The sequence below is a fragment of the Adelges cooleyi genome, unplaced genomic scaffold, assembly GCF_023614345.1.
Source record: "Adelges cooleyi isolate 19-005CV unplaced genomic scaffold, UGA_ACOO_1.1 ACOO_flye_CR_arks_rails_tigmint_CR_PRNA_115, whole genome shotgun sequence".
NCBI classification, from domain to species: domain Eukaryota; kingdom Metazoa; phylum Arthropoda; class Insecta; order Hemiptera; family Adelgidae; genus Adelges; species Adelges cooleyi.
The window spans coordinates 465107-532742 of NW_026095768.1; the positions used below are offsets into that span (position 1 = coordinate 465107).

Below are 67636 nucleotides of genomic sequence, written 5' to 3' on the forward strand. Positions count from 1 at the left end.
AACAAAAAACTTAAGGCCATATAACATTAGTGGTATGTTTTTAGAACAGCCCTGAGTAAGGAAATGAAAATAAAAATGATAAATAGATTAAAAAATAACTAAAATATAATGACATAAAGGAGACAGATTCCCTCCTTGAGTCACTTCAGACGTTACCTTGAAAATATTAGGAGAAACACCAAACTAATTAACGAACAGCCCACTGTCTACAAAGAACTGAGTTGTATCGTTTTTATAGTTAACTTAATTATTTAATACTAAGTCTTTATAAGCACAAATGTATATTTTTTGATATTATTTTACATATTCTTAAATTTTTATTTTTATAATACAAACTTAAAAAAAAATGGCAGGTAGAAGTTACTAATTGTATTACTATTATACAGAGTATTTAAAATTGCATGACCCACCTAATATCTTGATGACATACTAAAATTATGAACAAATTACTAATATAAAACTTTTTGGTTTTTATCAAACAATAATAATTTAAAGTTTTTTAATTTATTTTTTATTCAGGAGCCAGATTTGGGAGGGAAGAGGGTTAAACTTCAATGGTAACGTTTACATAATTAGTTTTTTTATTAATTAAGAATAATATTCTGTACATTTTTACTGGTCGATAGCCAGTTTTGAGTAACTAATTTTAAAAGTTTAACATTTAAAACGGGAGGTAAAGTGTGGTTGAGTAATATGTACTTCACTCCACCCTTGCTCCCGTCTAAATGTTTAACTTTTAAAAGTAGTTATTCAAAACTAGTTATCGGTCAGTTAAAATGTCCAGGCAATTATTCTTTATTTAAAAAAACTAATAAAATATAATATACGTTACCATTGCTTAAAAAGTTTACCCTCTTTAATCTTGTTACCAAAGGGGAAAAAAGGACAATGACCTGAAAATGATAAAAACCAAAAAGGTTTTACATAGGTAATTTGTTAATAATTTTTGCATGTCATCACAAAATCAGATGGGCCATGTAATTTCCAATACCCTGTATAATAGTAATAAAATTAGTAACTTCTTCCTACCATTTAATTTTTAAATTTGTATTGTAAAATTAAAAATGTAAGAATATATATAATAATATCAAAAAATATATAGTTAACATTTGTGTTTATAAAGACTTATTATTAAATAATTAAGTTAACTATAAAAACGATACGTCTCAGCTACATAGGTAATTAAACTGAAATAATTTTGTAGATGTTTTATCATTATGTTTGATAATAACGTCTCGTCATTATGTCATTCCAAAAATCAATTTAAACTTACAACAAGCACGAGTAACAGGTAGATCCAAATTTTAACAGCTGTGCATAGACATCTACGGGAAATTATTTTATTTACCCAATACAAATTGCCATACTAATTACTATATATTTTAATCTACTAAAACAAAAACCGTGTAGCAGACTTAACGTTATCACAACGCCTCTTGTGCTAGTGTGCCGTGTATAGCGTTTACGAGCAAAGCAAATATGCCGGCCATTCGACCAGATAATGGGTTTTATGTGTCTGGTTCTCTAAACACTCGTAACGGTAAAATGTCATGTTTAATATATTAAAAGCAATATTTCGTTTGCCCCCCGCACGACCAACCGACTTTTATGCACCGAAATTGTTTTTTGCGCATAATATATTACTACCGGCGGCCGCACACTTTAAAAGCTGGGCGGATGCAATGTATTAGCGTTCACGAGGACTTCCAAGAAGGATGGTACAGGGTACACGTGCGGCGTTCGCCTACAAATCGGTGTATGTGTACTTAGGCGCTATTTGCCCTACTATATAGTTTATACAAGTCGAACCGTCGACGAGCGGGCTTGCATTGTACTTGTGTACACAGGGCAAACGATTTGTCGGAACGCCTGGCTCTGGGCGTTGCACATAAGAAAACCCAAAGGGAGAAAAAATACCGGTTAAAGAGTTGCGAAATATCAAAGGTTGTTAACGACGTAAGACGCCTATGCCACAGGTATTATAAGGCGAGTATATCGGTATAAAGGTCACACACACACACTTTGTGTCGATTTCCGAGATCTCTTTAACCGTCACCACCGCATAAACAAACCACGCTTGCGGGTTTACAGCCACGAACGGTGTAACTTCAGTTAAAACGACTTAAGGTAATTTTCGTTTGGTCAAACGATATTATAATCTACGGTTTACCATCGCTATAGACGCTCGTTTGGCAAATGGTTTCCCGGAATTTTCCCTATCGACTTAACGCTTCACCTACATCACAATAATTAAATAATAATACCAATAATTATTATTAGCGTCATCTCATACACAACGGACCTATTTTAGAGTTGTGTATAGTAAACCGGGGTTTTATTATCCACAATACAAATAGAAAACCGCATATAATTACATTGCAATGTAGGTAATATTGATATTAATTTTATTTTTACTATCTCTTTCGCTTTATAATCAAATTTTTATTATTATTAAAAGGTATGGACTATGAAGACATGAGATGGTTTCTTGATGAATTCGCTTTCCGGGACCGATTGTCGAACCAGTGAAAGTGAGCGCAAACACACTGCCGCCTTATCCACTCGGCCACTCCTCCACTCTTATTAAAAGGTATATCACATTAATTGTCATCACTCGTGTTGTTGTTGTTGACCACTCGTAACAATATCGTACTCGACTCATTTTGTTCAGTTTGGTACAATATTCAGACGTAGAACACTCATCGTTTTCGATTGTTAATGGACTGAAAACGAGATTAAAATAAAATGTCGTGTAATGCTTTAAAAATGTCTTCTCTATTGACGACAAAACAAACGGAATATGATTTACTTAAAAACTATAGACATTAATAATAACTGGCCAGTGTTTAGTACACTTTAGTACACAATTAACAGTCTTATGTAAAGTGGCTAACATTGACTATATGGGCGGGCTATGGGCATGATTAAATATATACGAGTGGACGACACAGTGGTAAGCATCCATCGGTTTAGCCAACCACATAGTGGTAATAGTTAGCCGATTACGTCCCCCCGGTCTTCCGAGCCATACGCCGCCAGGAGGAGGAGGAAGACGAGGAGGAGCCGCACCTAGCTGCCAACTCCCACCGCAACTACACCAGTCGCCGTCGCCGTTGCCGTCAATCTCACCGTCGTTGTACTGCCTGCCGCCCATCTCCCCGCTAGCCGCACCGTCTACAAATTGAGTCCAGCTGCCAACTCCCACCGTTCCAACTCGTCGTCGTCGCCCCGTTCCGTCGTTGGAAAGTTCACCACCTGCCGTCCATCTCCCCACTAGCCACACCGTATAGCGTATGTAAACCCTCTACCGCACACTGTGTCGCCCTAGCCAGCAATAGAGTATAGGTAATATTATTCCCCAACTCCTTAGCCTTAAGCTAATCTACTTTTTCAATCACGATCTAGACACCGGTCCGATCGTGATTGCATCCCCGCTCCATACCTTCATCCTACATTTCTACCTCATCATCATTATCATTATTATTATTATTATTATTATTATTATTATTATTATTCTATAGGAAGCAACCTACATTACCAATCAATAAAATCAATTATTACCTTACCAAGTTTTTTTGCATTTATAATTTATTTAATTAGCATTATAAACCCTTTCCCCTTCAGAGTGAAGGAAGGTAAACTCTTGAGCCCAACCGAGGGTCAAGCGTTACAATTGGCGCCCGGACAGTTAAAAAAAAAAACTATTCATTAACACAACATTTTATTTAAATTTAAACAAAACAATTTTTTTGATAGAAAAAACAAAACAAATTTTCCATAAAGCAATCTATAATTTAAAAGTACTCTAATAAACCATAAGTAATCTAGTTTATGGGAGAAAGACCAAAAAGGCAGCCCAAAGATAATAGAGACCCAAATTTTATATATACCCCACTAGCCAGAGAAGCAAGGACAATGGCTGTAACGAAAGAAGATCTAGAAAAGATATTTGAAAAATTTAATAAAAAAATAGATGATAGGTGTCAGACACTTGGTGAGACCATTAAAAGAGTAGGGCAAGAACATACTAAGCTAGTCCAACGACAGGAGGCATTAGAAGAGAAGTGGTCAGTCGAGTTGAGAAACTATAAAACATTCGTCGAGAAAGAATATGAGGAAATAAGAAAGAGTAATGAAAACAATATGCCGGTGATAGAGGAAAAAATCAAACAGGCAATCGATAAAGTAAAAAAGGAAATGAGTGAATTACCCTTATCTAATAACGGGAGTGGGAACAACCCCCCGATAGAAAATATTGATATAACAATGCCCCGTTTTTATGGAAATAATCGGGATATACACCCTAGGGAATTTTTAGTTAACTTAGGGGATTATTTTAAAATTAAGAAGAGGGGATATTGTGATAGAATGTTATATGTAAAGGAGAGTCTACACGGCCAGGCTGCCAACTGGTTTAGTATGATGAGGCATAGTATTAGGACATATGAGGAATTTGAACAAATGTTTTTAGAGGAGTATTGGTCTAGAGAACTTCAGTTTTCGATATGGGGACAATTTATGGCCGCCGATAGGGTACGCGATATTAAGTCTTATACCGAATATTTTTGTAATTGGTACCAAAAACTACAATACTTAGAGGTACCGAGTCTCACGTGTAATGAAATTATCACTAGTATAGCTAAACATTACCCAGGTCACGTACAGGCTATGCTCGTTAGCATGCCTCAGAAAACGTATAAAGACGCGGTAAACTTATTAAAAATGGAGGACAATAGGACAATATATAAACAATTTGCGAACGATCAACGTAATCCATTTTACCGCAACGATCGCGATAACATAAATAACGATAGGCGATTTGACAACCGTCAAGGTTTTGAAGGTAGATATGATAGGAACGGTGGCCCTGAGAAGAAAGAAGGTTTTAATAATCGAAACCAGCCAAGGGGCGATCACCGCAACATACAAGTTCGCCAAATGGGGGTTAATCAGGACTCGGGGTATATCGTCGAAGACGAAGACGATAGGTCTAGGGAAGACTACTATGAGGGTCCAAAAAACGAGGGAGACGGTTGTTAGGTGAAACGGGAGTCACACAACATCACATGCCCCAAGTTCTCCACAATGCCTGACGATTTTTTGAACGATAGTAACTACGAAAAACCAATAACTCATACCACAGGGGGATGCCCTTATATCACGATTACCATAGAAGGCGTACTGTTCAAAGCACTAGTAGATAGCGGGTCAGAAATATCGTGTTTTCCCAGGAGGTTTGGGACAAATTGAAGTCAATGGGCAAAAAAATCGCTGTATTACCTGTGGTAGGTACATGTGTATACAATGCTGTAGGAAAAAAACTCACAAAAATCCAACAACAAGTTTTCACCACCGTATCCATAAATCCTAACACTATGGAACAGGTCTTTTTAGTGGTACCTCATTTAAATGAAAAAGTCATTTTGGGGGCCGACTTCTTAGAAATGAATCAAATGTTGCTGGACTTCGAGTCCAACCAACTTACATGGAGGATACGAGGTTGCCTATGCTCTACGCCGTTTGTTGGAAAAACGATAAGCGTTGGCGCAACCGTGAAGATAACCAGCATAGGGTGCGATGAGACGGAGGGGATCGGTTCAAATGATCCTAAAACATTAAAACATCAATTAACTGAAACAGAGGGGATGGAGTATAATAATATAATTAAATCTTATCCGTTAGTATTCAGGGATGAACCCGGACTAATCAAAGGTTTCACCGCCCATATTCCAATCCGCCGTGAGAACCCCGTGGTTCAAAAACCATATTCTGTACCGATATCCAAAGTACCAGCCGTAAATACCGAAATAAGGCGTATGTTGGAACACGATATCATCGAACCGTCGTCATCACCATGGAGCACACCGAATCAATTGAAAATATACGCCCTCCTACAAGTCCAACTCTTGATATACTACTTGACCATACAAAAATGGATTGGAACAAAGATACCGATGAAACAAAATTTTTTCCTCTAACCCAAAATTCTTTCGAGGAAGCTCTATCCCGCACACCAAATGAACCTCACTCTGAAAAACAAAACGAAACCACATCTAACCCTACAACCCAAGACCAAATCAAAAGGCCCTTATCGGATACAACATCCCAAAAATCCCTCTCCTCCCCAAAATCAACTCAACAGCCAACAAAAAAAAAACCAAAAATTCTCTCACGTTCTAATTCATCTAACCAATTAGATGATAAAAATTTAGACAGCGCTCTCAAACCAACAGAACCATTCTTCAATAGTAATGAAAACAACTGTTCAATCACTTATTTACAATTTAAATACATAATGGATAATTTTAATAACAAACAAATTAATATCCATTCGTTATGCGATGACACTAACACAAATATACCCTCTATTATGGAAACAATAGAAAAAATCCGACCATACATTAACGAACGCTCTATGAAAACCAAATTAACTAAATTATCCAACCTACTATTTCAAATTCAACCCCCCCTAGAAAACAATGAAACATTTTAATATCAAATCAGTTCAAGAACCAGCAAAAATACAAAAACATCACTCATGAAAACCAAAATATTACAATGGAACACCAACGGGTTCTACAGTAGACTCGATGAACTCCAAATATTAATCAAAGAACACTGCCCTTCAGTAGTATGCATACAAGAAACCAATTTCAATGATAGTAGTAACCCCACTTTCACACACTTTGATATATATAAACGTAACCGTTTCTCCTGCGCCAGAGCTAGTGGAGGAGTTGCAACAATGATTAATCATAACTTTCCGAGCATAGAACTTCCATTACACACCGACCTCGAAGCGATAGCAGTCACAGTTACGCTTCCCCACACAAAATTAACTGTATGCAACATATATATACCCAACCAAAGAGATTTCTCTCTATCAGACATCGAAAAAATAATACAACAACTGCCCTACCCATTCATCTTAGTTGGTGACTTCAACAGTCATAGCGAAACCTGGGGATCACACAAAACAGACCACAGAGGGAAAATCATTGAAGAATTACTGACGCAGGATAACTTGATACTCCTCAATAACGGAGAACCAACCAGAATCAATCCCTCTAACGGACGCCCTTCCTCCATCGATCTTTCCATAGCTAACTTATCCCTCTCTCACAAATTGGAATGGTGTACCCTGCCATACACACACAACAGCAGCGACCATATACCGATACAAATCTCCATCAACCTTCCCCTTGACGACACTCATCTGGTCTACTCATCTCGTTGGTCAATCAAGAAAGCCAACTGGAATCTCTTCACCTCCCTAATAGAAATAAAAACCTCCAGTCTCTCCTCCCCCTCACCAGAAAACACGGAAGCAGTAGTAAGGGAATTCACCGACATGATCACAGAAACAGCCAAATTAACAATAGGAACCTCAAAGAACAGCTCTCCTAGACCTCGGGTCCCCTGGTGGAACGACGAAATTAAAACATCCATTCAAAACAAAAACAAAGCCCTCAAAAAATTCCAAACATCCCTCGCTCAAGAAGACTTTATTAATTTAAAAAGAGCCAGAGCACAAACCAGATATATAGTAAAGCGCAGCAAAGCCTCATCGTGGAAAGAATATGTATCCAGCATAAACAACCAAACGGACTCCTCAATAGTATGGAAAAAAATCAAATCCATCAAAGGAACCAACAGGAACACCATCCATTTTATCAAGGACTCCAACCTAACAACCTCTCACAAAGAAGTAGCCAATACCCTAGGGCAAATGTTTCAAGACAACTCTAGTAATTTCAACTACGATCAGGAGTTCCTCTCTAATGCACATAAATTCAATAACCCCACTAATACCGTGGATCCGCTTGATAGTGTACAAACCCATCTGAACTCCCCTTTACTCATAACAGAACTTGAAAATGCATTCCGTAACTGCAAAAGCAAAAGCCCGGGTCCTGATGGAATCCCATACCTATTTATTCAACATTTGCCAAAAAACGCTAGAATATACTTACTATCAATATACAACTCTATATGGACTAACAAAACATTCCCCGACTCTTGGAGGCATGGTTATGTCATTCCTATCCTTAAGCCTGACAAAAATAAATTCCTTCCCGACAGCTACCGCCCTATTTGTCTTCTCAACACTATATGCAAACTACTTGAGAAGATAATCAACAATCGCCTTACGTGGTTTTTGGAAAAATCCACATACTTCACCCCAGAACAAAACGGTTTCAGAAGCAATAGAAGCACCACTAAAAACCTCTTAAACATTAAAAACAATATTCAAACGGCCCTACAGAATAATCAAAAATTAGGAATCATCAGTTTTGACATCGCCAAGGCATACGACACAGCTTGGAGGCCCAGAATCATTTACAAGCTTAACCAAATTTTGTCCAAAGGAAACATGTTAGAATTCATAAACAACTTCCTCTACAGTTTAACACATAATGGTTGGAGTTTTATTTTGAAAAAATAGATTTAAGTTGGGCGAACTTTTAATCACATTACAAAAAAAGTCTAATATCTTCTGATGTAATATTATTGACTGGTTCATAGTAAATCACCGTGTATGAAAAGATTTTTGTTTCATTGTTATTATATTTGAATATCAGCTATTTCCTAGATTAAATAATTTGTATAAATAGCTATGAACATTATATACTTACAATTAGTTATTTAAAATTATAAAAACTAGGCCATGAAATGCTTAAAATTCAAAATATTGTATAACCTAACAGAACAAACAAAATAGAAGTTAGTTAGAGTTTAGTATGCTAAATTCGGCTTTTTTAGAGAAATGTTAAGTTGACAATTTAAAAGTGTCCAATAAAGTAATGAGAATAACTTAAAAACAGTTTTTTTTATTAATATTTTAAATTCTTACGTTAAATCGTAGATTACTAGATACAACCGCTGAAGCCTTTGGGTTATATTATAAATACACTCTTTATATATTATAATATCATGATATCTATTATCATCATGTAGCTTAACGGCTATTGAAGGCCTGACGCTAACTAAATTACATTTTAAAATAATAATATTGATTTTAAAATGACAAAACATTTATAAGCTTATATTAGCATATTTTAATTTAAAATCACATTTTTTTCTGTTAAAAAATAACTTATTAAGTACTGCCCCCCCACCGAGAATATCGTATCGTTGTAAATTGTAACGTTATACTTGGTGTGATAAACAAGTAATTTCGGATCTCAGACAAATGTCACGGATTTCTCGCGATACCCGTTTTGGAATGGAATGGAATAAGTTCAACGCGCTGTAGCTAATGTGGAAGTGTCGGATCAGGATTATTCTGTTTGAGGTGATCGCCGCCTCTCGCGTGAATAAAGCATACCTAAGTATATCTCATTTCTTTTCCGGTTATCCCGGTATAATTGGATAATAATATTCCAATTATATTGCGCTCATTATGCAGACACGTTATAAAAATTATGCGTTTTCATTAAGTTGAAAAAATATATTATATTAACGATCATCAAATAATTATTATTATTTTATTTTCCACGACGACTATCAACAACCCCGAAATAATAATTTATCACGCCGTTATTGGAAAACAAAATTAATATATTATTATAATGAATATTTTTGTCGACCATATTTTCTACCGGGTACTCCACAGATTTGCGCCCCGTCGCGTTTGAATGAAAAAAATTTAAAAAAAAATACTCGTTTATTCCAACGTGGAATCTTTTTTGTTTCGGTAAAACCAGTGGTCCGGTTAGTGGATATTTTTGGCGAGATAAAAAAAATTAATCCTACAAAGTCGAAAGTCCGATAAGACAAAATCTGGCATGTCATATTGCCAATAATTGTGATAGCTGTACTGATTTGAAAGCAAGTTTAAATTTATCCATTCGGTTTCGTTAACCAAACTCCGCAAACTTGTTAGTGGATTACAAAAATTACACATTTCTTTTTAACCGTCCAATTCAACTCGGTTTTCGATGATTCACTTAGATTTGTACGGTTCGGATGCAATTATTGATAGCATAGCCATAATGCCATTATAAATATATTTTTGTTTTTTAAAATATGTTATTTATCATTGTAAACTTGTACCGTTCCTATGATAATATTTACAAATTATATTGATATTGTAATCCAGCGACAATAATGAAGATGGTATAAAAATGTATGCAATATTTTTTTTTTTAGAATTTAGGGTGTTGCAATACTGTTATATTATGTCTCTTAATATGCTTCATATTTAAAGTCCCCGCCAATCTCTTTCATGTTTTATAGGTCGCTCATTTTACTCCTTACACGACTCCTTTGACCAAATTGGGATCTATACAATAAAACTACTAACTGGGATCATTTAATTAAATTTAGTTAAAAGATCTAAAAGTGATAAAATCACCTGATACCTGTTGAATGTTGATTCATTCACACAGAGTAATCTGAAAATTTAATAAGTCTTGAGTGTGATTTTCTCTTTTTTTGCAGGTCTTCATTGTTAAAAATAATTTTTTGTATCACGTGACGGTCTCCCTATAGGTCGACCTACCATTAGCTAAATTTTTAGATCTTGAGACTTTAAACTATTTTCAAAAAAGTGAAATAAAAAAAAAAGATTCCATTCCTTTTAGGAAACAAAATGTTTGTCAACGCATATTGTTAGTATTATAATATCATACACAAGTTTGGAAGTAGATGGGATAATTTTTTTTAAATATAGTGCGCCGCAATTTTAAATAAAAGTATTTCTAAATTTCGTGGGTGTTCTTTTCGATTAAATTAGGGTTTTGGGCTAATAAGCTCACCTTTTAGCTTTCTAGGTACGATCATTAGTTTATCATTTATAGAGTTTCTACATAATTAAATCGGTTCAGCGGTGCAGACAAAAAAATAAACAATTACCATAATAAATACCCAGTAATAGCTATTAGCTAATACAATCGAAGCTAACAAAATAAATTACAATTGTTCTTTTTTAAAATATTCGTCCAAACACTTTATAAAAAAAATCTGCACAAACGCAAGTGTGCCTTCTGTGAATGGTTGCTGGCCCATTCAATATTAAATCACTTAGCAATGCGTTTACTTTTTTCTAGTCAAATCGGTCGTGACGGTTACTCGTTTAGAAACCGTCGACCGTCACTCAGTCTATAAATATTCGTCTACGTGAAACGTTTGTATTTGTTATGTGGCGCAAGTGTTTTAAAATGAGACCAATTTTACAATTGTGTAGCCGACTCCTGAGACCTTTGAACGTCAATTGTTTTGCTCCGTCGAAAACCGGAATTTTCAGCCGGTTGTATGCAAACGAGTGCAAGAATACCAACACCCGGAACGGCGTAGTGTTCGGCGTGTACCAGGAGGGTTGTGAGTACAAATATTCTGTAGACGCGCAGGCCTTCAACGACAGACTGAGTGGTGCGATAAGTAAGCTGTTGGCCGTGTCGCCGATACCGCCCGGCTCTGCGCAACTATTTAACAACCTGGACAAGGATTACCCAAACTTGGCGGTGGCCAATATCGGGTCACAAAAAGCCGGGTACGACAGCGTCGAGCTTTTGGACCTGGCCAAATCGAATGTCCGGCAGGCTATCGGCCAGGCAGTGTTGCTGTTGGACAACGAAGGCTGTACAAAGATATTCGTCGACGGTCTAGACTGTCCGGACACCGCGGCAGAAGCGGCCTTGCTAGCCTCGTGGAAGTTCGAGGCCATGAAGTCTGGTATCAACCAGACGCAACAGGCGACGGTGGAGCCGTACAACAAGAACGACAAGGGTTTGTTTGATCGGGGCGTCGTGTTCGGCAGCGTGCAAAACCTGGCCAGAATGCTCACCGAGATACCGCCCAACGCGCTGACGCCGACTTATTTCGCCGATCAAATTATACGGATGTTGTGTCCTTGCGGTATAACCGTGGACGTGCACGATCGCGACTGGATGGAATCGAAGAACCTCAATGGCATTCTGGAGGCTTCCAAGGGGTCATGCGAGGCGCCCCTGTTCGCCGTCATCGGATACTGCGGCGGCGATAAGAATCAAAAACCGCTGGCATTAGTCGGCCACGCCACGACGTACGATACTGGCGGCGTATGTTTGCGCGGGTGTGACGACATGGCGTACAAGAAGCGGCACGTCGCGTCCGGCGCCACGCTGATTGGGCTGATGAAGGGAATCTCGTGCCTCAGTCTGCCCGTCAACGTGTACGCGTATATACCTTTGTTCGAGAGCGGCACGTCGGGTTCGGGCATCAAGGCCACAGACGTGTACACCGCACTCAACGGTAAGTCAGTCAACGTGGACAACACCAAGTACATCAGCCGGTTGGCCGTCGCGGATACCATAACGTACGCGACGCGCAAAGAGGCCGAGCCGCAGGCGCTCATTAACGTCAGCACACTGTGCGGCGTCACGTCCAGACTGTTCGGCGAACTGGCCACGCCGTTATTCACTAACAACGTGGGCATGTGGAAAGAACTGGAACAGGCCGGTTCCATCACCGGCGACCGCGTTTGGCCGATGCCGTCTTACAAGCGCAAGGTGCAGATGATCACCCGTGACGATATTGCAGACGTGGCCGTGCTGGGCGAGGGCGGCGTTGACCTGGATGACCTGGGCAAGAGCGCGGCATTTGTCGCACAGTTTCTCACCGACCCTAATATAGAGTTTGCACACCTCGACATTGGAGGTGTATGTCGCAACAACGACGTGGTCACGTTTCCATTCCTTCGACCAGAGTTCGCTACCGGCCGTCTAACCCGAACGCTACTGCAGATGATTTACCAGATAGCATGTCCACACATACCGCCGCCACATAAATGATCTTTTATTTTATGTCAAAATGTGAATAGTGACCATCGTTTCGAATAAATTTCTTTTAACAATTAATGGGTTACGTCCTTACCCTTGAGAAGGTGAGTTCAAAAAAATATTTTTCGTTGCTAACCCAAAATAAACACTTGGTAACCACGGTACTCGAAAGGTGATGATTGTTGTGGCCAAAAGTTTTTTAATAGTTTTTTAATAATTGGTCTTAATCGATTTATTGGCAAAACATTCACTTGGTTATTTTGAATCAACTTTGCCATTCATTCAAGTTTGTTCGTTGTGAAAACACATAATTTAAAAAATGCAAAATCCCCACCCTCATAAGAATATATCTGTAACAACTGTGAATAAGTGTGTAAGTCGATTTCAGTGATTTTACAGGGGAACGATTTTAAACTTTGACCAGCTGCCATAAATCCCTACTTAACTAATAACTCACATCTTTCTCAAGGTTTTCTTGTTGGTGCAACGAGTTAGATATTTATTCATGGTGTGCTAAACGCCTCGGACTACATCCTAGCGTACTTAGTAAATGATGACCAAAATTCGACTTACGCACTTATTTAGTTGTTACAAATATATAAGGATACATTTTCGATGTCGGTGTCGATTTTTCCAGTTAGTAAAAACATAATATCGCTAATCTCTTATCTCTTATCTCTCTTATCTTATCATATAAATCGGCTGATTTTTTCGTTATGATAACCGGAGTCTATTGTAAATGGTGTCGATTTTTCAAACTAAAGGTTTTCACATAGGTATTACATATCATATTTTAACAGCTTGCATACGAGTCCACAACACCACGTGATACATTTTTATGTACCTAAGGTGGCTAGTAAACATATCAAGTTTCTGGCTAATATTTTAGTATTTTCATAATATCTGGCCTAAAACAATTTATAGGAATGTGACCTCTTAAATTATTGAATCTATTTTTCAGTTTTAGTTTGAACGTTGTGAATACAACATATATGCCCCCAACCCCATCCCCATTAGAGCCCATAACCCCACTGTGGGTGGCGGCAGGTTGGTTAGGCTTATCAGTTCGGGGAGTACAGACTGCACGCGGGCTATTTTAGTGTTGTGCTGTTGCACAAATAACGAGCAATTAACGACAACTGAGTGAAAATATGAAAATTTGGTTGTTTTCGTGGGAGTAAATATTGATAATGCCCAACGGCTAAAGCAAATTAATTATTCCAGAGGCTGCCCACTCGTTTGCTTTATTTACTTTACTTGACCCTTAGACCGTCCGAGATGCGCTCGGTCCCAAAAGAGATGAGATTATTCCTCGAATCGTTTAAATTCGCGATCGACGTTCGTCCTTAGAAGTTCAATTATGAGCATCCCTTTATGCTTAAGAATACTTAGTAATTATTATGATTAATTCGTGTCCTCCGTGTAGATAAAAACTGATGCCGCCGACAAATAATGATCAATGTACAATGTATCTATAAAAATTGAGATTCAATAGTACGTCCTTTTTAGATTGACATTTTGGTGTTGGTGAAAACGTATTACAATTTTGCATTACATTTTTTATGACGCCCGTCGTTTATCTGTACGTGCCCTCGCCGTACTAGCTTATTTTGAGCGTTTTACACTTTTACTCCTTTTGAACACATATTATGATCCTTTCATATCAGCTCCCTCGGGCGTCCACATAGGTGCCTTTTATGTGTATACCGGGTCGTCTCTTGAAGAATACTGGCCGAGTTACCTTCATAAAAAGCATTGCCTGACTGTTTGCGAAAGACCTTGCAACTCACCGTGGGTTTGCTTATCTATGCTTATCTATGTCGTAGGTGTCATCCTTTTCAGCTTTTATGTATACAAATATTCAACCCGTTCATTTAAAATACATCTAGTCCAAAATCGTCGTTTTCCAAAATAAGCGTTTGCAAATTTCACAAACTTTACAACTTTTTCAGACGCAATAAATATTTATAGGTTACCATTTACTTTATAAAAATAGCTTGTATATTTTTTCAATTTATAAATATAAAACCCTAAATATTATACCCTTGTGAACGTTTGTCGGTTAAGATTCTAAGACGGCAGGATGACACTGTAACACAAACGTTTGTCCATGAAAAATAACAGTTGATACAATAAAATTCTCTGTTCCTTGTAGCTGTGTAATAATATTATATTGAAGATTTTTAGGTTATCGATGTGGGACGATTAGAGAAGACCGCGTCATCGAGATAAAGATTTATCTGCATCATTTTTTAATTTGTGAATCGATAACAAATAATTTGAGCGTGATGTGTAGTTTCCGTTTTATACGTTTTGTAACTATCGAATAATTATTATTATTAACCTCTGTAATCACAATAATACTAATTTATAATAATAATAATAATAACAACATTGACGATTGTCGTACATTACCGGTTGGCGTGTGACTATAGTGTGTGTAGAAAATGTGTTTGTTGCACTTGATGGTAATCGTCATTTGTAACAATATATTGTTATATTAACACAATGATCCCCGGCCAGGTCGTTGTGGGAATTTTTAAACTTGTACTTTATTATCTGCGTGATTACTGTCCAAGGTGTCTTTCTATTTTAAGCCTTAAAGTTATTTGAAGCTATATGTTGGTGTGTAGTCCTGTCTTCTTTATAAACTTGAGTACTTCTCGGGTGCCATCCTAGAGGTTATTTGACAGGGAGTAAGACAATTTGCAGAGCTTATTTTGTTGCTCATACATCCTACATTCTACCAGAATGCAAGATTATCAGTTGCAAGTTGAACAAATTGGCGTCTCTTCTTTCTGCATCAGATAATCGTGCATGGTTTTAGTACAGCTTATCATAAGAGGGTTTATGATCACTTCTTCTCTTCTAGATAATTCATTGTTTTACCAGAAGTGACCATGGGGTTTTTTTCTTCTAGTTTTGAATCGGTCTTATCTCATCCGTTTTGCCATATGTTGGGGGCCAAACGTTTAAAATACGAAATAATTATTTTGTTATTGTTTATTGTTATGTAAAAATGTTATAGCATAGTTGAAAATATAAAGTATGGATGGACAACACCCGTTTATACATTTACGCTATAGTTAACAACTCTATTAGTTCAGAAATCGTACCTGAAAGTTACTTAATTAATAATTGGACCAAAAATTAAACAAAATTTTCCACTTTTCCTTCAGAATCGAGAAAAACCCCCAAAAAATGTACATATTTTTAACTTAAAGTTACGATGCTCTTTAAGTTTTTTTAAATTAGTCGAATTAGTTTCAAATTTGTATGGAATATTCTATTAACATAGTACTACCGATAATCATTGACAAACCGAAAAATATTATAAATCCTTTTCCCTAAAAGGGACAGATTTTTTTCTTAATTTTACTTAAGAGTCTGAAAATTAGAACTAAGGTAAATATAAAATGGAACTTAACATACACAATTTTCTTAAAAATCTGTAGTCAACCTTTTTACTAAGGAAAACCCCCCAAAAAGGGAGAAATTACACTTTAACCTCGGTCAATATTCAGGTTGCTACGTGTGAGTGAATTGACAGTCTACAGGCAATAAAAATGTTTTAATTATATTATGTTAATTACGATATATGGCATATATGGGTAACTATATAGAAATACTTTTTATAGACGGGCAATTAACCGTAATAGTATTTACCCTAACTAAAAATAAATTTTTAAGCACATAATTATCATTAGGTAATTCTACCTAATTCTTCATTAGGTACGCTTTTATCGACTCACTACTATTACTACTACTTCTACTGCTATGTATAATACTTTTTTATTGTGCTTACTGTGCTTGGTTTGAACCCAATATCCACAGATTCGCATCGAAGCGTTTATTTAAGAGTGATTTTATAATTCATGTTGACCTGTGACTTCCCCGTTGCCACTATGCCCCAAACCCACCCAAACTGTACTGGCTTTTTTTTCTAATTTTGACTAGGATAGGTTAGGTTCAAATCCAAAAATGCGGATGAAACATTGTTACGGGTTGTTACAATAGCGTTGCTCATCTGTAATATTATATTCAATTTAATCTATGGCTATATCAAACATTTCTAATACTTCAGCTTACAAATCGATTAATGACATTATTCACTATTATAATACATTATACAGATTTTGCGGTTGATTGGCCATCTTGGACACGTTAAAACAATTATAATAATTATAAAAATAATATTGTTGTATTCGTTTGACAACGACATCGACCGCCGCCGTCGACGGTTCTCACGTTTCCTATAACTTGAATAAGTCTACAAGAATAACACTGACCATCGATTACTGTCTACCGATTATCATTTGTTTTACTATTTATTTTGTCACCGCCATTACGTCTTGTACTAATGGTTTTTTTTCTTTATTATTATAGTCCGTCCTCTCGTGTTGATGTCAGACGGACATACGAACACAACTAGACGTCTCGTCCATAGGTTGTGTATACCTACCTGTATCCATAATATATAAACGTGTACTTGTAGTATATTTCCTATGTTGTATTAACATTATTGGAAAAGCTTTGACGGCAGACCGCGGCTGTTCCCACGCAGACCTCACAAACATTGGGTTCGTGTACTTCCTAGCATCTGCAAAGTAATTATACAGAAGGAATAGCCGTACAGCTCGCCTTGTGTTTTACATAATATTAGCAAGTTTGACCAAAGTCGAGCATTTAATTAGTCGCTATTACCTTACCATCAGATTTTCTTGGTCAAATAAAGTCGTCGACCCGGCTAGGTAATGTTGATGATAATATTATGTGAACTATAACGTTATTAGTAATATACTTTTACTGTAACAGTTAAATAACTGTTATAGTTTAAAACCTCATTTAAAACTAAAGCTGTAGAACAAAATATTTTCAAGATTATAAAGCCACTCGAAAACCGACTGTTGTTTAAGTATGATAAAGTACTGAAAAACATCATACAAGGGTAGTATTATATAACATAATATTATTGTAGTAGCCAGCTATAAACAAGGCGTACTAGTACCAAAGATGTTCAACAATTATGAGTCAGTTAATTCGATTCTCAAGATGACTAGATTCTTGGGACCTTATGGTCATTTCAAAAAGTCAACAACTACAAGAACCATCTTAAAGCTGCTAGCGAAAGACTAGACTATGATGAATCGAGTAACATGTAACATTAGGGCGTAGGGATAAGGTGTTTAAAAAAAAAACAATTTGTGATTTTACCATCTGAGTATTTACTACAAGCAATGTTAATGTTATTTTTAGTAGATTCTGTGGTATCATGGATAGATTGAAGTGATACCCCTACTATTTAGAGATGGTTATTTATGGAAAATTTGTTCAGTTTTAAGGGTGAAATTAAAACAAAAAATGTATTTACTTTAACAAGCTTGTATTGTTTTTACCATCAATATAGAGAAACCTTTTAGTTTGTACAAAAAATAAGATATTATTGTTACAGATACATATCCGTCGATATTAAATAATATTTATCATACTATTGTAAAGTTCTCTCAAGTCTGTGGCCTTTGGAGACTTATTACACAAAAGTTGAAGTTGGAAATTGGAAGTTTTTAAAGAAAAGAATACTTTCAATCACAAAAATAAAGTGAGATATGTATTATTACAAGCATGAAGTTAATACACAAACAGTACAAATAAGTGTTTTGTTTCAGGCAGCTAGGACACTTCTGACTCGCTCTGGCGAAACGGCTGGTATTTACGCAAAATGGCCATCCGGGTCGAGTGGAAGGAGTCCTTCGCATCTCCGCATCGATGACCTTTTCCCAGTTGTGCAATCGCCAATCCTCGAGTCCGGGTTGTTGGTGAATGGCTAAGCTGTCCACTGTTAATTGCGGAACATTGTCGGATAGATGATTTATACAATATTTAACGTGTTTGTTTGTGTGCTTTTACAATCTTTAGTTGTACAAAGTATATGATTTCTTATAGTTGCATAAATAAATTGGTTTTTACAATTTATAATTGGATTTTACAATTTATGACGTTGTTTACCTTTTGGTTACATACAAAGTATAGAAAAACTCATTTAGGTCGTGCATATTATTAATATTCAAGGAGAAATCGGTTATGTCGCAAACTTGGCTGGATTCAGTAATCCATTACACCTTTCTCCCCAAAAGAGATATTTTGTACATTTTATGAACAAAATATCTTTGACAACACTTAATTACATGTTTGTGTATCATTACATATCATTAAAAATTACAATGGTTTTTAAAAGTTATATAGTTATAAAAGTTATACATTATAAGGTTATACATTATATAGTTATACATTTGAATACATAGTGAATATTATAGGTTAATGGTTAGTATCACATATAGTTTTTTTTAAACATTCAAAATTAGTGGTTAGTACTACGTAATATATATATATATATATATGTTTTTTTTTTCTCCAATTATAAATACAATATATCTTTTCATCAAAGTACAATACAATATATTTTTTTTTCAAAGTACAATTACAGTACATTTTTTTTAAGTAACATTATAATATTTTTTTAAGTACAATTAAAATTTATTACCATAGATAATATCTTCAGTTAATTTAGAATCTACAGTAAAAGAATCTTTCCCTTTATAATTTTTTTGACTGTGTTATAATCTTATTAATTATTATTAATCATAATCTACTTGACGCTGGTGTGTGTCCTTGAGCACGGTGTGAGAAAAGACAAGTCCTGTCTTTCCTTGAACTATGGCGGAACAAACACCTTTGTCTTCATTAAACGAGGTACGAGCAATTTGTTTTTTTTTTCTTAAAAGGAAAGTCAGACTCAACCAAGACAGGGCCATACCAGTTCGGTGTGAAGAGAGACAAGTCCTGTCCCCCTTAGAACTTTTTAGGCATAGCCTAGTCTATGGTCTCGTCTACTGTATAATCCATATTGGGTAGTACCCCCGTAATTTGTGATACTAAAAAGTCCTTGTCTTGGATAGCTATCACTATTGCCATACTAGTATTATATGGTCGTAGTTTACTAAAACGATCTCTAAATGTAGTTTTAAATTGTTTTTCGGTACGTTTAAGAAAACTATCGGGAAAATTGGTTGTATTAGCCTCCACTAGTATATCCCAAAGTGATCGTCTCATTTTATGGATAGTGCAGTTTTTAAATGCTATTCTTAGTACCTTAGTGAAATAATTTACTTTATCTGTCGTATTTTTATATTTAAAAATCGAAATTAATAAGTTGTCCCCCTCTATGGCGGCGATTACGAGTGCCATTGAGATGTTGTATGGTCGTAAGGACCCATAAAGTTCCCTCATTAATTTTGTAATATCTTTTTCAATGCTTTTCAAATAATAGTCATCAAATTTTATAATTAGATTTGAATTTACTTCAGCTATTATGGTATTTAATGTGTGTTTGGGTGCAAGAGGGTTGGTACAATTGTTTAAAGCAAGATTTACCACTCGTTTCAAGAAGATTATACGGGGATTGCTCGTACTCATTGTAATGTCTAATGTACTAATTCTAATGTAGGTAGGAAAGGTTTCCATTCACCTAGAACATTAAAACATATATTTTTTAGAATTAAATGTTAGTGATACTTATGTTTACTTATTCATAATGTTAGTTCTTATACTACAGGTTTTTTTTGGGTTTTTTTTCTTTATTGGTTTTCTTTTTTCTTAAATTAGGCATGTCTTTGATTAGGCGGTAAAATTTAATTGGTCTTAATCTATTAATAATATAATTTAAACACAGCGAGAAGAAATCGTATCAAAAATCGGATTATGATACGTCATATGGGGGGGATGTGTTTCTGTACACGTTAATTCATGAGCTTCTCGCAGGTTCAGATCCCTACCCCCCTTCTTTACCTCTCCTAAGAACTCATCGTAGTAGATCTTCCCGGTTTCCATGTTTATTAGTTTTAGATTGAACCGCCCATCATTGTTATTATCCCAGGCGGTCATATTTAGATATTTATAAACATTCGTCACGCCAAACTGTTTTAATATTTTATAATCATGACTACCGTTCTAAAACACTACGATGGGTTTTCGTGAACCTTTATGTATATATTTTGAAATGGAGGATAAAGTCAGTGTCGAGGGCCCCTTTTGATACAGTCCCTTGTTCAACTCGTTTAATAACGAGCCGAAAGCTGGTTTTGTGTCCTTAAACCTATTACACTGCCGGCTTAGCGATTTGATTTCCTGCTGCGTGGCTTGTCGAGGAGCACAATTTGTAGTTACTACTATCGGGAACCCCGATAGGTTCACAGGAATGTTGTTTTTGTGCGTCGACAATAGGCACCCTGACACAGCGATATATTCGCTGTGTGCTTTCGGCAGGAATTCGAAATCAGCCACAATGATTTTTATGTTTGCACTAAAACAGGTTTTATTACATTATTACAGATATAACATTATACGTATATTGATCGTCCTTCACCGTGATTATTTTAATATTTAAATTACTATACTAAAACTTATATAAACTACTTTCTATTTGTTACTTTTATTACTAATATTTTACATAGGTATTTCCTCTCCTGCGTGCACAGCTTGCCCAATCCTATTGGCTCGTGCTCGCCTCAAGCGATTATATTGCAATATATCATTTAGATATAGTACAACCAGAATAATCATTAGGTTAGCTACACTGAGACCTAACAAAACGTATTCATAAATGCTTTGTATAAATGGTACATGGAAAATGTCGGCTTCTGCTTCGAGTTGCCTTGTTGACTTCCCGTTAGTTAAAAGATCACTAATTGAACGAGCTTGTGTGTGAAAGGCATTTAAAAAATGGTTATTAAACCTTGAACTTAAATATGTTGGTTCCGGCATAGTTATGTTAGCAATAAAATCATTGTATCCTTCAGAAATAATTTCTTTTCCTGGTATTAGTACATCTTGGTCACTGTAAGCTCTACAAGAAGAATTTAGACTTAGTATCCCATTATTTCTAATTGTATTCGTTCTGCGGGACGATCGCCGCAGGCTATGAAAACGGTTTCCCCAGGCGAAATATACAGCCATTTATTTTTATTTGTAAGTTTATAGAATATAGTACTAGATATTCTGTTATAAAGGATTTTACAACTGCTAGGAACAGTTCTTTGTTGTTTCAATAGTAAAAGCTCACAAACTTGCAAATTGCTGTAAGCATGGAGTGGATATAATTCATCACATAGTAAGAAATTTGAGCTTCGTTTACAGTTTAACTGATCAATTTTTTCAAATGTTGAATACCGTTCATGAGTATTTGTTACAGCGATATAGTGAAATTTTGGCTTGATATATATACAAGTTTCATTTTCGCAAATAGGTAATGGAAGTATATGGTATAAAATCAGATGTTCCTTTAAAACTACAGGTAGGTTTATTTTAAAATACAATTTTCCCATCGGCATAATAAATAATAATTTGTGACAATTTAATTGTTTCTGCTAGGTGATCAAGACTAGTATCAAATGGAAGCTGAGTATTTGATTCTAATTGGTTTGCGATAACAACTAATTGTGTTTGAAGTTCATCAATACTTATTAAACTAGAATGAAGTTGACCTAACCGTGCTAGTTGTAGTATTTCAAATATGAGATTAGATTTATAAATGTATTGAGATAATAACAATTCTATTTCGGCTACGTTGCCTAAACGAAATAGTTCCATCATACCTGTTGTAAAGACATCAGCTGGAGGTTTTATTTGTGGTGGCAAAGTTTGATCAGGTTTGACATTCTGTGATATTTTGAATACTCTAGTATTTTGTGGCAAAGCAGTTTCGCCCCCGTCGAGATAATTTTTAATAAGAGATTCGGATTTTTCCAAGCATTTATCGCTATAAAGCCCAAAGATGGTTTTAGCCGTTTTTGCTAAGGCTCCCCATGGTATAGAACGTCGAGACTTAGTGAGACCTACAGATTTTAGACTTAAATCTATTTTTCGCCCGACTTCTTCGCGAATAAAATCTATTTTATCTACTATAAATGCACATCGCTGTGATAAGGTTTTATCAGTGGTAGTGACATTATTTACTGAATTCCATTCAAAGGTTCGATTATCATAATTTTTACAATATTCATTTAATTCGGCGATACGCAGTTTTAATTGGTCTGAATTAGAATTATAATAACTTAAATCTAGATATGCAGTAAAGTCGTAAGTTGTTTGTTGAACTCTCATTTGTCCCAAACTTTCATACAATAACCCCGCAGTGGTTAACAGTTTGTCATCTTGATAAGGCGTAGTTGAATTACAAGCCGTATGATAAATAGTAGTGGTATAATTCTGAAATTTAACCGTATTCTTTTATTATTATAGTGGTCAAACAAAATTGTGAACCAATTAATTAAAATAATTGATCTACTTTTTCCGTTTGTCAAAGTGATTGAAAAGAAGTGGTATAACAATGTGTTAAAAGACATTTTTAATAAACCCTTGTTTAAAATTATATAAGATAGCATAAATGTTTTTGGAACCGTAATTTTGATAATAAGTTTTTTTTTAAGTAAGGTACCTGTTATACAGAAAATACCAGACGGTTATAATATTCGAATATTACCGTATATTTTCCAATGAATTGGTCAGCCTATATTATTCGTTATAAGCGGTTAAAAACTAGTTGTTGTGTTGTAACGTGTGTACCTTAAAACGGTTTGAGTAACATCTCAACGTGGCAACGTTGTAACACCCCGAAAGAATGCGGTTTCAGTGTCGACCTTGCGTTGTTCCATCGCATTACCTGTATTTTTAAGGAATGCCGTAGTATATTGAATAGCCCTACACAGGTTTTTGATTCTCGACCACTGTTTAGTATGTACTCAGCCATATTCTTGTATCGTTGTTAGAATTATTTCAAACGTTATGTGTTGTTTAAAACAAAAATATATATATTTATATTTTTTTTTAAGTTATATTTTAAGTTATATAATTGTTATTGCTAATTTAAATTTAATTTTCTGAAATACATTAATACATATTCTCTTTTTAACGTTAAAGTAATAGCATAATATAAAATAACTCGTATTTAAAATATGCGTCAGGCGTCATTACGCCATTATTTTTTTTTCCCATTATTATTTTAAAAATTTAAATAAATCGTAGACTTACTCGGGGTGAAGAATCGCACACCGAATTCTGGTTTTACTAAGGAAATTGTTTTAAGAGTTTATAGTTACATTCATCATGGAGAAACAACTACAGGTTAGTGAAAGCTATTTTATTTATGTGCAGTGTTTTAGTGAACTAAAAGTGTTTTATTTTTTAAAATTAATTTGAATTAAAAGTGCAATAGTATAGAAACATGACAGTCTTAGTATTAATCTTCTTCATCGGAACTAGAACTGAAATATTTCTTTACATTGTTTTTATGAACAACCACGTGTTTGTTTCCCCTTAATATCTGTATGTTGTGAGGTCCTATCACTTCTGTTACCTTGTATGGGCCTTTCCAAAGTGGAGCTAATTTATTTCTTTGAGTATGATCTATTAAAAAAACGTCGTCTCCTACCTCTAATTCTATTGGATTAATTTTCTTATCATAGCGTTCCTTTGACTCTACTTTTTTCTTTATTAAATTTTCCCTAGCTATTTTATGAGCTACTTGCATACGCTGCTTTAAATCGAAATAGTAATCATCATAATTATAACGAGGTTCTGGTTCGCGTTGTAATTTAAAAGGTATTTCTATAGCTCTACCGTAAACCAATTGATAAGGGCAGTAGTTAGTTGACGTATGCACAGTATTATTGTAAACAAAGATAGCGTACATTAGATTTTTATCCCAATCGTTTAAGTTCTTATTTGAATAAGCACGCAGATATTCTGCTAAGTTTCGGTGGAATCGTTCCACCGATCCAAGAGTCATGGCGTGATGGGCAGAAGCTTGAGCTTTATCTATATTTAGCAATTTGCATACTTGGGAAAAAGTTTTTGATAAGAAATCTGTCCCTTGATCGGTTAGAATTCACTCTGGAAGTCCATGTAAACACACAAAATGTATTACAAGTGCTTCTGCGACCGTGTTAGCTTTGTGGTCGGGTAAGGCGACCCCTAAGGCGAACTTAGTTAAATCATCTTGGAATGTCAAAATTTAATTGCTGCCTAATTCAGTGGTCCTCATTGCGCCAACGATATCTAATTGAATGGTCTGGAAAGCTCGTGAACTTGTACTAGTAATAGCAAGAGGTTGCTTAATGTGGTGGTTCGATATCTTGTTGCGTTGGCAAGAATCGCATTTTTTAATATATTCTTTTACTTCTTTCTTAAGCCCTTTCCAGTTAAATTGCTTCCTAATTTTCTTAAGAGTCTTATGAATACCCATATGGCCACCTGCTAGCTTTGAGTCATGAAATTGTGCGAAAATAGTATGAAAGCGTTCTATCGAACCAAGGCTCATAGCGTGATTCGCTGAAGATTGAGCTTTATCTATATTTAGCAACTTGCATACTTCAGAAAAAGTTTTTGATAAGAAATCCGTCCCTTGATCGGTTAAAATTCGTTCTGGAAGTCCATGTAAACACACAAAATGTATTACAAGTGCTTCTGCGACCGTATTAGCTTTGTAATCGGGTAGCGGAACTCCGAACGCGAACTTAGTAAGATCATCTTGGAAAGTCAAAATATAATTGCTACCTAAATCAGTGGTTCGCAGTGGACCGACGACATCTAATTGAATGGTCTGGAAAGCTCGTGAACTTGTACTAGTAATAGCAAGAGGTTGCCTAATGTGGTGGTTCGATATCTTGTTGCGTTGGCAAGAATCGCATTTTTTAATATATTCTTTTACATCTTTCTTAAGCCCCTTCCAATTAAATTGCTTTTTAATTTTTTTTGAGTCATGAAATTGTGCAAAATTAGTACGTTTTTCTTTAGGTGTAAATTCTAAGCGTGAACAAATGATAATATTTATGTCGGTATCACGGAATACATATCGTATCATTGACCTTACTTGTGCCCAGTCAACATCGTCATCATGACCTAATTTATTCATGGCTAGTTTACTTAAGTTGTTTTCTTCACAAAACTGTCGTAATGCTACTAACGATAAAAACAGGTTTTCACACGTCGTCGCTTGCTGATCGCGCGTTTTCGTTATTAAGAATATACTATATCGGTCGTTATTTTTTATAAAAGTCGTTCCCCCAATATCACCTGCCTGAACGTTTTGATCGGCTCCGAATTTCTGTTTTAACTGATAGTTAATACCGGTTCTAAAATTAAATTGCTTCGCGATCTCTGACACTATGTGATATTCGTCGGGTGCGTTTATTAATTCCCTAGTTACTTCGGATACATTTTTATTAGTAATCAACTGTGTTTCAAACTTCTCAAGGAAAACTGGATATGATAATTCCTTGACTTCTGTAGTACTATATACTCGGCTTAGCGCGTCTACGTTTGAATTTTGTACTCCCGGTTTATAGCGTATTTCATAATCGTATTCTTCTAACAATATTCGCCAACGGGCTAATTTTGACAAAGGATCTTTTAAGTTAAAGAGCCATTGCAAAGCTCTGTGGTCTGAATATACTGTGAACTTTCGTCCATAAAGATAAGGCCTGAACGTTTTTACCCCAAATACTATTGCTAAACATTCGAGTTCGGTTGTTGAGTAATTACTCTCACTTTTATTCAAAGTCCTAGAGGCATATGCTATAGGTTTTTCGTCTTTAGGTTCCCCCTGTGACAATATAGCTGCCAATCCCTTTAAACTTGCATCCGTAGTCAATATAAAAGGCCTAGTAAAATCTGGGTATTGCAAAACGGGTTCTGAACATAGTGCATTTTTTAATGTATCAAATGCCTCCTGACAACTTTCTGTCCATACGAATTTACTCCCTTTCTTAATAGATTAGTTAATGGTTTTGCAATACTACTATATTTATCAATAAATTTTCTATAGAAACCTGAGAGACCTAAAAAGCTTTTAATTTTCTTTGGCGTTCTAGGGACAGGGAAGTTTAGAACCGCTTGGACTTTCGATTTGTCCGGACTAATACCATTAGCTGAAACAACATGCCCTAGGAATACACATTCCCTTTGAATAAAATGGCATTTATCTGGTTGAATCTTTAAATTATGCTGTCTTAACCGATCGAAAACGTCACGTAGTTTAGAGTTATGCTCAGGGAGCGAACTCGCACACACGATGACGTCATCAAGATACACCAATGCCTTAAGCCCTATTAGCCCTGATAGTACTGTTGCCATAAGACGTGAAAAGGTCAAAGGGCTTCCTTTAAGCCCCATTGACATACGATTGAACGAAAAATGTCTCGCTCCGTGTCTGGAGTTCATTATCGTGAATCCCGTGTGTTCCCGTGATGCTTCTGATAAGGGAATTTGATAAAATCCCGAGGCTAAATCTATGACGCTAAAAATCTGACTTCGGCCTAATTGGTCAAGTATTTCGGTAATATTAGGTATTGGATAAAATTCATCTAATGTAACAGCATTTAGCCCCCGAAAATCAACTACTATACGGTACTTTTGAATCCCACTAGCGTCTAACTTTTTCAATACTAAAAGAAGTGGTGAATTCCAAGGAGAGAAGCTTTCCTGTATTATCCCGTCCTTTTCCATTTGCGTTACTTGTCTACTTATTTCTTCTTGCTGCGCGAAAGGCAATCTATACGGTTTCCGGTACACGGGCTTTTGATCCGGTTTTACTCTAATTTTGTGCTCTATTGTATTAGTACAAGATAATTTATCTCTCTCTAAATAAAATATATCTGCGAAATCCCCACATATTTCTAAAATAGATTCTTTTTCCTCAGCGTTCATATGATCGCTCCTAATTAATGTTTTAATCTTATTGACCCTGTCTTCTTCAATATATTCTACGTTAATATTGTAAATACTATAACCAGTTTGTCCTTCGTAAGTTATTTTACTTAAATCGTGTCTACTTAAACGTTTCTCGGTTTCCGCGATATTTAATAGTCCTACTATAAACCCACCGTCCTTGACAAGAGAAACCGCGCTGCTACAATATACATCTTTAACTAATTCCTGTTTATGTATTAATATCTCCTGCCCGTCCAAATCAGCTATTGGTACTGTTATGACCGTCTCTAACCTCGGCTGCAGTATTATACTGTCATCATTATTCTTGGCTACCTGCCTATTCCCCGTATCGCTTAGTTTCGCGTTACCTACGTTGTTTATTACCCTGTCATCTAAATGTAACTTATTACATATACTTTCTACTAATTTATTTACATTACTATCATTATGAACCCCGTCTATATCGACTAAGTCCTTGTTCTGTGACTCAATACATTCCAATGTCATGTTCTCTACACTCATATCCCCTGTGTCATTCATATTTAAACTTATTTTACTGCTTTTGTCTATTATTTCATCACAACTAATATTCATATCCTTTTCATTCTTACCTAAAGCAAGGTGCTCAATAATATTCGCGGCTTGACGCGAACATGATACACCTTGACATAATCCATTATCATTATAATCATCTTTTACACTTTTTTCTGCTAAAGGGAATTCAACTATATCCTCACTTAATTTATTCTTACTTGCTATATTCCCATCAACTTCATTTTCATCAACTATACTCTCCTTGACTATACACTCATCAACTATATGTTCCCCATTAACCATTAAAACACTCTTAATATCTGTTTTACATAACATATTTTCCCCAATTACATTGCTATCCATTTTCAAACTTTCTTCACATAATACTTCATTATTCTCAACTATACTTAATTCTTTTTTACTTTCTAAAACATCATTTTTTCTACTTTGCTTACCATTTTCACTTAAACCATCATCATCATTATCATTTATCAAAAGAACATTATTACCCATATCTATCACCGTGTGATTTTCAGTAAGGAATTTCTCCCCCAAAATACCATCTTCCTGCATTATACAATTGTTACCCACTAAATTAAATTCTGTATATATTTCCTTATTATTAATTATTATCGGAATAATTATAGTACCATACGTTGGTATAATTTTTTCATGAATTCCCTTAAGATAAACTTTATTTAATTCGTTAACCATAATATCATCTTTTACCGTGCTAATTTTTAAAATATTAATCTGAGAGCCAGTATCGACTAGCAATTGAAAATTATCGTTTTTGCTAGCGTTACTATTACAAAAAATATGCTTATTAATCATTGTCGTTCGAGTGATTCTAAAGCAGTCTGAGATTCCACGGCTATTTGCCTGACGACGCGCGCCCCGTGGTTCGCGGTCGGTTCCTGAAAATTTTCTGTTTTAATCGCGGCGCCCCCCATATTTGCACGTTTTGCATCATTTTCCCTTTTATAGCAAACAGACTCCCCGTGCCCGATTTTGCCACAATAATTACAGACAATGGGACCCGCATTATTCGAATTAAAATTTCCCGACTGATAATTAGTATTTTGCCTATTTTGCTGAGGTGGAGGTCTATTATTATCATTGCCATTGTTAGTGTTTAATCTACAATTATAGGATAAATGACCTACTTGATTGCAAATCCTACAACGTCTATTATCTACATTAGGACGATTACCATTAAAATTGTTACCCCGATTATTATTATTGCCATTATTCCTTGGTGACTGAAAACTCCTATTCCCGTTGATATTTGAACCCGTATTAAAATTATTCCCGGCGTTTTGCGATTTAAACATATCCTGTACCCTTCTGTAAGTGATCAAGTCCTTTTCGGCTAGGACTGCGGTTTGTTTTAACTTCAAATTTAAGTTGTTCATTTAACCCATTAATATAACTAACCAGAGCCTGTGTTTTTACATTTTCGTTTATGATTTTAGCGTCTTCCTTTGATTTCCCCGCGGCTAAAGCGTTACATAATTTTTGATAAACCTCATCTACCCGTTCATTATAACTATTAACTGTTTCATTTTTGTTCATTCTTATTATATTTAATTGAATTTGTAAGTTAGCCGCTGCAAAAGGTGTTTCAAACGCGTCAAGCAATGATTTTTTCAACTCCTCCCAAGATGCTAAAGTTTTATATTTAGTACAATTAAATGCACGGCCCGTAAGCTTGGTGCTTATAACCATTTTTAACAAAAGCGGTATTTGATCGGCACTAACTGAATTAATTATTGCCTCACATGCATTTAAAAATTGATAAATATCCGTTTCACCGGAGTATTTAGGAGTTAAATGTAACGCGTCAGTTAAACTTAAAGTGGGAGTTAAAGACATCTTTGCTTGATTAGTTTCTATTTCTGGTGTATTAACCGTAGCTGTTGTGTTAATGTCTTTTACCTTAGATTTTGTTTTCCTAACCGTTTGTAGTTCAACATGCACTACACCTTGTGTACTCCTAGTTAATCACCTATCTGCTTCCCTAAATGTTTTGTTTAAAAGGTCTATCGGGTCGGTTTCAGATTCCTGATTAATAATAATAGAACTACCGTTACTGTCTTCTAAATTAATTAAATTAATTTCATTAGATTCTAACGTAACCTCAGATAAATCTAATTCTTCCTTAACATGAGAAGTGCCTAACTGCTTATTATTACTCATACAATCAACTTAATTAACTTATCTTATATTTTTATATTCTTATACTATAGATTAACTCACAATAAAGCGTTCATGTTGAGTCGTCTGGTCGTGTCAAAGAACGTTGAAGATCAAGAAGCGCTGGAATTCTTCAATTGGTCTTCGGTGTGATGCTGGAAATGATCAGTCCCGCCTTTGACAATCATACCGTCACTGCGCCAGTGTAAAGTTCTCTCAAGTCTGTGGCCTTTGGAGACTTATTACACAAAAGTTGAAGTTGGAAATTGGAAGTTTTTAAAGAAAAGAATACTTTCAATCACAAAAATAAAGTGAGATATGTATTATTACAAGCATGAAGTTAATACACAAACAGTACAAATAAGTGTTTTGTTTCAGGCAGCTAGGACACTTCTGACTCGCTCTGGCGAAACGGCTGGTATTTACGCAAAATGGCCATCCGGGTCGAGTGGAAGGAGTCCTTCGCATCTCCGCATCGATGACCTTTTCCCAGTTGTGCAATCGCCAATCCTCGAGTCCGGGTTGTTGGTGAATGGCTAAGCTGTCCACTGTTAATTGCGGAACATTGTCGGATAGATGATTTATACAATATTTAATGTGTTTGTTTGTGTGCTTTTACAATCTTTAGTTGTACAAAGTATATGATTTCTTATAGTTGCATAAATAAATTGGTTTTTACAATTTATAATTGGATTTTACAATTTATGACGTTGTTTACCTTTTGGTTACATACAAAGTATAGAAAAACTCATTTAGGTCGTGCATATTATTAATATTCAAGGAGAAATTGGTTATGTCGTAAACTTGGCTGGATTCAGTAATCCATTACACTATTTCGGATAAATTTATTTTGAATACAAAATAAAAAATATAATAACGTTTGTATGTACTTAATACATTAAATAGTACAAATCGAAAATAATATTTGACGTAGATTCGCAGTAGTTAAAATGTTGAATAGTTATTTTTTTTTCAATTAGAATAAATTAAACGATTATTGAAATTAGTCTTTGAAAACATACAAAGCGGGGTTTTCATTTAATTAAAAACGACAAATTGATATTTTTTTTGTATTTATATTTCAATAAATATATTCTGGTTGATTTATTTTAAAGGACGTGCCAGTACGGTAAGGTTAAAACAATACTGTTCGTCTTTAATTAAAATGACAACGTAAAAATGAGCAAACACCCACAGTGACCATTGCAAATAGAAAAAAAAGTATAAACCGCTAAAACCCTATACTAATACCACCGCCAACGTTCATTAGTAAACAGCGCGGTTGTATGCAGTTTGGCTCTGTTGTAAATAAAACGGTCGTCCATCTTCTGGCTGAGTTTACCACGGTAGCTTCTACAAGTGGGATGGTTAGATTCGATTTTGGATAGTTATGTCTTAAAACTATTTCCACAATAAACGTTTTTGCCTGTAAAGGGATAAACGCAACAATTATTCTCCTCCAAAAAGTATATCCCGCCAACACACTGCTAACAAAACCACGCCGTGTATAACGCTGTCCCAAACGCTTTCTGAGATCATATTATTATAATTATTTCTTAGAATACAATCTCAGAATGTATACAAAGTCACGGAGAAGTAGCCAGTCGAGATAGCGTCAAGTCTGTTGTACCATTATTATAGTGGCATTATCTAGTTGGCTCGGATAAGTTTTTATAATATGATAACTAAGCGGTCTTTGTACTCGAGCCACACGCCATTGTACAATTAATTGTGCTTATACTTTTTGCTCGAAATTAACTTTCTACTTGCCTTGTTCAACTAACGGAAAGATTAATTCGCTCTACCGGGCTATGATCATATAAGCATAAACCACGCATACATTCACCTTAGACACTAGATTTAATATTTTCAAGTTTTAATAAACTGAAAAGTTATTATTCAAAACTGATTATTGACCGGTTAAAATGTTTTGACAAATGAATGTATTTTTTAAAAGATAATAAAATAATAAAAAAGTAAATATTTGATACATTTATAATTATATATAATAAAATAAATAAGAAATATGCTTTCAAAAAGAAAAACTATAAAATTGCAATTACTTTAAGAGTAAACTCGTGTAGTGAGTTGAAAGAATGAAAGATTTCCCGAGAAATAGAGAACCTTTCGTGAAATAGATCTTCCTGTAAAGCAATAATAAATTATTTTACAGATTATGTCACAACACACACAAAGCAAACACATTATCGTGACAGCTGTGTACACTTGTAACCGTGTAATATCCTAGCATTTCTTGTCCATGTGTGTGTGTGGGTTAGGTTATTCAAACCATTTGAAATTGTTACTTTCATTGAAAAATTTAAATCTTTGTTTCAAGAACTTTTTAAAATACTTCGAATAATTTTAGCTTCGGTGCAAAGCGAGAAGGTATTGGTTTTACTCTGATGTGGGCTTTTTTTTTAGCTGTATACACTGTAAATTTTTTTAGTTGTTTTTAAATGATGACGTTATTTACCTGTTAATTTGTATATTTTTAATCAAATCTATGATAAGTGTTAATACTTTAACCATCAGACTGAATTTATTTCATATTATAACGTACAATCAATATATCACAAATTTTCACTAAAGTTACTTCATAAAGTCAAAAGTTAAAAAGTGTGATTTAAAATCAAGAAATACGCTGTAAAAATTGACGTATTTTTCAGTTCTTAAGTACGGCATGTTATAATTCTAATATGTTTTCCGAAAAGTAGTCAAAACTGGTTTAAAACCCCAAAAAAGTATAACCAATCATTTTTTTTTTTAATTAGAACAAAAATTTATGATTTATTGAACTCTTAAACTAACTGAGTGTTTATAACTGTATAAGCTTTCCACGGTGGTATTATTAGTTATCAAGCATTTAGAAAAATGTACTTAAGAGTAATATATAACTACGAAATAAGTTTCAAAAAACTAGTTCCTTTGATTTAGAAAAAACTAAGGTAACACTTGTGGTATTTATACAGTAAAGACATAAAATAATAAAATATTTAAAGTTTAGATGATAACAACAGAAGACGATAATAATAATTAAAAAATCGTTAATAACGAAAAGCATGTACCAGTGGACGATCTGATTTAAGCTGATGAAATTTGTAAATGTTACATTTTTGTATGTTACACTTGTGAGTTGTGTATTACGATGCAATGCACTCATGTATTTGTTATTTTGCCCAAAAAAAAATAGTTTAATTATTGTTTATATTAAGATGGAAAATAAATTAATATATTAACCGCAATCTTGTTGCTCACGGAAATACTGTTTCAGCGTAACGATAATTCATCTTAAAATTATTACTTGTCCTAAAATCGAAACGATTACATTAGCGTATTAAAATGATTATAAAAATATTGTTATTACTTACGTTGAATTTTTTTTTAAATATTGCACATTTTTGTTTCAAAAGTGTACACCGTTTCATTTTCTGCAAACAAAGCAATTAATTTGCACAACTGAGTTTTAATTTATTTTATCGATTAATTCAAATTAAGGCGGTGCCTTGTTATTATTATTATTTTCTTTGGCGGGCCAACAAGCCAAAAGTAATAGTAGTCGTTATTAAACTCTCTCAGTTTTGTTCCGGTGTAATAATTTACGTTGGAATCAAGGGTTAACGACTTCATTGTTGTAATTATATATTATTATACATTTTTTTTTTGTTAATTAGTTTATTATGGTAATGTAATAATTATTAACCGTCGTACATGCACGCCGGTCGAACACAAAGAGTGTTTTGAAAATTTTCAACTCAGCAGCTTGATTCTGAGTGAAATATGATCGCAGGCATTTTGTTTTAACAGTATGTCTACATGATATATTTGACAAGCAGCATTTATAACGATTACCGGGTATTTCTTGTTTAAATTTCTAGTTAAACGTTCATGCAAAAAAAAAAAAACAAAAAGTCATAACTATAATTTGTTTAAGTCTGATTTCCATTTCCAAGCCGGGGGTTGCCAAGGGTACAGCCGTATTTAATCATACCCTGGCAACATCTCAACGAGTACTTACATTTGAACATTAGGTATATATTATATGTGTTTAATTCAAGACTGACCAACAAAAAACTTATATTATGAAAGATGAATTGTGGTGATTGTAATATAGATAAAATAATGTAGGTATTTAAGAAGTATAAGCTATGGACCAGTAATTAATTGAAATAAACCAAGACTGCGGTCCTTTATAATTTTCAATTAAATTTGTTTTTCTTTAATTTTGCATCCTGTGGTAGTTGTAGTTTTGATTTGATAGTTTTGATTGAACTGTTGTATAAAGGACCTCGTGAACAATTATTGCAATGAGTATATCAGTCCCCGTGTAACGCTTCACCCGGCGCGGTAAGTGGTGGTACTGTGGGTAGAGGTACCCATCCGTCATCGCGTTTCACTGCGGTAGAGTAGGTGGTCATAACAACTATCACCACAACATTACTCCCCCTTGGACAAACGATACTTTTGTTTCCTAGTTTTCCTCAAAAGTGAGAAACGATGCTCGTGTACCAGATAATTTTCGTATTGGCCGGGATCGAACTTTTCTTGAACGCGAAGTCTACATGCTGCCTACACCGAACTGAATGAGAAAAAACAGGCTGGTGATAACAACCTTGTGGTATCCCATTCAACGGTATTCCTTCAGTGGTAACCGTTTTGGTAACCTCAAAAAACAGGGTCCGTGGAAGTGGATATTTTATATATTTATTTTATTTATTTAACTCATGTATTTTAAATATCACTTAATATTGTAACATAATTATAAAAAGCAGTTTGACGTATATTACTATAATAAATAAAATGATTAACTATGTATGCAACTTGGCATCCTACTTTTAAGATTTTAATAATATAAATATTAGCTCTCAAAATTGTCAGTAAAAGGATTCTCAAGAACTCTTGAGTAGCCGTTTGGTGTATAGCGTTTACCAATTGGCAGTTCCTTATTCATATATAACACAATAATGAGACAATTGTTACTATAATTAAGATTCAACTTTAAACATCTCTGTAGCTATAATAGGTGAAAACTTAATTTTTTTTCTGATTCTGAATTTTGTTTAAATTATTATTATTGTCTCTTTTATGTATTTATTTTATACACATTAATAAAGTAAACGGTTAGGATTTTACTCATGTTGGTTGTTCAAATTCTGATGCTAACATTCAATTAATATAAAAAAACGTTAAGCAACATATGGTTATAAAATATAGTAAATAAATAAATATTTAAACATGTTAAAGTTACTTATTTTTTTTAAATAAACCATAATTAAAAAGATGAATAGTCTAAACGGCATAAATCAACTTCTTCTTTAGTAATCAACCCTTAAGGTTGGTTGTACAGCATTCTTCCATACTCCCTCCATTCTTCTCTGTTACTGGCCATTCCTTCCGGGTTCTCAGTCCAGCATCTTTAATAACTTTTTTGGTTAGCGTTGTCCTCTGCCTCTCTTGCCTTCTATTTGTCCTTGCAATATTCTGTAGTGTAGTTCCTCCTCGTGTCTTAAAGTATGTCCAATTAGTCTCCATCTTCTTTCTTTGATTGATCTTAATAATCCTCTAGGTTCACCTATTTCATTAAGTACACTGTCATTGGTACGGAACTCTTAGTATCCTCCGCCAGCACCACATTTCGAAGCTTTCTAAATGTCTAAATGTCGTCAGCGAATCTAAGCATTTGTATAAGTTCTTCTCCGACCGTGACTCCTATTATTCGTCTATTGAGCGTTTACTTTATTTCTTTGATTGGTTGTTTGACATATACATTAAACAACATTGGTGACATGGGACACCCTTGTCTAGTAGCCTTTCCGATAAATAAATCAACCACTTTTATACAATTTTACAATTTATGTATGTTTATTATAAACTGTTTGATATTTTAAAAATAATATTTCATGATTATATTTTTTTAAAACTTAAATAACATAATTAAAACTAAATAAAAAAAATCCAGTTATGTTTTTATTTAAATATTAATTTCAAATACTTTTTATTTAAATTAACTCTGTACCTACTTAAATAAATGTTATTTATCTATTATATAAGTAGTAGTAGAATACCTACATATTTAGTATCAACAAATAAATACCAATTTATTTATTACCATATGGATGTGGACAATTATCTTTTTAATTAATAGGTAATCATCATCATCAACAAGCTTAACAGTCCGGAACAAATCTAGTTTACCGAGCACCCTTTTTTTCCGATTTTTTTTTTAATCGATAGGGCTTTTAATGCTGATAAAATTTTGTATATGAATTTTTTGCCGCTCGTACTTACTTTCGGAGTTACAGGCGTTTGAAGTTCGCGATTTCGGGCAGCCGCGCACTGCGCAACGACCCGGCTGCAGCCAGGTCGACTACCTGCTACCGGCCGCCGTGGTCGTTTTTTTACGCGCGGCGAGATACCAAAATAATACTATTTCCAGTTTACGTTTTTATTGCATTATTATAGTTATAATAATGCATAATCGTATAGGTAAAGCGATATTATACTTTACCTATACGATTAAAATGTCATAAGCTTGACGCGGTCGGTCGCATCGCGACTCCGGTTGTGGCCGCGTGCTAATCACAATCGCCACCGCCGGATGGCGCCCGCGCCCGCTTACCCTCTACTCGTCCGCCAGGCCGCGCTCGCCGCACGGACGGGATAGCCGCAGCCGCCGCCGCCGCCCACCGGTCACTTCCGTTTTGGATAACCTTTCGGCCATACATCGCATATAAACCTATATGGTCATTTTTGTTATTTAACACGTTGACCGCCACGGGGTTTTTCACTGTGTTACTTGTAACGGCCATGAGATATAATTCGAAATCTCAACTTTTTCCCAAAACTGTGTCGTGAGATTTATTAGGAGATCTCATTCCCAATTATTTTCAATTGGTGATATTTCGTTTCTGGTCTCAATCATCAGTCTTTTGACATTTTATTTGAAAAGTACAGTGTTGCCACTTTCATTGGGTCTTTTTAGCAAGCGTCTAGCGTTATCAGTTTTTTTTCTATGATTTTTTGAAATGTATGTATTCTATGATAATCTTATCATTGATACCATGTGCATATTTTTTTTAAACGTACTGTGTTTCAACATAATATAATATATTATTTAATATTATTATTATAATATTAAGTTTTTAATAATTAATAATAGACACTGACCGTATTAATGACATGTTAGGTTAGGTTAGGTTATTATTATATAACTATTATATTGTTATATTGTTATAGTAGTAGGTACTACTATAGTACTTGAATTGTTTGTTTGTTTTAAATGTTAAGAGAAAAGAAAGACTTTTTATTTCAATATGTTTTATATGGTTACCATCAGTTTTTATTATAACCATTTTTGTTATATACCACCTATAGACTAAATAGTTTATGTTTTTCAAATTTAAAGAAGAAAATAAAGACTTTTTTAGTATAATATATGTTTTACTACAATGATAGAGGTTAGTTTTTAAAATAAAAATGTTTTGATATTTAATCTGAGATCTCATAAAATGGTAATAATTGGTATGATATTTATTTGATGATCTCGCGGTAAGGGTAATATTAATAGTTTTTCAGTGAGTTACATCCTACGGCCACAAGATCGAATTCGAAATCTCAACTCTAATTGACTTGAAACTATAAAAAACGTATTAGAAACAACATATTATTAATGTTAACAAATTTTGAATAAAATCTGAGAAAAAAAATGTTTTGAGTAAACTTCGAAAAAAAAACCCTTGGCGGCCTGGACAAAGTTTTGTGATATCTCATATTAGATCGCATGGCGGTCAACGTGTTAAAAACCAAAAAAACTCATCCGTAATATCTGAAACCCGGCGTACCCTTTATTCCAACCCTTGTCTACCACGATTACAACATTTGGCGCAGTCGGTACTCAAAGCTTAAAGAGACTTAAGGTAAGGGCAAATTTGAATATTATTTTTTAAATTTTTTTAATTTGGCACCCCCTTTAAATTCTAACGAACTTAGCTTAGCTGGACCTTAAGTTTAGTCTAGGCTCCCACTGTAAGAGAGTTTTTTCTCACAAAAAAGTACAAATTTGGGGTATTTTAACGCTTAAAAGCGAAAAATAATAGGGTTTCTGTATAGAGTTGTACCCGAGTGTGCTTTGCGCTAAAAATAGAATTAGGCAAAACCACAAATCCGCTGACCAGCCGCTCATAATCTCGCGAAATAACTCATTCGGCTAATTGGTTCACGCGTCGATATCAATATGTCAGGTAAGGCATTATTAGATCTGACAATAGCCGAGTTGAAAGGCGAGTTGGCGGCGCGGGGTTTAGGCACCGAGGGGACAAAACCCGATCTGGTGTTAAGACTAGAGGCATTCCTCAACGAGGAGGATGGGGTCCGCCCGATGACCATGCGGTTCTACATGACGGACCCGTCATCCCCCCCCCCCACTCCAACAATTTACCATCCTTTCGGTGATCAATGGCCGACCAGAGTCTATTGCTCTATTTCATGGGGGCAAAATCTTCGGAGTGCAATTTCTCCAGTGGAAACCCGGAATTCTCCGGAGGATTTTTCAATTCCTCCGGTAGAAGTTCAATGCACATCACTTTCCCCGGACAAATTGACCGCGAACACGGGTTAAATGTAAACCACACTCATCCAGACATGGAGTCTACGGGTATTTTCGGAGTCCGGACAGAAGAAAGGACCAGGGAGCCGAGGAGGGATGGACATGTTTTTTACTTTTAAGTTCTTAAACACTTTTGAACTTCTGTTAAACCACCTGACATATTTAATGCATTATGCCGATGGTTATATTCTAAACCTACGTCATTATCGGATAATGGAATAGACAGTTCTTGGAGAATTCTTGGCTTTTGTATGAAAAGGTACACAACAATAAAACAACTCTTGCCCAATTCAGACAACCAGTATCTGTAGGACTATGTGCAACAGAAGACTTAATACCTCGCGTCGTTAATTTTTTCGAGCATGTTAGTTATGTCTTCTTCACTTTCTCCGATTACAGCAATAACGTCCGCGAAACACAGCTTTTGCACAAGTATTCCACCTATCTTTACTCCTCCAATGTTTTTTTTCTTACTTCTTTTAAGGCTTTTTCTATATATAGATTAAATAAGGTAGGTGATAGATTGCACCCTTGTCTTACCCCCTTAGCAATTTTAGCCTCCACCTAGTTGTTACTTTTTTCAGCTTTTATAACTGCGATTTTATTGATGTACAGATTATATATAATTTTTCTATCTTTATAGTCTATTCCAACGTCTTCCAAAATCTTAAAAAGTTTTGTCCATTTAACATTATCGAAGGTCTTCTCCAGATCTACGAAGGCAATAAACAGTGGTTTGTTGATTCTAAACATTTTCTCTATGATTATTCTTCTTTTATTTTTTTTATTTTTTATAAATATATTTACAATCTGTAATATTAGTTACAATAAGTAATTTGAAAAAAAAATATAATACAATGATAGGACAACGTGAAAGAAGGGGGTGTCCAGTAACACTACTTCAACAAGATTTAATTACATAATTATAATTGTTTTGAATTCCTTAAAAAAAATTTTTGATTTTTTTTTTTTTTAGTTATTGAGAAGGTCTTAATTAACTTTACAACAACAAAAAATCTAAAAATAATTGCCCATCCAAATCCCACTTACTGGCCCACGCACATCAACAGACAACCTGACATTCTTGAATTTTTTATATCTACTCTTCCAAATCACATTTCTTACAATATAACTAATTCCTCAGACCTCTCTTCCGATCACACACCTGTCTTATTAACTTTAAATAATCTCTCTTACACAACTAAATCTTACCCTACAATTACGCCTGGTAAAACTATATGGCCAAAATTCCACAGTATTGTTGAAAATCAAATTCTCCTTAACATTGACTCTGCGGTCCTATCTCTTACTTCCATTATTCAAAAAGCTGCACTCGACTCTTCCATTCCTATTAATTCTACTCAAAACTCTAGTTATCACCTACCCCAACATATTTCTCAACTAATAATTGAAAAAAGACGAGCCCGCTCTAGATGGCAGAGGTCACACTTGCCCAGTGATAAAAGAAACTACAATATGCTTACATCCTCCTTAAAAAATATTCTGCGCAAACACAATTCAGAAAAATATCAACATTATATAAACTCACTCAACTTATCCAATAATTCATTATGGAAAGCTACTAAAAATATCCTTAAACAAAAAAATAAAATCCCTCCTCTACGCCATCCTGACCACTCCTTAGCCACGTCTAATCTAGATAAGGCAAACTTATTTGCAACCAATCTAGAAATGAGATTCTCTCCTCATCCTGACATGCCTGACAATGAACACGTTAGTCACGTAGAATCCACTCTTTCCCGAATTCTCCCTATGTCATTACCAACCAAACATACCTCTCCATCCGAAATCCATTATATCATTAAGAATCTTCCCAATAACAAAGCTCCCGGCTATGACCTAATAAAAAATCAAATCATTAAATAATCACCTCTCACACATCTTTAACTCTATCCTCCGTATATCATACATTCCCTCTTCTTGGAAACACTTGGTCATTATTCTAATTCATAAGCCTGGGAAACCCTCGCATCTCCCTTCGTCTTATAGACCAATTAGCCTACTCCCCTCCTTCTCTAAAATCCTTGAAAAAATCATAATCAAAAGAATCTATTTAATTATAACCGAAAAAAATATTATTCCAGATACCCAATTTGGTTTTAGAAACAATCATTCACCCTTCAAGCCCTTCACCAAGTACACAAAATTGTAGACAACATTGCCTCTTCTCTAGAAAAAAAACATTTTTGTTCACCGTATTCCTTGATGTAGCACAGGCGTTTGATCGTGTATGGCACAAAGGCCTGCTCTAAAAAATTCGTTTCCTTCCCACTCCTCTATATCTTACCTTAAAATCTTTCCTCTCACACCGTACTTTCCAAGTGCGATGCGATGATGAGCTTTCAAATACTTTTCCTATAAAAGCTGGTGTTCCACAAGGTAGCATTCTCGCTCCTACCCTTTATAATCTATTTACTGTCGACATACCTCATTCAAACATAACTAACTTAGCCACTTTTGCAGATTACACCTGCATAACTTCTTCTGTTCCAGATATTAATTCAGCCATTAATAAACTGCAAATACATCTTAAAAAGCTAGAAACCTGGTTTAACCAGTGGAAAATTAAAGTAAATGATTATTCTTAGTCATACAATTCCAAATATCATAATTTCCCATGTTTTAGACCAGTAAGCTCTAGAATTAGGGGCATGGACAATTGACATCATTATAATAATACCTAACTTTCTAATTGAGTTTCTGTAAGTATAAATGGTTTAAAAGTGTCTATCTGTATGCTGTATGTCAATGTTTGTTCAATAATACATTTTCATAATTCATCGTTCCAAAAATATTTAAAAACTCTTTTGGTGTGTAGAGATTTGATATAGTATCAGGTAATCCAGAATTTACGATGAATGTCAAAATATTAGGATTAGTAACAAAAGTACCTTTTTTTTCATTCCAAGGTTAATTTTTGTTTTTTTATTTGAATTTGAATTCTCGGGTTAATTTGGAACTTCCCGTAAAAATTTTTCGTCGTGATCAGTTTGTAAATTATGAACAACACGATTTTGATCACACATCATAGACAAAAAATTCTAAGTAATACGAAATTCAAATTATTTACTACAAAAAAATATTATAAATAAATAGGTATACCTTGGTAACGTCTTAAGAAAATATTTCCAAAAATTCATCATCTAAATCACAAAACTCGTCTTCGCTCTCATATGGAATGTTTAAAACTTCAACTATGTCTTTATTGTTAACTTTACTAATTTTAATTTTAAACAAATCAAGAACAAAAATAGTTAAAAACGAAAAATAAATACCACTGACTTGTACATATAAACCATAATGACAAATGCATGGTCATATGTAACCGCGGTAACAAAATATCTGTTTTATAATCAAAAAATCATGGTTGAAGATTATCAACAGTTCATTCTGATAAAGCAGACGATAACAATACACGTTGTATTTTCTTCAACACCAAAGATATTATTATATTATAAAGATAATAAAATCGCGTACAAAAATATATACAGGGTGGCCCAGGAAGATTTGACAAATAAAATAACTATTGTTCTAGTGAATATTTTTAAGTTTTTTTTTTAAAAATAATTTATACTCATTTGCGCTATGTATTTTATTGCACTTAACTATTTTAATTTTTAATTTATTTTTTATTGCCTTTTTATTTAAAAATTCAAGATAGCCATTTTGTTAAGAATAAATTGCTGAACATTTTGACTAGTCGACAACCAAGTTTGGATAATTAATTTTTAAGTTACTAAAGGTTAAAGAATAGGATGGGAGGTGGAGTGCGGTAGAGTAGGCGCGTAGAGCTATTTTTATCTGCGCACATTTCTCTACTGCACTCCACCTCCCATCCTACCCTTTAACATTTAGAAACTTATAAAGTAATTGTCCAAATCTGGTTATCGAGCAGTTGAAATTTTCAGCAAATTGTTCTTAAAAAAAGGCTGTCTTGAGTTTTTAAATAAAATGGTAATAAAGAAAATAAAAAAGTAAAATAGTGAAGTGCAATAAAATACATAGTGCTTATAGCGCAAATGAGTATAAATTATTTAAAAAAAAAATCTTAAAAGTATTCACTAGAACAAAAGTTATTTAATTGTTACTAATTGTTTATAAACTAAGTTTATTTGTCTATTATAATAATTAATAATATTCAAAATACATTTTGACACTGACAAATTATTATTAGAAATAAAAATGATAAAACTTAATAGCCGGTTTATTACTTATTAAAATAAATTATACTCTTAAACTTGAAAAAAATTGTGCTTTATTTTTATTTTGTATTATGAGCCCGTTGTTTTTATTTTCCTGGCATAAATATTTGCCCTGTTCCTGAGTCCTATTAATCCGACCACGGCTATATGGCCTAGTGGGATAAAAATTGAAAATATCGTTTCCACAAAAAAATAGAGTTGCGCATTTTAACATGATTAGCAAATGATTATATAACTGTTAATTATTGCTTGGATACAGGAACTTATAATAATATTTAGGTTTAGTTTTTACATTTAAACGTTTTCGTTTAATTCATTAGTTATAAAGTATAATAGTGAGTAATTGTTGTTTTATTCATACTAATCTAGGTGTTTTTATAAAAATGAACATCAGAGGTCCTAAAGTCACAAAAGAACCCCGTCTCGCAATGTCCTCGGTGAGTAGTATGCCACCATGTAAAATTTGAAAACTAAGTATCGGTTATCATAGTCGTTTTGTAACAACGAGACCATGCAAACAAAAGCGATTGATAGTAATTATCTGGATCATTTGAGTAATTTGAAAACAAATGCTACACCTTCTGCGCATACACTCACTTCGATTGCAGTTGCCGTTTGTGCGTATGATCGACTAATCAATAAAACCGTTCACAATAATAACTTACCTTTTTTACTTCTTACTTATACGTTGGTACAGCGACGAGTATATCGCAAGAAGAAGTAGTAAAGTATTGCGAAAGAGGCGTTTCCATGATGGTCGTATGGTTTGACGGACTGACTGTCCAAGAATGCAAGAAAATGATATTTGAAATTCGCCAAGGCGTTTTTAACCATAGTTTGAAAAACGATCGAATACCGTACTCGTTAGCTATCGTGCTAAATCTCGAAGGGCAAAAAATAATAACAGGCACCATACTTAGAACCCAAGTAAGTCAAACGTGCACAATTCAATGTTAAACGCGCCCGTTAGAATAATATTTTTTTATAAACTTTAAGTATTATAACTAGTTAATTTTTTTGAGGGATTTTTTATTTCGTATATTACAATCCTCTACGTCAAATCTTGTACCTGTTAAACAAATGTTTAGGAACAATGTTTAAAAAAATAAAAGACGTAGATTCTTTTCCTCATAACACATGCTAACTCTGGTGTGGAGAAATGGATGGGAAAAAAGGAGAAGGATATCAATAAGGGTAAATGGATCACTGATGAGTGATAATTGCACGTTTTCAATGGGTTATTAAACGTAACTTGACTCAAATTACTGAGAGACTCCCAGCCAAAAGGCATGTTTATGTGATGTTATTACTCTCATTTAACACCTGATCGAAAGCAAAAATCTAATAGTACTTATGACAATATTGATTCACTTAATATCACCGTCCATGTTATAAGTTCAGTGGCTTTTTTATGTCAAATTTCAAATCATTACGGGAAGGGTCTGCCTTGGTTTAGAACCAGAGAAAGGGAGAGAATCAAAACATTTTGATCTCTGTTTTTACAATGTAATTATTGCTTAGCTGAAACAAACGATGATAAAACTAGAAACTAACGATTACGTTTACGTGACCAACAATGTTGAATACAAGAACAAATGTTCGCCGGAACGTATTTATGTGAACGCCGAAAATATTTTGCGATTGAAGCAAGGAGATCTGATTTATTTGGACTACGGCAAGATCGAACTATCCGTACACCAAGTGGGTAAGATCTGAGTTGCGACACGCCATGAATTGTTTGCCGTTGTTCAATGAATATACAAATCTAACATGCACACAGATAGCGAGGAGCTGCAGTGCCTGGTCAGACGAGGCGATTTTCTGGGATCCGAAAGAATGGTGCACATTCCGGGAATGCCGATACCGGCAGGGCTTACTGACGACGACGAGGGCCGAATACGCAAGGCCATACAAAACAAAATCGACGTGATACTCATACCCGGTGTCAGGGATGCAGCCTACGTCTACCGGGTAAAAGAATTCGTCCGTGAGTATAATAAATATAGCTTATACTGTATGATAGTTGAAACATGACGTGTTTTAGCTTGGATGCATAGTTGAGAAAGTATTGATTTTGTGAATGTTTTTTTTAGCATACATTTGTTTTTGCGATGACCGATTTGCAAAAAAAGGGTTCGGTCAACAGGTTAAATAACAGGTTCGGTCGGCATACGTACGGCTATAGATAAACTGGTTGCATATCAAGCTATTAAAAAGCGGCCACAAGAGTTCTCATCTATAAATATGAAAAAGTGAGATACTTCTAGCGCTACTCGTGGGCAAATCGTGGATCTTATTATTTTTCACTGAGGATCCGTGTTATATTCAGTCACGTTTATTATAACAGCCGGTTTATCAGCACTGACAACCCGGCTATAACAATGACCATCAGAAGTTCCAAAATGGGTTCGAACCCTACTCCGCCGTACCCCGTCGATTTTTCTCCTCACACGATACAATTAGGGCGGAATCTTTAGGATGCCTTACCGCCCAAAGGTGGGTCAAACGCCCGAGTTACCAAGTGAAGCACATGCCAGTCAAGTTCTAGGGAATAAACTCGGATTACTGGCTATCAGTAACCCAAAGTCCAGCGCTCGCCGTCATTCCTTTGGTTTTTCACCTGGCTCCTAGTTTAATTCAAAAAGGGTTAGCCTCCTTATCAACCACTGGTCAGACCGCGACACATCCAAATTGCTACAGTGATTTGGTTCACTGTAACCGTCAGATGTTATACTCCCATCGACAGAGTTGCTAGTCTTCCAGGAGTCAACGCCTCGACTGAAAAGTTTTGCGTGATCAGCATTTTTATCCATTTCGTCTGGCCAGGGAAGGACGAGCCCTTTCCATCATAAGAGACCGCCACCACAAATCGAACCGCCCCCAACACTCACCACAGTCGTCCCATGATGGTATTAATTTCACCTGGCTTTCGACCACAGGCACGGCCATGAGTTTGCCTCTTCGGAGGCGTATTGACATCCTCAGTTCGATGTATACATCGAACTAGTCACCTCTCCTTCTGACTATTTATTTGTCTTAGAACCCAGAAGGGCTAGTGGTCGGCTCATAACAAGGATCATCAGTGAAAAATAATTAATAAGTTCCACGATTGATCCACGAGTAGTGTTAGCATTATATAACTTTTTCATATTTTTCAATAAGAGCTCTTGTTGCCGCCGATCGAAGATTGCGTGATACAGGCTAATGTGCAACCATTTATCTATGCCGTGGGTATACGCGCACTATGATTGATTGTTTGGTTAACAATCAAAATACAGCAGACTAATGAAAAAATTACACAATTATTTATGTGTACATATAGTTTTAAAAACATGTGTAATTTTTTAAATGTCACAGTTAGATAGCACTTGTTACTAACTTATTTGGTTATTCGAATAGAACGCGAAAAAGGAAGCGACATTGATTTGTACGCTAAAATCGACAACAGTATTGCTATCGAAAACCTTGATGAAATCTTGACACTGGTCGACGGTGTTTTCCTTGATTTACCAAGTCTGTCTATGGAAATAGGCCACGACAAGATATTCATCGCTCAAAAGATTGTTTTATCGAAATGCAACATTGTACGCAATAATCGTGGCATCCTATTTAAAGTGCAAAAAAATAACTCTCCGTCTTTCCGTTAAAGATGGGAAAGCCGACAATCACTCACGGTGGGTTTCTGTCATCATTGGAGGTTACGTCGATCCCGTCGAACGCCGAAGTCAACTCCGTCATCAACACCGTACTCGATGTGACCGACGCCATTTACTTGAACGTCACACTGCGCACCGACTATCCAGAGCACTGTGTAGAGTATTTGTCCTACGTGTGCCGTCAAGGAGAATCCGCCATTTGGGAACAACAGATGTTCAACGAGTTAAATCTCAAGGTTTAATAGGCCTAAAAACATAAATTCCTTTAAAAGGTTTTAAGACGTTAAAACATTAGCGGTTCTTTTGCCGGGGTTAATTTGACTGATAATATGAAATGGTTAAATCACAAAATAACCAGAAGGAAAACTTTAAACAAATTACATGGGTTCTCATTGGGCCGTCGAAAAAGGTCGGCTACCATATTGTTTTTGCGGTAGGTAGTCAGACTGTAAGATAATACCCGGGTACCCGTTACTATTTAAGTTTCAAAAGTTGATATAAAAATAATAATTTTTTGAGAGGGGGAAAGAAAAAAAGAATTGCGAAGACACGAGATCACCTTGCATAAAACACTATAAAAAAGAAAAGAACATTTGTTATCACACTCTATGAGATATTGAATGGATCACGATTACACTGTATTTATACCGAGTGATTCATTAAGTATAAGACACCGCTTTTCTCTTAAAACAATTGCAATTTTGTATTTCTCTCTTTTAGAGACACGTTAGTAGTTTATGTTGTTTTACAATAGGTATTACTTATTAGAGATTATACAAATATTAATCTTCTTTATTTTTTCCCAGAGTTCAATCCACTTTTGTAAATTAAACGGTAAATTATATATTTAATAACTTTTTAAAATAACGATTAATTTGCTAAAATTTTAACTGCTCGATATCCATTTTTAGATAATTAATTTTAGAATTAGTGAAGTTTAAAATTAATAACAGTAGGGGGAGTGCAGTAAAGTAATGCACGCTGATAAAAATAATGCTACTTATCGGCCAGTCAATAAATTACACTTAATTAAAAATTAAATATTTTATTCTATTTACTATAGAAAACTATAGTTCTAATGTTGATAACTAAACTTTTCATAATTTGAACTTGTAAAATAAAATGAAAACAAATCTAACCATCAGTGACTGATAATAAAATGTTTAAAAATAATACTACTATATTTTAAACAATTATATTATGAGAAATAAAATAAAACGTATTATTAATCATTAGTCTAAAGTTTTACTTTTATACTAAGCAATATTTACTATACGGAATATAACTAAATCAAATATATACTTTTAATTTTATAGTTTAAACAATAATAATTCCTCGTTTCGTATAACGTTTAGAAAACATTAGTCATAAAATAAACAAAAGTCAGTACAGTGAAGTCGGAGCATAGTGGTCCCCACGAAAAAATTGTACTGAATTTAAAGTTCTAAATATTTCATTGGTCAATAGACGATGTATGTTTTATTTTTAAAAAGTTTATGGCTACTCATCATCAAAAATTGACAAATGGTTTCGGGTACCCGGGTTTCCCGGCCTGAGACTCTCGGGTACTCGGTGGTTTCGGGTTTCACCAGTATTTGCGAGTACCCTTTATAACCGGTATTACCTCATAAAAATCAATAGCTTTAGTTTCTGGCCACACTAAACCACGAAAATCGTGGTAATATTATATGTGATCGACTTTTTTTCTATGTACGTTTAATGTTTTTTATTGTTATTATATATATTTTACATGAAACAAATCCAGAAGTATGGACTTTTTTTTTTAAGGCCCCTGGATACCGACCGTTTTTTTCAGCCAAAACACATCTTTTTTTGTCCATCGTACAGATCTAACCAGTGATCCGATTAGCAATCTAAAAACAGATATGAATTTTTTATGAAGTTTACTTGAGATCGGTCAGAGCGTTTTTTTCAATTTTTATTTTTAACCCTTTCCAAATTTGAATTTGAATTGTTATAAAAAGTTCAAACGTGTTTTATGCGTAGTAGGAGTAAGATATCAAAAAAGTACGCTGACCGATCTCAAGTAAACTTCATGACAAATTCAAATCTGTTTTCAGATTACTCATCGGATCACTGGTTCAGCCTGTGCGATGGACAAAAAATGTACTATTATATTAACTAAAATAGCTTTTTCTCATAGACAAAATGATTTAAATAAAAAATAATACCGTGATGATTTTAAAAATTAACCGGAAAATTAATTGGCATGGTCGAAATGTATTAAAACCACTTTTTTCTTAAATATTGCCTATACAAAACTCCTTAAAAATGATCGGTATCCAGGGGCCTTAATGGAATTAAAAACGTTCGTTTCCATTTAAAAAAAACTAGATCTATACTTGGTTTTACGTATACGGAAACGAATTTAAACTTTTTCTACTTATTGAAAAATATCGTAAAATATGTACCTTCGAGTATAGAAAAACAATTATTTTCAAAATATTCATATTTTTTGAGAAATCGAGTGTCTTATATCGTATGGATCACCCTGAATAAGTACCATACACGAGAGATTTTTTTACGGATCCAGAGTTTAAAATACAAATGTTTATATTATGTTAGTTAATTAATTGAGTTGAATCAACTTTTGACACTTACGGTAAGTATTACATGAGTGCATGGCACCAGAAAAGCTTAACCCATGAAAAATAAAATTTCGTAAACCTTAAAAATGTTAGGATACCCAAAAGATAAATTACACAATAATATAAACATTTGTATTGGCTATAAAACGGTATCTATTAATATACATTTTTTTTATCTACAGTTACGTATCGAAGAGTCTAAAGGAATTTTAGTAGTTATAATAATATTTTCTGTGGCCCCACTATGCCAGATTTTATTTCTTTTGTCGATTACATTTGATCTTTTACACACTATAGTCCAAACTGAAACCAGATCCTGCTCAAGGGTTCAGTATCGGTTGTGTGACGGTATCGCTCAAAAGCCACGCGACAGCAATAATAGTCATCTCTACGTCCGGTGTGTCAGCTCAGAATATTGCCAGGTACCGCCCAAGGTGTCCGATAATAGCAGTTACCAGACATGGAAAGACAGCTAGAAAATTAGCCGTATGGCGCAATCTGATCACAGTCCACTACATAAGTAAGTTTCGTGAATAAACTATATAAAAATAACACTTATTACTAAACATATTAAATTAATACATCTTTACGAAGCGATTAAAACTTCTATTAAATTTATCGTTTTTAAATATTTCATAACGGGTTAGCAATAAAAATATTATAAATGTAAAAAAATATGAAAATATGTACAGTGGGGTTGGAGCTATTGAGCAGGGGGTGGGGGGCAGTCATAGGTCGACAGAAATTAGTAGAACATTACTTTGCATGCAAGTATGCTCCTAAAATCACCAATATATACATTGTATTATGCATTAAAAAAAAAATAGACTATTAAATCTTGATTAATTTTATTTTAATTCATAAAAATGAATAACTAATAAAATAATAATTAATAATTATCAATTAAAAATACAACTTGTTTTAATCAAAACCTCCCCCCCCCCCTCTGAACATTTTGAAACTCACCTTGCATGTCTGTTTCGAAAAATAATAATGTTCTCAAATTTTTTTTTCGATTTTTTTGGCCATGGTCGTATAAAGTATTTTTAGTTTATTTCTTTACTGATATATGATGACTACATCATCAATATACGAACTATTTAATAATACATTTTAGCAGTGCTTCAAGCGACTCGAGACTGATGACTAATCAATTAAATAAGTAAAAAAATAGAAATAATAATGAATTGCAATAGTTAAATCAATATAATAGACATTAAATTTCAATAATTTCTCTTCAGTCGAGTCTAATGCACCAATTGTCATTAGTCAAGAGTAATCAGTGGTCGCTGTCCGTTTTCCCTGGTTTAAGTTCAAGTTTGTTTGTTCAATACCTTGTACTTTTTCCTTTCTAAATACACTTGTCTTGAGATTCATTCGCACAGTATATGATATTTCCTTAGGTCCTCGTGCCTTGTGATTCGTTTGTACCCCTTGTACCTATTCTAACGTGACGACGGCTCTTCGACATCCGCGAAGAACTCGGACAACTAAACGAATACCGTCAGCAACTACACTATACTACCTCTTTTTGTCTTACCTCTATTTATGTTTTTCTAAGCGTTTTTAGAAAGAATCTAATATGTAAAGTTATTTCAGATTTTTTAAAAAAATATTGAAAAATTATCAAATTTTGGGCAGCACGAGAAAAACTTTTTTTTAAAAAAACACATTGTAAACTCAATTTAAATAAATAATTGTTACTCGAAAAAATACATATTTTTTTTTAGAAAGCGATTATTTAACATAATATTGATTTATAATATTTTTTTTTTGATGGCTTGATACTATAAAAAAAAAACGATAAAAATTATGTTTTTGTGGTTAAGGGTTTATTTAAATATTTTATTTCTTTAGCTCATATCTTTGCCGCCAAATCTTTATTGTACGTTTTTTTAGCTCCTCAAGAAACCGAATGGTTAAAAGACATCGAAGCCCGCATACGATTTGCAATGAATTTCGGCAAAACTAAAGGCATACTGAAAAATGGGGATTTAGTAATAGTAACAAGTGGAAGTAAAGAAAGTGTAGGATTTACGAATACCATGCGAATGATATATGTGAATTCCGGTGATATCTACGACTAGAAGAGTAGTCGGCTTATTCGACTATAGTAAAAACTTGATATGTATTATGGTTATAGAAATAATTATAAATCGAATAATTCTGACAATATTAATTTATTTATTTGAGTAACAAACATAGAATGAGTACAGAAGAATACCACAACTTTTAAAATCTGTATTTATTCAACGAGACATTTGGTAAAACGTATGAAGACATAATAATTTTAAATAGTAAAAAATATATCTAATCTATTATCGAACTCATTCCATACTCTCTGAAGCATTTCAAGCTTAACAGTTTCAACTGTCGCAGTTTAGCTCATCTCAGTTATTTGGTAGAGATGGGAAGTAAACCTTATGTTTTACGAACCCCCTTTAGAAAAAATCATCGGGGTGAAATCGGAGCTTCTTATGACTTTAGTGGTGAAGAGCATTGTCACGAGCTGCCTGACGACAAATTCACCGTTGCAGGTATGCTTCATTATTTACGTGGCGGCCAATGCTCCTAGCGACATCTTTGGGCAACCAAATTAAACTTCAGAAATTCCCAGACACAATAGATGTCAGAGTAACGTTCTGGTCGGTTGAATTTATACGAATTATTTGCATAGTTGTGGTATTCTTTAGTGATCGGCCTGTATAATAATAATAATTACAATAATTGTCTTGTTTTAATTTGATTTAATTATCATTATTTTATTTTTGTTATTTAAAATTGTTTACGGCAACAAGGGCAAGTGTACAGAAATAATAACTAAAAACGAATACAACGAATAAATAAATAGCACAAATATAACAAAAAAAATAATTACAATTAATCCACAGCACTTATTCGCAACAAATTAATATTATCAGAAAAGAAATCAAAATTACATAGATCATTGCACGAACTTAGCATGCGACGAAGAGGGTTATTTATAAAAAAATTGTTTATATGGTGCTCTAAATAAAATGTCTTCGTGTGTTTACATTTGGCACTCTAAATTGAATTTTTTCCAATATTTCTGGGCAATCAATCATACCATTAATTGTAAGTATTTTAAAAATAAATGAAATATCTATGAATTTACGTAGTTTGCTCGCATTGAAAGTTCCTATTTTTATAATATTTTATTTAGTCATTTTTGAATTATTTATTATCATTGTAGTTAAATTATTTTTACTATAATATTTTATGCCAAAAGGGCAGTTAATTATTGATTTCTTATTACCAAATTGTATGTTTTTTAGCAACTACTTATTATAATTGTTGAGATAACATTTTGTGCCAAAAAGGCAATTATACATTTATTATTGAGTTATAGAGTATTATTATAATTATTACTAGCAATTTGAGTTTTATTTATTTAGTTATTAGTTCATAGGAAATCCTTACACACCCACATTATACACACCTTACACACCTTGCATATCATAGCTCTCTGGTTTTGTGTAGGCAACTCCTCCCACCTCTACACTACACTCACTAACGGTTCGGATAACATTGGTTGGTGACCAGGTTAAGTGGCCTAAAGTTGGTTAGAGGCATAGGACCGACTAAATCCATAAAAAGTTTTTCAAAACTATACCTAGATGTGGTGGTGATAACCATTGGTTGTTTTGTATTTAAATGTTTTTTTGATTTTTGGCAAATGTCGCATTTAGATATATAATCTTCTATTTGTTTACGCATCCCTTTCCAATGGTATAACCTAGCAATCCGACTAAACGATCGCTTGGAACCCTGGTGCCCTCCTAACGGATTATCGTGAAATTCCCTGATTATCTGCTGTTGTTGATCTATGTCAACAATAGCACGTGGTTCGTTATCTGTATTAATTGATTCGGAATCCGATACGAGTGCAGCGGCCTCGTTGGCGGCGGCATCGGGCGGTGTACCGTTTGCCGTTTCGTCCTTGGTCGCGTAAAACAATGTAACCTGGATATTGCTATTAGAAAAAACGTATCGCGTCATAGCTCGGGTTTGTGCAACGTCTTCTATACATTTACTATTTAAATCGATATGAACGTGTGTGGTATTGTTTGCACATGTGTAATCCTTTACTTCTGACAATTTATCATAAATAGATTGGGAAGTAAACGGATTACTGTCGCCTAAAAAAAACAATATACAAAATTTATCCGTGGAATAAATGTATTTGTCTGATTGCGGAAATGTTACATCGTGCAGTTCTGGGTAACAAGTGGTCAATTCCTTATATGAATTAGCAAACCGGTCTTGGTCGAGAAATAATACTACTACGGTGTTGTCGGCTACGCTCGTTATAGTATCGTTTACGTCGGTGACACGCGAGTTGAGAATAATGGAACTTGTATATCGATTAAAGAAATCGTCAAACCCTCCTGTATACGTAATCTTGTGTATATAATTAGGAATATTTTTTATTTCGTATTCCGGGATAGCCCTTGATAACGCATCGGCGTTAGTGTTAAATTTTCCCTGTTTATAGACTACATCGAATTGGTACTCAGATAACTCTAGTCTCCAACGGACTAGACGTGAACTAGCGTCTTTGATATTGAATAAATAACATAACGGGCGATGGTCTGTGAAAATAGTAAAATGTCTACCCCATAGATAAGGCCTAAAATGTTTGACATTCCAAAGAATAGATAGTAATTCTTTTTCTATAGTCGAATAGTTAATTTCAGCTTTATTCAAAGTTCGACTTGAATAAGCACAGGGTAGATCCCTTCCAATGGGTCCTTGACTTAAGACTCCTCCCAATGCGTAACTACTTGCATCGGTGCTGAGTACAAAGGGCTTTTTGAAATCGGGAAATTGTAAAATAGGTTCTGTAGTTAAAATGTCTTTGATTTGACAAAAAGCTTGTTCGCATAGATCACTCCAAATAAATGGTACGTTACTTTTTAGAAGTGAAGTTAATGGTTTAGTGATCTTTGCGTAGGACGGAATGAACTTCCGATAGTAATTGCTAAGTCCCAACAGACTCTTTAAAGTTTTTGTGTTAATAGGTCGAGGGAAATTTAGGACTGCCTCTACTTTTCTAGGGTCCGGACGTAAACCTTGTGAAGAAATGACATGCCCCAGGTAAATCGTTTCTTTACGGAGAAATTCGCATTTGGCAGGTTGCAACTTTAAGTTGTGTTGTCGTAGACGATTAAAAACTTTAATTAATTTTTCTGAATGATCCTTTAAACTAGTCGCATGCAAAACAAGATCATCTAAATAGGCGTATACAAAAGGTGGGCTTAGACCACTGATAACGCTTTTGATGAGACGCGAAAAGGTCGCTGGCGCTGAAGCCATGCCAAAATTCAGTCGAGTGTATTGAAAGTGACCTTGATCGCAGCTGAACGCCGTTTTTTCACGATCTTTTGGGTCTATTTTGACTTGCATATAACCGTTAGCTAAGTCTAAAGTTGTAAAATATTTAGAAGAGCCTAAATTGTCTAGTATATCGGTAATATTCGGCAATGGATACGCGTCTCCCTTAGTTATCTCGTTGAGTTTACGGTAGTCAATACAAATACGAAACTTGGTTTTACCCGTTCTATCTTCCTTTTTTGGAATGACAAGAAGAGGGAAATTCCATGGACTATTACTATGTTCGATAATACCTTGCCCTAGCAATTCGGTGACTTGTCTGTCTACCTCCCCTTTTTGAGCTTGCGCCAATCGGTACGGCTTAAGATGTATCGGTCTAGCATCGGTTGGCGTATTAATTGAATGCATAAGTGTTTTAGTGAAAGTGAGCGAGTCGCCTTCAAGAAAGAATAGGTCTGAGTACTTATGACAGATGTCTAAAACAGAATCACGTTCATCGGGATTTAAATGGGTCAAGTCTAAATTATCGTTTAAACGAGAAATACGATCCGGTTGTGTGGCTGTGGGGATAGTGTCGGTAGTGTTCGACGAGTCTTGGATTACATTAACGTTTGCTGTGTCTAATAATTCCCATATACAGTCATTTAATGATAGATTGCGGATTTCAACTGGCGCTGTGTCAAGATTAATGACACTTGATATAACCTCGTTATTGTGTACTGTCGTAACACAATTCCCTAGAATAACATCATCTGTTAGATTTTTATTATGAAGAATAATATCGGTATTGTTCGGGATAATGTCGTGTGTTTGAATAGAGTAAATATATTTTGCACGCGCGGGTACCATAATAGAATTTTCGTTTGTTGGTAGAATCAAAATATTATCGTTTAAGTCGAGGACTGCACCATGAGACTTCAGAAATGCTTTTCCGAGTAATGCGTCAAAAGGTAAAGGAAAATCGTTTTCTACGATTTGAAATTCTACTAAAATTTTGCGGTTATCAATAATAAGTTCGATAATAGTTTGACCTAAGGTCTTTACTGAGACTGAATTTATGCCGTTTAAAATTTTTGCCTTGGAAGTATCGATCTCGACAAAACCTTTAAGTGATTGAATTTTAATTAAGTTAACATCGGCGCCACTATCTAAAAAAAATTTCCCGTTTCCTGCTTTTAAATGTGTTGAATAGCAACAAATGTGATCGTTTTCGATTTTTGTGACTAGTTTAATACTAGCGGTTTGAAAGTCACTTGCGGTTTTAATAGCGCTATCGGAGGCAGAACGCGAGTTTGTTGCCCTTGTGTTAGGCTGACGACGATTAAACGACGGTTTACGTGTGTCGCGAGCGTTGTTTGAATTATTACGCGGCGTTTGAGAAGAACCTGCGGAATTTGCGTTCGCTTTCTGTTCTTCGACGAATTTTAATTTCCTACATTCCGAAATATGGTGGTTATTTTTTTTACAATAAGCACAGATAAGGCGTACGAAATTATTAGGACGTGTTTGTTTATCGTTAGAACGGTTTTTCTTAAAATTTGGATTAAAATTGTCGCGTTTATGAAGCGCGTATTCGCTTTCGAGAGCTTTTTCTTCTTCTATCGCGACTGTTACCGCTGATTCGAAAGAATCGGGTCTTGTGGCTTTAAGGATTGTGCGTATTGGTTGAATAAGACCACTAATAAATACAGCTAATGATTGAGCTTTGACGACTGCGGCCATACCATTTATGGTATTCTGAGAACGACCTTCTGTCAAACCATGAAGTTAATATCCTGGCAAGCCTTTGCTACTTTTCGAGCGTAAACGTTAGCTGATTCGCCTTTATCCTGCCTGTGCGACCGCTACAGAATTTTGTAAATAAGAACCAGAATGTCAATGTGCAAAGGTCGATTTTACAATTTGTTAAGTTAGCATAATCTCCTATGATTCGGTAGCGTATTGCTTCGAAAGCTTTCCCGATAATTTACTCAATACCGCTTAAAAATAATGGTTTTTAAGCTATCATGTATTTTTCAAGAATAAAATCACACTGACGTTCAAAAAAGTAAAATCTATGGTTCCGTCATAATGCGGAATTATTGAAGCCCCATCTAAATTAAGACTTACGAGTGTACTGTACTACCGAGGCGTTTCCCGTGTTGCTACTCGCAGTGGCCAAGGCGAGTTAATAACGATTTTTACAATCGTAAAAGAAAAGTATATTGTCCTTCAGAACTAATAATGAGACAATAAACGTATGCTTACAGTTCGATAGAAGACATCGTAGCGGCGTTGAAGTTGAAGGTTGAGTGGTCGAAAATTTGGAGAGAGCCGTCCAAAGAGTCCTTTGAAAATGTGTGTTGTAGTTGAGGGTAGAGGTCGAGATTTCTGACACCACTGTTATGCCTGGAGGCCGTGTGAGGATGGAAGAGGGTAGGCAGAACAGAATTTTAACAAACAAAGTTAGTAATAACTTTTAATACGTATGTTAAAATAAGAAACGATTAACAACACAATGTAAAACAGTTAAGTATGGACAATAGGTCTCGTAAACAGATCGTAGAGCTGTTGAGCGCTGGACGACATCTGACCAATTAGCCCTGTTCTCTGTGGTTACTTATAGTGGTCGGTCGGCCCTGGACGGTGATAGTTGGACTCCTGGATGTCGTCATATGCAGAACGCAGAGATGTAAAGTATAATAGTACTTAAGTCTAAATAAGGAGTTATTTTAGATGAATGACCATATAGGGATTGTCATCGCCGTATGGTTATTTTTTAACTACAAGCTAGGTAAAAAAATGCTATTACCTACGCTTGAAGCTAGTTTTCAACACTACAATAAATTGCACAACACATCTAAAGTCGTTCAATAATTTTTCGAAAGGTGTTTTAATCGAGTTATGGATTTCAAACATTTTGTATTTTTACACATACATACATTTATTTCATCTAATTTTTTTAGTTTGGTTTTAACGCTCTATTAACTTGAATAGCGCTTATTCTAATTGTATACTTTGTTCAATTTAGAAGTAGTAGGCTGGCAAAAGTTGGTATGTCACTTTGTCACTTTGGTGTAATTAAAGTGGTTTTAATGTACGTATTACACAAAGTGGCAAAATATACTATGTCTGGATGCGTTCATTATCAAGCTAATATTCATAAGTACATTATAGGTAAAAAAAAATTGTTTGGTTTGTTGTCTAAAAATGATACGCCATTCTGTTACTTCTCCCTACATAATATATTATAATACTAATAAATTCAATATTTGCATTGAGTTTTAAACTGCTAATACCTTAAGGAATATTTCTATAGAAACAAATACTTATAGAATTGTTGTGTCGATTAAAAACTTAAAAAAATTGTATATATTCCGGAAAATTTTGAAAAAGTGACATAATATCATCATGTTGTGGTATACAATAGATGTAGGTATATTGTACTGTATCTGCTTAATATGTGAAAATCCTGAGAGAATATCCGCTGTGATGACAGTATAGGTTTTGGTCTCACGGAGTCCAATATTCGATATCGAAAACGGACTTAACGGCGGCTATTATCCGCAACAACAGTGCTTTCAACGCGTCCGTGTGTTGTGGGGCGAAGGCGAAATCCACCGTAGTGATGTCGGTGCTGTCGTCGGTGTTGACATCTATCGTGACGATTTTCCTCAAGATTTCTTTCTGTTTGTCCATCAGCTCGCCGACGACCTCGGCGTTCAACAACGTGGATCGCGCCAAATTGTAAACGACCCACCAGATTTTGGCCGTCTCGTTAAGTTCGTCCGCCGTGGTCTCCAAGTACGATCTAGCCGCGGGCCAGTACCGCCAAAGAGCGTCTCCCGTTTGCATCAGGTCGCCCACCGGCACGCCGGGCATCTTGAACCGGACCGCGTTGTCTCTGGGGTCGTCCACTGTCGCGGCATCTTCTTCTTCGATCACCGGCCGACCCACCGTCTTGGCGTCAACCGCGGCCGCTAGCGTTCTTATGGACCTGACGGTTTTTCTGATTTCCTCGACGGTAGGGCTTTCCTCCTCCGCATTTGCCGCGTTGAAACGACCGCGTTTGGCCGCGGGTTCTTCCAGCCACGCTATACCGTTTTCCAACACCCTCCGCTCCGCCTCGTAGCCGGCGTCGATTCTGCGCTTTAGCCGGTCGATCTCGGTCAACAGTTTTTCCATGTCGTTCAATTTACCGTCGCACGGTAGAATATCCGTCGCCGCTATATCGAGTTGGTCGATTAACTTTTTCACCTTATCTTCGACCGGCATGGCCTCGTAGCCGACCGTCTCCACCGGCGGTTCCGGCTCCGGATCGACATCTCCTATCGGGCTGACCACGTCTCGCCTGATCATCAGCGCTATGACCAGCACGAACATTGCCAAACCGGCGAAATACTGCAGCAACTCAAGTAATAACTCGGTAGTCATGTTTTGAAACAAAAAAAAATTACAGATATTAAAAATTAAAATAAAACCTAGTTATTTCACCGCACAGCGGAAAAACATTGAATCATGATTTCTAGTATCTAAGGTGGCTAGTATATTAAAACATATTAAGTTTCTGGCTAATATTTTAGTGTATGAACTTTTCCAATCAACCACCCACAAGGAAAATATTTAGAGGCCTTGTCAAAGGATGGTATAGAATGGAAGTTTATACCGGCGCGTTCCCCTCATTTCGGTAATCTACGAGAGAGTGCCGTTAAATCGATGAAAAGTCTTTTATACCGGTATCTAGGAGAGGCTCGTTTAACTTTTGAGGAATTATATATTATCTTAACAAGAGTAGAAGCATGTTTCAATTCCCGGTCTTTTACGCCTTTATCCACTGATCCATTCGACCTTTTCTGTCTGACCCCCGGTCACTTTCTTATAGGCGACTCTTTAATGGCGGTTTCGGAGAGGTCCCACGAGGCTACCTACCGTAATAGGTTAGACAGGTGGCAAAGGGTCAGCCAAATTTCGGCGCACCTATGGAAGAGATGGAGCACGGAGTATCTTGGGCAATTGCAGGAGCGTACCAAATGGGCAGGAGAACAGGGCCCGAAGTTAGGTGTGGGTACGGTTGTCCTAATTAGGGATGACAACTTACCACCACTTCAATGGAGGATCGCCAAGGTATTAAACGTCCAATTAGGGAATAACGAGGTCATTCGATCTACCTTGGTACGTACAGCTGATAGGGAATTAAAACGCGCGGTCCGTCAGTTGTGTCCATTGCCGTTCGAGGGGAATTGTCCACTTTATTAATTGCCATATATATTTTTTTCTTTTTCTTGTTTTGTGTATTAACTGTTTGTCTTATGTTTACAATAATTAATTGATTTTTTTGTTGAAATAATATTTCAAGGCGGCCGGCGTGTTTGGTGCAATTCGGTTTTTTTTTTGTATTATTATTATTATTAGCCGTCAGCGGCCGGTAATAGCACTGTTATATTTTTATCGACACATGATAAACGAGTCGAAATTGGATCGACACACGACCACGACCGCCGATCCTAACAGCACATTTATTGTAAAAATTGTGTTCTTCATTTATCTGACACTAATCGATTTACATGAAATGAGTATATTAAAAGAGTTATAATTAAACAACACATTTTATAATACTTTAGATGTAAGTACAGTGTAAGTTTAGGTTGTACTAAGGACGGACCGTAATTCTTCGTTATTGTGGTAATAACGTGAACAAACTTATTTTTTAACTCCATCTTGAGACGCCAATATGTTTTTGTTTATTCCAATGTCTTCATTAATAAATCTCTTTTGTAACTTGGTTTTTGTGGTAAATTTATTGCACTTTTATTTCTGTTAAACAATACCACCAGATACATTTATATAAGATATTATTATTGTTTTTGCTCATGCAGGAATAATAATAATATATTTACCCATCTAAACATTTTAATGGCTTTATCATTCGTAGTGTGGTCATTCGATTATTTGTAGGTTGCGGCCGTGTCGAAGATATGGGTGGAAGTTTTAATAATGGCAGTTTGCTTTGACTTGTGTGTTTAGGACTTCTGTCGGTTTTCATGTTATTCAACTGCGGCAAATGCAGCGGAATTTTTATACCCTGTCCAGTTTCTTTTGATTTATACGTTTTAGTAAATTTATTCTTTAGTTTTGTTGTTAAATTAGTGTCAAGGTGACACACGTTTGTCGTTACACTAGAAATAGCATCTTGACTGTGTGTCGTCCAATCGCCTCGATCGTGGGTGTCTTTTGAAAATGTTTGATTATTTTGTTTGAGCAATAATAAGGCATCTGCTGTTCCAGTGTTCACAAAATTTTTAGAAATAGATTTATTTTTGTATTGTACGTTCCTCAGAACCGGCAATTTTGTTGCTTTGAATAAATCTTGGTTATTTTTTTTGTCAACCCGTGTCGTTGAACTTGTTTCGATACTACGTATGTTTCTTCGATGACTAATTTGTTTTTTAAATTCGGCGGAAGTAGTCTCTTCCAACTTTTTAGTGTCGTCAAAATTACTATATTTTTGTTTGTTTCTTATGCCATCCATACCAACTTTTATTGGTCCGTAATATTCCAAGTTGGTAAAACTATTCGTTTCACGTTGAAAATCTAAATTTGTTGTAATTTGTATAATTTTAGTTTTTAATATTATAATAAATTAGTTTTCGAACATTTTTATTATTAGGTAAGTGATAATAATTAAAAAATAAATACTTAGATGCGAAATGGTAGATGGTAAAAAAAAATAGTATAATCAATTAATTACCGGAAGGAAAATATCAACAGGTATCTACATCGATTTTTTTTTTAAATGATTGTCTTTAAAATCATTGTTCTAATTTTTTCAAGGTTTCAAAAAAAAAAAAACTAAAATTGTATATGTCATTTTAAGAAATCGGTCAAATGCTAGACCATTAGACCGATTTCTTAAATCATGGTCTCCACAGAAAATTCGAAAAACTCAAGTAAACACATAGTAAAAAAACTACCATCCCAGCACCGCATCCAAGTAATAATAAATTAAAATTTCATCCTGAAAAGTCTAACATGAATATATATAAATATTTTACAAATGCATTTTGTATCAAGTATATGTTGGGTTAAATAATTTATCCGATTCATTACAAACTACCTCATTGATATCAATTTTTAGAGACATGACAATTAAACATGCTTAAATTTTAATTAAACTTGACAGGTTGCACTTTTGTTTGATTATTATTTTTTTTTAATTATATTTTACATATACATACCAACAGATTTAGCAGTAGTAAAAGAATTCCAACTTTCAGAACATTTAATATCATCATTATCGGAAACTAAAGTAGAAACAGGATTTTTCAATTCAAAATCATTCGCCTCCTTCAGTAATGAATATTTTTTCTTTTCGTCCACTAAACTACTTTTATTGAAAATTAGCTGCTTAGTATCATGGTTCATAATCAGCTCATCATTAGTACATTTTTTGTTGTTAGATGTAGATAAATTAGAAAATATATTTGGAAAAATTGGATAAGTAACGACGAGTGTGTTTGTATTCTTCATTCCATTATTTTTCGTTTCAAATATGTTTGGTAGATTATTTAAATTCATATTATCCTTATTTTGTTGGGAAATGATAATTCTTTCTTTTGAATCTTTCCGTTTTAATTCATAAGACAGTGGGTTTGAGGATTCCTTCTGTAAACGCTTCTGTATCAAATACAAGAAGTTTAGAAATAACCGAACAATTTAAATAAAGTTCAAATTCTACACTAAAACCAAACAATCATGTATTCAAATACTTTAATGATAGAAATATATTTTTTTTAACCGATGCTATATTCTTTGATTTTTGTGATATTTTTAGAATAATCTATATATGTAATTAAATAAATTTACTAAAATTTCACTGTCGGAGTTATCTTCATTATCATGTCGACTCGTAGTCTTATTTAATTTTATTAAGTGTATATCTTCATTTATTTTATAACCAAGTTTTACTGAATCTTTTTGATCAACTTCATCCAGTGTTTGCAGTTGATCAGTAGTAATTGTCTTGCTTACATCCAAAACATTGGAATGAGAACAGGTCTGCTTCCAAATCATGCGTTCGAAATGTCTGAAAGGGTTTTTCTACATGGTGACTTAAATTTGCCATGATACCCAAAATTGAGTCTCACCAAAATACAAAAAAATAAGCAGTGAGACCCAAAATTAGGTCTCACAGTATATATATGTTTTAAAAATGTCCTACCCAGAAACGGGTCTCATTTATCAATATATTATCGTCGGAATCGAATTCTACAGTGTTGTCACTTCACATTGGTTTTTGTAAAAACTAAATAGCTGATTTACTTTTTTTTACTAAGCAATTTTTGAATTGAAAAAAGTTTTAAGTACTTTCTCAAACATAACCAACTTAAATATATAATTCATACATTTTATCAATAATATGTAAAATATATTTTATCACGCACGTATTGTGCCATGAAAAGAAATTTATTATATAACCTCGTTAACCAAAATCAAATAAATTCTACATGATATTTTCTAAATATTCTTGATGTAAACTCGTTTTGAAATTTTTTTTTTTTTAGAAATTAAAAATAAGAATTTTATTCTTTTTGATCTCAAGGCTAAAGATCTTAAATTACTTTTAAGTTAAATTTGTATATTTTACATTTTCAGTTGTTATAATTTTCTTTTTCTTTTGAATCTCAAGGATAAAGATCTTAAATTGGTTTTAAAAAGCCATTGCATACTTTATTGATATAATACAATTTAAACAAGAATATTTTAAAAATTGTCGTTAACTATCTCTTAATGTGTAAAAGTTATTTTGATACCTATTTATGTATAACATTTTTGAGGTTCAATAATGGGTCTCCCTACAGTATTATTTCTTATTGAGGGTCAAATATGGGCCTCATGATAATAGGGAAAACAATAATTTTTTGGTAAGTGGCATTGTGTGGCCATGAGACCCATTTTTGAGTCTTACTCCTAATTGGTTAAAAAATATACTTAAGCCAATCTGCAAGCCATTTTAATAGTATGTACAAAATTTCAATTAATTTATGCAAAATTTGTTTTCGAAATTTTTATTAGTCAATCATGTCAAAAACCAAGGGGCGGTAGGGGCATAGAAACGTGAGACCCAAGTTTGGCTTTCATGGCGCTCAACGTGCTACTAGAAATCAAAGTCTAAATAAATGTTAAATGAGTAATCAGATGTATTCATTATTAATATTAACATTAATATAACCAAGATGATGTTGTAGGAGACAGTATTGGATAGTAAAATATTACAAATTTTTGATTGTAAATGCAAAATATAATCAAACCAAATTTGGCATTGTATTTTGTGAAAAAGCTAGATTTTTTTTTAATTACCTGCGTGAAAATTAAAAAAAAAATTGTATTTATCATTATGGCAAGCGCAGATAGCTGCTGCCTACAGCAGTAATTATCATGGAAACGCGATAATAGATATAATAGATTTTACGATCATGCAAATGTACACCGTGGTTGGCGATAGAACGAGCGGTTACAAGAATTTTGGACTACAGAGGCCTATTTTAAAAGTCCCTCTCACCGAAATCGCCTATTACCCCAAAAAAATCAAAGCTATTTGTCACGTCCAACCGCTACGCTACCCAACGATACGCAAAATAATATTAACAGCAATAATAACACGATACCTCTTCCACCTCCTATCTTCATAAAAAATGTACAAAACTACTTAGGTTTTATTAAAGAGCTCAATGCGCAAATTGGCCCCGATAATTACACATGTAAATCTTAAATCATAAACGGTTTAAAGCTTCAAATCAAAACTTCCGATTCATAAAAAAAAATAATTTAATTCCTAAAAAGCGAAGACGCCGAGTACTACACGTACTAAATACAATCTGAAAAGTCATTTATAGTCGTAATACGCAATCTTCATCATACAACTTTGTGTGACGAAAAAAAATCTGAGCTAGAATATTTTAACTTTTCGGTTCTAAAAGTTGTTAACGTACTTCAACGACAAACAAAAACACCTCTAGCTCTCCTCTTCTTTGTCGACTTAGACAAATTTAATAACTGAGGCGCTCAGGAGCCAAACTATTTAATTCCATTAAATTTCATTTTTTAGGACAGGTAGTTAAAGTTATTTGGAAACAATGCAAGTATAATTGCCAATGTACTTAGAGCACTCTAGTGGTGAAAAATTAAACTATGGAGTTATATTTTATCTTGGCCACTGAAAATTATACACTTTTGTAATCCAACCATGCTATTATTCGCAATTTGAAAAAAAGTGGAGATAATTGTGTTTTGGCATCTGAGTGCATAAACTTTTTTTTTTATCTGCATGTGCATCGTAGAATAACCGGGAGGTTACACCTCCTATTCACTCTACCACTCCCATACTAGCAAAACCACTAACTGGGAAAAGTTTCAAGACATACTAACCAATAACACTAACCTAAGTATAAAACTAAAATCTCCAGAAAACATAAATGACGCAGTAACAACTTTAACAAAAACCAATAGTCTGTTGTCTGGGCTTTTCTGTACATTCTCTAAAAAAAATTTCTATTTTATCACAACATTTTCTTCATCATAAACAATTAGTATCAAATACTCATATAACTTAAAAACATTTTCAATAAATTTAAATGCTAAAGCTTCATCAGCTTCGCTAGCTATTTCGCCTACTGTTACAGCAATTGATTTATTTGATTTAGAAATGAAAAAAATAACCCATCCCAGTATCCGATAACTTCTAAAAGGCAAGTCTTTTAAGTATTGCAAGGAATCTACCAAAAATAAAGAAGGAAACAAACACATTTGCAGTGTAAAGTATGCGTCGCACTACTCTGTGAGTTATATGTTTTAAAAAGTCTTTATAAAGTAATTTTTTTGTTTAATATTGCGAGTTATTATTTGATTTTATTCTTTAACTGAAGTATTATTTTTACCCGGACAAGGAGACCTATGAATTAATTCATTCTATATCTAAGATTTTAGTTATTTCACTGTTTTTATTATTTTATAAGATATTTGGATGCAGGTAACAAAACATATATATATATATTTTTTTTTTTTTTTTGAAATCTATTGAATGTATTTGATTTAGTATGTCATACTTATTATAATGTTTCGTTACAAGTTTTTGCATTACAATTGATATTTCGATTTAAATGAAGTCTGCATTGTATGTAAAAATCGTGTTTTAAGGTTAAAAAAAAAGTACTACTGCTATAGCACTATTTTAACATTTTGTCATTAGAACAGTGATTAATTTAGACATGCTTTTTATAATTATTAATAATTCTCACCGTCCACCAATGTGACATTAACGAAATGGTAAAAAAATTTCATCATTAATTTTTATGCGAATTAAAATCGAACGGTAGCCGTAACAAAAATAAACCGATTTTCAAAGGGGTACCCTATTAGACACATAAAAATTATAATAAGAAAATGTTTTATACTTACCCATTCAATTGTTTTAATGGTTCTCTGTTCGGCTGAACTGATAAGACACTAGCTACATTAAAATACAATGAAATAAATATTTAGATACTGTTATAGAAACCAGTGGTTTTCGTTCCTATTTGACTCATTTCTCTTTTATGTTCCGGAACAAATACCCGGAACTCGTTCCTCGAGATATTCGTTCTGGAGCAAATACTCGGAACTCGTTCCTCAAGATATTCGTTCCGGAACAAATACCCGGAACTCGTTCTTTAAGATATTCGTTCCGGAACAAATAAAATGTAATTGTTCCTTGTCATTATTAATAATTTATTAATAGAAAGAGGGTAAAAACATTGAGATCACATTGTACAACAACAATATGGAAAAAGATATTTTAATTTTTTATTAAACCCTATGAGATAGATATGAAGTGGTTCATGATAAAAGAATCACCCTGTATATGCCGTGTAAAAAAATAACACTGGAAATTAGCCATATATTTTAGCCCGTATATATCTAAAAAAATATTAAATTAATATAAATTAAGTGTTTTTTAACTTTGCAAGTTTAATTCATGGTTAAAGAACTGATGGTTTTGATGGATTAGTTGCATACATTTTTCTTAGTATGTATAAATGTATTATAATAACTCTATTACTCTCATCATATATATTCTATATACATTTATGTAAGGAACGAGTTGTGGGTATTTGTTCCGGAACGAATATCTTGAGGAACGAGTTGCGAGTATTTGCTCCGGAACAAATATCTCGAGGAACGAGTTCCGAGGATTTGTTCCGGAACAATTACAACAGGGAGTCATGAAAGAACATGTTCCGGAATTAGTTCCGAACCCCTGATAGAAACAACATAATTAAATTAAAATAATACATTAGTTTACAAGAAATTTATATTGAGAAATATTAAAAATATACAAATAATACTACTAAAATACAAGCAATCAGTTTTACATACATTTCTTCGTAGTAGGTAGTACAACAGAACAATTTTTTTTAATAGTAGCTACATAAGTACATGTTTAAAAAAAAATGTAAAACAGATATTCTTGACTGATGTGTGCATATTCGTAATCAGCATTAAAAGAACTATTGATTAAACAATTTTAAAAAAGTGTCTGGTAAACTAAATTTATACCCTTAGATTTTAATTTTATCTTAATATTTCTCAATTAATTTCCTTATCTAAAATATTGGCTCCATTGATGTCCGAGTGATGACATTGCTCATATATCAAAAAATATTAAACCATTGTAATAATTACCAGGAACTTTTTCCACGTGAAGAGTGGATATGAATTCTTTTTCTGGTTGAGTAGCTTTAATAGGTGCATTTTCAACATCTGAAGAAGTCCTTGGAAAGTGACGTTTCTCAATAATAGCAACGCGCTCTGGTAATAATGGTGCACAGTACTAAAAATAACAAAATACTAATAGTTATGTACAGTGTATATTGTACATTGTACACGTATTATTCAGACGACAAATCCCTCGCAAATATGT

The 67636-nt window shown here is 34.3% G+C and overlaps 2 protein-coding genes across 2 annotated transcripts; both read left to right on the forward strand.

The window, feature by feature from the left end:
• Nucleotides 1-11162: 11162 nt before the first annotated feature.
• Nucleotides 11163-12773, forward strand: LOC126847664 (cytosol aminopeptidase-like). The gene has a single exon (XM_050588046.1). It carries the CDS (start codon nucleotides 11163-11165, stop codon nucleotides 12771-12773), a length of 1611 nt encoding a protein of 536 aa, XP_050444003.1.
• A 30692-nt stretch (nucleotides 12774-43465) lies between these two features.
• On the forward strand, nucleotides 43466-51434 carry LOC126847665 (pyruvate kinase-like). Its single transcript, XM_050588047.1, has 9 exons — nucleotides 43466-43519; nucleotides 43573-43699; nucleotides 43780-44009; nucleotides 44604-44787; nucleotides 44863-45069; nucleotides 46482-46666; nucleotides 46732-46974; nucleotides 49645-49867; nucleotides 51247-51434. Exons 1-9 carry the CDS (start codon nucleotides 43466-43468, stop codon nucleotides 51432-51434), a joined length of 1641 nt encoding a protein of 546 aa, XP_050444004.1.
• Nucleotides 51435-67636: the final 16202 nt, after the last annotated feature.

What these genes read in the sequence shown, in the direction of transcription:
- LOC126847665 (XM_050588047.1), top strand. Translation starts at nt 43,466, where the DNA reads ATGAACATCAGAGGTCCTAAAGTCACAAAAGAACCCCGTCTCGCAATG. An exon ending in ACTATCCGTACACCAAGTGG is followed by an intron (nt 44,788 to 44,862) that starts GTAAGATCTGAG and finishes ACATGCACACAG; the next exon opens with ATAGCGAGGAGCTGCAGTGC. An exon ending in CCGGGTAAAAGAATTCGTCC is followed by an intron (nt 45,070 to 46,481) that starts GTGAGTATAATA and finishes TTATTCGAATAG; the next exon opens with AACGCGAAAAAGGAAGCGAC.
- LOC126847664 (XM_050588046.1), top strand. Translation starts at nt 11,163, where the DNA reads ATGAGACCAATTTTACAATTGTGTAGCCGACTCCTGAGACCTTTGAAC.